This window comes from Numenius arquata, chromosome 6 (genome assembly GCF_964106895.1).
Source record: "Numenius arquata chromosome 6, bNumArq3.hap1.1, whole genome shotgun sequence".
NCBI lineage: Eukaryota > Metazoa > Chordata > Aves > Charadriiformes > Scolopacidae > Numenius > Numenius arquata.
Window position 1 is genome coordinate 42,584,976 of NC_133581.1, and position 72,089 is coordinate 42,657,064.

The window sequence follows — 72,089 nt, forward strand, 5'->3', positions numbered from 1 at the left end:
ATGTCAGCCAGGCTCCCAAAACTCTCTTTTCAATTTCAGAGAATGAATAACTGGATCAGAAGTGGTTTCTTGATATTACAGTATCTGATAAGCAACATTAGAAAGCCATAAAACATCACATAGCTGGTTTGCAGAAATGTCTAGTAATGAAACACCTCTCCTGTGTAACAGGGTGGCGTACAAAAAACACCAACCGGGGGACACATGCATCAGCGCAGCTGTAAAAAATGTAGCTAGACAATTTCGAAATCAGCACACAACTACATTCCTTCTGCTCTACAGAATGTAAAGTTTAGGTTTGTTTTTACAGTGAACTTTTTTTTTTTTTAAACAGAAAGTGCAGCACATAAAAAACGTAACAGCATTCACAGACTAGTGGTGCTAGAGGACAATACTTTATGAATTTTTCACACAGCTGAATACAACATATATCAGCTAGAATCATGCCTGCTTAAATGCGAAGTGAATTAGAAAGTTCAAATAAAACTGATAGCTTGGTTTGAAAATCTTCATGTTCTGACCTCCAGGCAATGCAAACTAGAATTTTATAATACTTATTTTAAAATCATTCTTTTAGAAGGCAGGAGCCAGGCAGTGTCACAGCATCTATGTTTTAACAGCCTGAGTTTCCCCAAATGTATCAGTGTCATTTATTCCAGTGGTAATTTTGTATGCCCTGTGCTTTTTTGAATGACACATCCATAAACCTCCTGAATCCATTTTCATCATACACTGTTGCCCCCGCCCCCTCTCAGCCCTGCCCCAACCCACAGCAATATTTCTTTATAGTCAGATGTTAATAAAATGGTTCTCTCTAGAAGCAACTCATTACCCAAGCAAGTTGAAGGAGGTTATCAGGAAGGTGGAATTACTGCACAGTGACCTGTGAAGGTTATTACTCCAAGACAGGAGATCATGAGAAGGGAGTACACGAGGAGATGCCTGTGGCAGAGTCCTGTCACTATGCAGCCAACACCTGCTTTTAAACAGTTTTGTTCCTCAATTCCCTTTCTTCCCCAGAGGGTCAGGATGAAGCTACCTGCTGGTCTCTAAGGGGTGCCTCCTAGCACACGGCAGCAGGGTGCGAAAGGGCTAATTCCCTGCAGGCAACGAAGAGCGAGGTACGTGGGCAGAGAGACCAGCAGCTCCTTGCTGAAAACATCCATTATGGAGAGGCAGGGGACACCTGTATGCCAGCTCAGATGGGCTAAGCAAAGAGAGCTCTGCGACTAGACCACAAACCATCCTGATGCTTTGCAGTGAAAGGAAGTATCCACAGTTCTGTCCCTGCAGGGTTGGGGTCCCATTCGTGAAAGGGCCAGGCTGGCTTAGGAGGAAGCCCACATGAGCCGGTACTGCTGAAGGCTGGTGAAGAGTGCATTGTTATTCTGTGCCAGAGGAGTTGCCATAGGTCAGGCTACGCACAGATCATAGCAATGAACTCTTCCCAGGCACACACACACAGAAACAGATGGGGAATGGGACTTAACCACTCTGATGGGACAACTGAGCTATCAGACAGGGGAGTGCTGAGGAGCCAGCCCTTGATCTCGTCACTGTCAGTTATTAGTGAATTTAAGGCTTTCAAACAACAAATCCAGTCAAAACATGTCAGCCAATTCATACAAGCTAATTATGATGTTATAAAGAAAATGCATTTTTTCCCAATAAATTAATTATTCACAAAATGATTCCACACAGTTGAACTTAGGTCTCAAATACCTCCTCTCTCCTATTCCTTTTCTCTTTTGTTTTGCCTAGACCACAAGCTCTTCAGAGCAAAAGCCACCTCTTCTCAACCTTCTCCCCAGTACTTATCTCACTTGACCAAGAGGACTCCTGATTCTGACAAGAGTCCCCAGGCACATCTCTAATTGACATAACTTTGTTAAGCCACAGAAATTAAAAGGAAACAAAACAGCTTCTTCGTGCTACAGAGGTTTGAACCTGCTCAAAGTATAGATCAGAAAGATCAGGAGGTGTTAAAATTCCTGTGGCAGAACGGACTCAGTGATCACCTCTTACAATTTATATGGTATATGTTCTCAAAACAACACATATTCAGACTTCATGTTTAGTAGAACGGGTATGGATAGGAAGTGCTGCGTAAGCATAGGGCTCCTTTCAACTGTACAGGAAAGGGACAACCCTGTGACACTAGCCAGGGTTCCCCTAAACTCAGGTGGCATTTGGGAACAGCTCACCCAAGGGAGGCCTCCACTGAGTACAGCTGGCAGATGTACTGGCTCATTTTTACCTGTACTCTGAGAGAACCCAAAAATCTGGTAACTGCATTAGCACAGCACTGAGCTTGAATTAATTATCCCAATTCTGGCTTTAATTCAGGTTCTGGTTGGCAGTACAGGAAACCTGAATTTTTGATTCCTCATAGCAGGTTAGTAGTGGCACAACTGCTTAAAGCAAAATACTGAAGTGGTATGATATCACTCTGCTGGTTCACAACTTACACTGCTGAGACCCAGCAGGGTAGGAGGCATAGACTACTCAGTGGGGAACTGCAGATTTAGGCTCATAGCTGGCATAACAGAAACATAAATCATTCAACTTTGAGCATGGGCAGCATGTACTCATATTAGTTCAAATGCTGTGCAGATATTCCCCAAAGTATCAACATGCCTATCCTGCTTGCATTGGAAAACTTTCCTCTTCCTGGCAGGACAGTGTAACCATCCTTATGAAGTTTAATGAAACTGAGAGGGGAAGGCTCCTGGCGGGAGAAAGGATTGCAAAGTCTAATCTGCTGTAATGGATTAATGCTGTCCTGAAAAACACGCTGGGCTGAGCTTTCAGCCCCTTTCCTCTTAAACATCTAGGACAGTGTTGAAAAATGCATGTGCCACCATCGCTGAGAAATGGACAACTTCTTTCCATTCCTCTTCCATTTGCTGGGTAAACAGGCCAATCGCAGAGTCAGCAGCCATGGCAATTTCTGAATCAATATTTATCAAGCCCTTCTCCAACTGCTATTTCATGCCTCATTGGTCAGAGAGCTTCCTCTCCAAGTGAGCCAGAAAATCCTGACCTTGCAAATGACAGAGAAGCTGCTTGAGGATCGCAAAGTACAGCAGCTCCTCTAGCTTAAAAAAAAAAAAAAATTAAAAAAAAAAAAAAAATCACAATTCATGCGAATGTCCTCATGGCATTACACATTCTTCTTCCACCCCTTTCCTTTCTCCCATCCCTTCTTTCAGCAGCAACCCTTGAAGCTAACGCTTCAATTAAGAGAGCTAAACAAACAGTTTGTTCATTAGCCAAAATCAAACTATACATAAAGGACATTAAAAGCCATGGATACCCGCAAGGGAATCTGATTTGGGGGTGTGTGTGTCTGTACTTTTAATGACATGGAAGATTGATTTCTTCCTACCCCTCCCCTATGCATAGTGAGTTCACAATTATTCCATCAAACAAAAGCAACTGCAACAATTAGGGGGAACAGACTGACAGAAAGAAAGGTATTTGGGGGAACTTAGATGCTGTCTTCCATCCTGACACTCCCCAGAGGAGACTGCAGAGGGCAGAGAAACCTGAGAGAGGCCAAGTGCTGTAAGATCGCCTCTGCAAAACAGATTGCCGAAAATCAACTGATAGCTCAGGGGCATTTGTAAGGAAAGAAAACATTGTGCTTCCCTAGCGAAAGAAAATAACTTGTTCTAAAAACAAATATGTCTACGATTCTTAGAAGAGATGAAGTGATGTTACTTACCAGCACACCCTCTGAAGTCTATGGATTGCCTCCAGAACCCATTCAGATAAATTAGCATTAACTGTGCACGTTGGCCCAGAAGGGATTCACAGTGCCACACAATCTGGTACCACAGCATGTCGCTCTGCTGTAGCTCGACATGCCTGAGGTTTTCCAGGAAAATACATATGTACCTGAACATCCCATCAAAATATATACTGAAGGTGAGGAATTGTTCCTGCCAGAAAGAGAATGAAAACAACCACAATCAAAGTGCAAACGTGAAGGACCAGAGAGGAGTCGTGCCTCCAAGCACACAAGGAAATTGCATCTTTGGGTTTCCTGAGCCACAAGATAAGCAGAGAAATTCTGGACCTTTGACCACTCTAGTGTAGATGCTTTAGGCCTTCTCTGTACAAGTCCACTATTCAGAACAAAACAACAAATAATAGGTATGATTTTTGTGCACGTTTTCCTCCCATTAATCCCCATTACTTTACTGGGAACACTTCTCCCAAAACAGTTTCTCTCCACTATTTCTCCACCTCTTTGGCTTACAAGCTAATATAAAGCTGCTCTTTTGATTTTCATTATTTTTGTAGGGTTTAGCAATAACCTACTTTGTTCTTTTCGAGTTTCCAAAACAGGACCTCCCAGTTCTTCAGTTTCTCTGACTCTTTTCTGAGCTCTACTCAAAAGATCACATCACCATGTTTCAAATACTACGCCGTACACTGTGTTTGAAACTCTTTCTACTCATTCAGATGGTAGTCTTGTTCAGGAGACTTTTGCCACGGGATATCACTTGGATGTCAGCTCCAAATTACATAAAGTGATACAGGGAAGAGACTGCTGTCTGTACACACCCAAGACAAACGACTCCAATTGGCACTTTGTTCCTAAGGAGTCCAAGCTGACATCTCTCAGCCTCTTTTGTACAGGTTTCTTTCTCCAGTTAAGCCATGTTTCATGTGACTTCCCCTGTTTGAGTTCTGCTGTATTGACTTCTGTCCAGATTTCAAGACTTTTAGTTGCCTTTGTACTTATCTGGTACTCACAATGCTTTCCACATTAGCAGCATCAGTGAACTAATGGGCTATTTGTTATTTCCCAGATCATTAGTCAAGGCCTTCAACAGAACAAGCCCTTCAGCAATACTCGTCTCTACTCAGGACGCTGCTTCTCAGCTTCATTGCTGCCATTTACTGTTTCCTTACATATACAGCCCTCCTGCTCACTTGCCGACCCTGTGATACCACCTTCACGCATACCACTGCAAATGTATTTTTCATCGCTTTTGCTGCATACAAAATGCTTTAACAGAATCCCAAGTGTTTGGGATTCTCTCTTTCTGCATTTCTGCCAGCCAATCAATTAGCACTGTGTTTTCCTTCATATAGATATATATATGTACCACAGATACAGCAGTTACTACAAAGGAAAAAATAATTAAAAAATCTTATTCTTATGGAATAAGAATAATGGGATGGAGGAAGTTCGGTTTCTTATGCATTTTCTCCTGCTACATTCTCATCCACATCTCCTGAACCTGACTTGGTATTTTCAGGCTCCTGTGCCTTTCTCTGTTTTACAGAGTAGCACACCAGAAGGGCAGGATTCTCCGTGGCCCATCTGGACCCAGAGAGCTACCAAACGGCGTGCCAGCAGGCACGTTAACTGGCCGGTTGGCTTCTACCAGACTGAGCATACATGGGCAGAAAGAGCTGAGCTGTTCTCTCAGCAAAGGCACTAACAGATGCCTACTTCTCTTCTATTCAGTCACCAGTTCCCATGGAGCACAGAGGGACTTGACATACTTGCTTTCTCTTCTGTTACATTGGTTTCAACATTTGAACCCACAGGTCAATTTATTAGAGAAGGTCTGAAGCGTAGCAGGATTCCCCAGACCTCACTCCTGAAGGAACCAGCCTAAAAACATAGTTGTGTTGGTCGGCACATGTGTGCACTTGCAGCATCAGAGTCAGTCATGGTGGCAGATGCACCTCATCTGGATTCTAAAGGCTCAGCAAGAGCAGTTCCTGCAGTCAAGCGCTGTGCGAGGTCAGGGACTAAAGTTTGAAATTACATTAAATAAACAATGTATTTTAAAAGGTGAATGTTTGTTGAGGTAGGGTAATATCAAAAGACCTATTTGGGCTTCCCAGTGTAAGAGTCACTGGAAGCCCAAAAGCTGTAAAGGCTGAACCTTGACAAAAGCAGTGAGGGGAAATTCGTTATGGTGACAGGAGAAAAAGAGGGAAAGGCTTACACAGGGATTACTCTCCCTCTGTCACATACTTCCAGTGAGACCTTGGGCAACTACCTTAGCAGTCTGTGCTGTGTTTTCCCATCTGTCAAACAGGAGAAAGAAACAGACCTTTTTAAGCAGGCATCGGGCTGCTTAGTGCATTAGTGTTTATAGACTGCTTTTAGATAAAGCGATGGGAAAAACTTGGTGGGGGTGGGGGAGGAATGCAAGCTGAGGATCAAATTTTGAAGCATCAACTTTAAAGATGTTCCTCAGGGTTCAATTCTAGGCCCAGTTCTGTTCAATATATTTATCAACAGTCTGGATGCAGGAGTTGAATGCACCATTAAGCAAGTTTGCTGATGATACCAAACTGGGAGGTGCTGTTGACTCTCCTGAGGGACAAGAGGCCTTGCAGAGATATCTAGATGGGTTGGAGTACTGGGCTATGGTTAATGGGATGAAATTTAACAAGTCAAAATGCTGGATTCTGCATCTAGGACAGAATAACACCAGGCACTAGTATAAATTGGGAGAGGAGTGGCTGGAGAGCAGCCCTGCAGAAAGGGACCTGGGGGTGCTGGTCAACAGCAGGCGCAACAGGAGTCAGCAGTGTGTCCTGGCAGCCGAGAGGGCAAACTGCATCCAGGGGTGCATCAAACACAGCATCATCAGCCGGTCAAGAGAGGTGATTATCCTGCTGTATTCAGGGTTGGTGTGGTCTCCCCTTGAACACTATGTGCAGCTCTGGCCCCCACAATTTAAGAAGGGTGTGAAGGTCCTCAAATGCATCCAGAGGAGGTCAATCCAATGATAGGACACATGGGAACGGCTCAAAGCTGCACCAGGGGAGGTTTAGACTGGACATTAGGAAGCATTTCTTTACCAAGAGGGTGGTCAAACACTGGAACAAGCTTCCTAGAGAGATGGTTGATGCCCCAAGCCTGTCAGTGTTTAAGAGGCATTTGGACAATGCCCTTAACAAAATGTTTTAACTGTTGGTGAGCCCTGAACTGGTGAGGCAATTGGACTAGATAATGTTGTAGGTCCCTTACAAATGAAATAGTCTATTCTATTCTAAACAGCAGAGAGCACAGGCAACAATAGCACGAAGCAAGCCTTTCAAGTTTGCTGTACCAGCTCAGAGCTCCAGGACAAGAAGTTTCCTCTAGGCAAGTAGGCCTTGCTGATTTACCTTCCCAGATGATTCAGAAACTCTGACTGATGTACAATACCATCAGTGATATTTTCTTTTTTTTTTTGTACTTGGCTTCCTTCTCCACCCACCTCTTCCAAACGGACTGATTTGCTCCTACGTTTCATTACAAGCTCATCCATTCCTTTTTGCTGCTGGTGCCAACCAACTTCCTCAAACAAGGCTGTTGCATTTGACCTTCAGAGTCCACAAGTCGAACAGTATGATGTGACAAACTCACAGTCATGGACACATCAGTGATGAGGTTACCCAGACTGCCAGCCAACCACACGACTACAGCATCCTAAATAGCTTCCATATCAAATCAAGAGTAATAATATATTGGTGACTCAAGAGAGAAAAGCCTTTTGTCTCTGAACAAATTTATTTCTCTCTGAAATTAAGACCTTCTGATTTCAATTTCATCTCCTCTGCCGCTGCTGAAACGAAGCTGCTAAAAGCACAGATGACATGCAGCAATGTCCTCTTTGGGCTAAACAAAACTTCTGAATAAACAGATGGAAGGACTTGGCACAGCTCATTCTTTGGGCACCCTGAAATAGACAAGCATTTTCCTTTGTCTGTTTTCTCCCATCTCAGATAACATCTGGCTTGGTCAGGGAGATCTTACTGCAGAGACACATTTCCTTGCTGGAGGCCAAACAGGCCCTTGACAAGAACCACATGAATACACACTTTTGTGCTATCAAACAACACTACAATGAGTGCTTTTGTGGGCAACATGGAAATCCTATGGCCACATATGAATGTGTGTGCGAGAGGGTGGAAATCAGATGGTCACACCACAGAAACAATGAAGTTGTGAGCTCGGTCCATACTCTATACCTCTGCTATATACAAAAACACTTGCTAAGTTACATATAACATGCTAAGAATAGTTGGTAGGGAGAGCTCCCTTCATTGCCTAGCACATGTCTCTTCAGAATGGAGCCAGGGTACCAGAAAGGTTTTGCTTGTAAGATTCCTTGAGGCTTTTTAATGTGTGTACACATGCACAGACAAAACAGTTAACTGAAATTCTTAAAGCAGGACCGGCATGGTGTACACACCTGCTGCATTTATGCAGTTTGCCATGGGTGCAGTTTTACAGGAAGAGGGAGTGAGGGGTGCCTTTCAGAGGTGACCATCTGGACAGAAAGATGAGCTCACCCAGAAAAAGCATTGGGAACTGGATACCCTCCTGAACAACCCAGGAACTAATTGATTTTTCAGACCTAGATCAGTAAGCAATACTATGCATAGCAGCAAATGACAGACATACAAACTGGAAAATATTCTTTGCAGCCTTACTTTGGCCTGCCGTGAAAAGGGAAAAACAAATCAGAAAGATACATCAGAACAAAAACTTGTTAGAAACCTCCTCAGGCAAGCAATATGGCAAGGACTAAAAGCTTTGATGGCATTTAGACTCCTGGCTACACAAATCTCTTCTAAAATAAAGCAGTCTCTAGAGCAGATAGTCAGATCAGACAATGACAGATCAGTAGTTATAAGTTCATGATCTTTCAGATGAGACATAAAACTGGGTCCTGACCTTGTGTGATCATTAAAGATCTCATAACGCTTTTTGCAAAAAGAGGATTGTTAATCCCACTGGTCTGGAAACAATCCAATTTAGGTAACTACCTAAATCAATCTTACAGACTCATCTAAATACAGTAGTCTCTTCTGTTCTCCAGGCTGAAGTAGTGTGTGGCATTTCTGTGTGCTGTAATACATGACTAAAAGAGTCCTCCCTGCCTCAGTATTAGATGAAACAATCTTTGTATATGCACTCACTGCCACTCCTACAAGGGGGTTACGAACCTTAGCATTTGCTAAGGAACCTGGAGATGCATAGTACAATGGATAGGTAATTTATTGTGGTGTTCAACACGGTTCAATATTCATGAAACCCTTTCCACACTACAGTAGTTAGAAATTAGAGCTTCCCAACTTTTGAGTGCTAACAGATAAACTACAAATGCAGGAGAGTAGAATGCTTATGCCTTTGCCACTAAATAAGCCTATCAGACAATATTCAAAGAGAGACATAACTGGGACAGCTCAATATTGCCTGAGTTATGGCCGTCGAACACACCAATGGTCAGCAGGTGAAACTAAACATGGTCCAAACCAGTAAATTTTCAACACATAAGTACAGGGCTCTTTGATAGACAATAAAGGAAAACATACAGCTTCATCCTAAGCACAACTTCCAGCTTCTGCCCAGGATGACTCATAAGCACGTCTCATTTTCAAAACTTCTTTACAAATAGCATCATTAGGGGTCCTAGAACTCCTTGGGGTTCATTCAATATGAAGATCCATAGGAGTGGATGAAAGAGCAGACAAAACCAAACAATAAAAGCACCAACTGTGCTATTCGGTAAGGAGTTAGTCTCCCAACATAGCCAGTAATTATCTCTTTGGGAAATAAAGCCACAATAAAATCCTGCAGGCACACACAGCTTGAGCTACAGAGGACATGAAATATGGACATAGTAAAATAGTGTGGATTTTTTACTCCAATAAAAGTGTAAGAGGACAATCACATCTGTCACCAGAAAGATTAAGCTTCTTAAGCGGTCTTAACATAGGCATGTTTGCACACATATAAAAGAATGCCTGAGTCAGGGTGTGCCTTTGGATGCTAACAGCAAAGGCTGATTTTGAATTGAGCTCTCCATTCACAACTATCTGTCAAGGCAAGTATCTTATTATTTTGCAGCTAGATGAAAAGGAGGGCTCATTATCAAAGCAGCACCCAATTATGGTTACTTACAGCACTTACCTCTCGTGATCCTTTGACATTACTAAATAGAGGCTATGATTCCATTCCCATTAAAATCTAAGAGTAGATTCCCTGGGGAAAAGATCAATGCTAATCTGCAGATTATTTCAGAGGTGTTCTCACCTGCATCTTCCCAAAGCAGAACATCCAAGTTTTCTTCACCAGGAAAGCCTACTAGGTTACCTATTTCCTGGTCTTCACTGTCTATTTACGTCAAGTCTTACTACCTAACCAAAAGCCAAACACAAAAAAAAAGGATCCAAGAACAAGTAGTTTCTTGTGGTGAAGCTTCCTTCTTTGATGAGCCTGCAGAATAAGAGCATGTGACAGCGGGTTTCTTTTTTTTTAATGCATGTACCCTCCTGATAAAACATTGTGCACTGAAGTCAAGAGAGCACAACACCAGTGGACTCTTTCATGCTCGCTCTCTCCTGTTTCTCTCACACTGGGAACAAAGCTGGCCAGCCAAAAATGAACCAGTGAAATGTAGCTCACGGTACACAGTAAGCAGGCTGTGGGAGCATTTTCCAGTTACTGATTTAGTACAATTTGTTGGAACAATATGCAGTTACCAAAAAAAGAAGCCTGAATGAACTAAACCACAAACTACATTTATCACATTCTAAGAATTCCTTGTTTCTGCAACATTTAATTCTTTGTAAGTAGTCTGTTGAGGATGAAGCAAAAAGTAAAAATTCATCTTTGGGTACAATTTTGACACAGTCACATTTAAGTGCACTGTAGCAGGAGAACAAGGTGGAAACATCAGAAAATCAGGAACATCTTTCACATCAGAACAGCTGTTAGCTCAGTAATTAGGGTCTCCCACATCACAAGGAATTCTCTCACCTCAGGCTATTGATCTTTCTGGGGCGAATCATATTTTCTCTCTAGTTTAGACCAGAAACTGCATTCTAGAAAATGTTCCTGGCAGGTGTTCAGTATGACTATAAAATTGCATTTTCTGTTTAAATAAAGGCCAAGTATTCTATGCTAGCTATAGGCTTATTGCTTCTTTCTTTGATCTGCAGCTACATATAGGATTGACCGAAATAAATAGCTGCAGAAAGCAGTAAGCAAAGATTGTGGATTCAAAGGGAAAGTCAGGTTGCAAAATAGAGAACGGTTTCTTAATCTTAAGAGTATCTTGGTAGCAGAAGACTCATACAAAGAGACAATTTATTGTCCATAAGACAATATTGGCAATTGCATATTAATTCTAGAGAAGCTCTGCAAAACGCACATGGGCACACTTGCTAACTTTTCCAACAGTGCAATGCTGGGTCTTCATGGCACCAGCACATGCAGAGAATCAAACTGTGTGACTTGTGATGCACAGGAGCAATTACTCACTGAATACAAATACCCAAGTTCTGCATCCTATTTTTAACTTTCAAATTGTACTGTTACAAAAAAGACAAGTCCCATCACCACCACCAAAATTTGAGCTTCAGAGACAGCTATAAAATACAAAATTGGCTGGTAAGAGCTCATTGCAAAGAAGCATGGTCAGCAAGCCCACGCTCTCCTCCATAAATATTTCAAGTGTTCATGAAACAGTACCAAAGAGAGAAAGAAACACGCTGAAAAGTATACTTTACATCCCCTTTCCTCCCACTCCTTTTCACAGTGGACAGACAGGAGGAGAGCAATGGCAGCTCCTGCCCAAATAATTTCATCAATCCAAACCTGATCAATCTTACTCCAGACAGTACCAAGAGGAACAAAAATGAGCCACCATCTGTGGCATCTTCTGGGTGGCAGCACAACTAACATTTTGTGAGTGAGCTGACACTCATGTCAGAGATGAGAAACATGATGCTTTAGCAGAAACTTTTGTATCACTCTAAATTTATTTTTGATAATCTATACGAAAGAAATATTGGTGCCAGGAGTAGCAAGCTGCTTTTCTGTGAAGGATGCTAACAACATATCTTCACAGTTGCACGACACACTTGTGTGGCTGTCATTGTATCGGTGCAGTGTGACACAAACCAGCCCCCCTCCAAAACCACAATTCACTACCAGCAACACAATACCTAAAGTTAATTAGGAGTTCTTCGGGCTTCCTGCTGCTCTGCAGGGATCAAAGAGCCACCCTGAACGTGCACAGTGAGGGAAGCTGCTAACAAAAGCCCACATGCACTAAGGAAGCCTAGAATATTGTTTTGGAGACCTGTTCATTGATTTTGTGAGGCAAAAACTTACTGTGGTAGAAGGGATAATGGTGTAGAAAAGTCACTTGATATACAAGCTTCAGTCTCCCTTTCAGCAGACAGATCCAATAGGTTAATTGCTAAAGCGTTGTCAAATATCTGACAGATCAGACCCAAACAGTGGGTGTGCTTACACCACCTACACAGCAGGCAATCTGAGTCTTAAAAGTAAAGTTACAGCCTCCTTTGCTGTATGGTTTCCAAATGGACGTCGTGCACATCATTTATGGACATCTGCCCAGACCTTCAGATGAACACCCCAAGAGACATGAGCTTCCACCTCAAACTCAGCAGCTGCATCTCAGTTCTCCAGTTTAACTACTGAATTATTGATTGTTTCTGGAAACAGCTAAAAGAGTGAGAAAAGCCAACGGAGAGGAACTAGAAGTTACTATGATGGGGGAAAATTCAAAATAAAAAGGCAGAGACGAGGAGGGAAGGAGTATATGACAGGGAGGGGGACACTGTGGCAAAAGAGAGGGAACCACAAACCTCACCTCAGCATGAGAGGCCCAGAAACAATGGCACCTGAAAGCTGAGCCACCCTCCACACTCACCAGCTTGCTCAATCCTTCCCTTCGTTCCTTCCCAAAGCCTCAAAACAGTCTCTACAGTTGGGGAGTGAGGTTGCGCTGTGGTGGAACCTCCAGTACCTGCTTTCCCACTCCCTCATCACCTCAGTGACCACCAGGATTTGCCTTCTCACCACCAAGCGGCCGGAGGAGCCTGGGGCCGGCCAGCATCCCCTCAGTGCACCCCAGGGACCCTGCAGACCACCCCAACAAAGCAAGGCCTCAATGAGGGTGGGATGAGCACAAGACTGAGAACTCAGGCAACCCTCCCTCCCTCCATCCTTGGCACAAGGCAACCACCAGTATAGCCCCAAAAACACAGCAATCACCTCAGCCGGGCAAAAGCCTTGACCCAACATGGCCGCCCCAACACACAAAACATGTTTTAACACTGCCAACCTGGTCTGCGGCCTCCACAGCCCCTGCCAGCCACTCGGTGCTCTAGAAAAGCAGATAAAATGGATGAAACATGGTATTTTCCTCCTGGTCACCACTGCTGCTGCCCCTCCACAAGCTCTCTGAGGGCTGGTGCTGCCCCTTCCTGCTCCAGGTGTCCCTCGTTACCTGCCCAGCCCCACAGCTGCCGCCCCCCAGGGCAGGCCCCCAGGCTCTTCCAGAAAACTGCCTTCCCATCTAACAAGCAATTAATATACCAACCTTAGACTTTAGCACACACACACACGGCCATGCCTTGACACAGCAGCACTTCTAGGTCATGCAAGCTCCCTTTTATTTTTTGTGGGTGGGACAAGCTGCTGCTTGACAAGCATCAGCGTCAGTGCTCTGGTTTGTCATCCATGTTAGACTGGGGTGGGGGGACACAGAGGGTAGGTGTCCCTGGCCTTCCTCATACACCTTAGACTTCATTATGATCTCTATATACAGTCCTTACAGGAAGCATCCATCACCCTGACAGGACTTTTGAGCTGGTTGCTCAACAGACCACAGAGCACTGCAAAAAAGCTGCCCAGGGGCAGGATAAAGGACATTGCTCTGGTCTCTGGAGCCACAGGTGTCTGTCGGAATCTGCTAGTTACGCCCTGGCAGAAAATAAAGAACCAGACCTAAAGACAGACCAGGTGCCACTCTAAAACATCCTTTGTTTGTTAATAACCTGCACATGGCTATTGCTTGGGGTCTGCTGGAGGCTTACCACAACACTGCTGGTGCAGCGTCTAGTCCTTTCAGACCACACAACCCCAGCTGGGTTGAATTTGGTCTCTTCGGGCTCTTTTCCTCTTTGAGCTGGGGCTGGCCAGAAATCCACATGCAGCATTTTTGCAACAGCTGTTTTAGACTCAAGATTATCACAAAAAAAGGAAGGAAGGGGAGCACATGGTGGTCATTTCACCCCTGTGTACAGACACCGCTCATCACACAAAACAGCAGCTCTCAGAGTATGTCTCCACAGCTCATTCTGCATTCAAAGTGGGAAGAAAAAAAGCCAGTTTTTATAAGCTAGGGCAAAGGCCAGTAAATTAGCATGAAGTTATTTTTAAAGGGATATCAGAGGCCCAGCTTTGTGAACGGAGAGCTTATACGAGGTTCTGTAAGGGGAAAGAAAACATGTTTTGCTCCCAAATTTGACTATCAGCTGGAGGCAGCACCACTTTATTGATTAGAGATTTCCAAGGAGAACTTTGCAGAACCAGAAAGGAGCAAAAGTGAGGATTAACATGCCTTTCTGCTCTACTTTCTGTCTGACACCAGAAGAAATGCATTTGTCTGACCCGTGCTATATTTACACACCCACATCTTAACGGCTTGTTCTGTCCATGACTTAATCAGCAAAAGGTGTTAAAGGTTTGCCCGATACTAAATGGCCAGCCAGAATGCATTAGTCCAGAAACAGCAATACTAGAAGGTTTATCTTCAGCTCATCTCCAGCCCAACCAATCTCTTGTTTTTAAAACCACTTTGTTGCTGCTTTCGATCACAGTCCTGGCCGAATTTGTCCCAGTACAGATTCCCACTGTTCCTGCATGGGATAACATCAGTAACTTTAATGAAACTAAGCATTTTCCAGTCACAAAGGACCAAAGATGGTGGGGATTTTTTTTTTTTTTTCTTTTGAAGAATTAAGAGACAGCATCTGGAGGGATTTTTTTACTTGGTTGTTGGTGTTCTGAGTTCGGACCACTTCAAAACTAGAAACCTATTTGTGGGTCTTATTTCAGCAGAATTATTTTCTTCTCCAAGAAATCTTAAGCTTTTGATAAGGAGTTAAGAAGTCACATTAATTTTTGGGACAGTTTTCATTTTCTTCATCTCCTCACTTACTCTGGTCAGCATTAAACTAGATTAACAGAACTGACACACTTTGGTCCTGCTTCACACTGCGTTCAATTTAAGTTTTAAGCTTCCATTCACTCCATCAGGATTTTTCCAAAATGCTCCTGCTGGCAAAGCACTGAAAGATGCTTAACAACCAATTACATCAAAAATTACTTAATTCTCCACATTTTCTCCAAAAGTATATGCAAAAATTAAAAACGCAGAAAATTCAAACCAGATTTAAGGGTTAGTTGTTTTTTGGCTACGTCCCAATTGCGCTGAATCCAAGAAAGTTTGCATTTAAACTAGATAAAGCAATGCCCTCTAGTGTTCTGCAGAGAAATTTGGTACAAGGCTGCCCAAAGCCGTAAAAAATTCAAGCTTAGTATTGCTGCACCATCTCAAGTGACACCCAGTGTCAAAAGCTTATGGCTCACATGCAGCATCCTTAGAATGTTCTGCACATAAGGGTGCCTGCAAAATGATCTGGGATCCTTTCGCTTCCTTCCTTCCATTGCATCAGAATTTCATGTCAAAAGATGTAGGTATTTTCTGGGCATAGATTGATGGCTTGAAAAACATCTGGGAACAAGAGGGGCTTTTGAGAATCAGGCAAAAGCCTGATCTCTTCCTTCCCAGAGTTCACAAAATAAATGAAATCTACCTCCTCTCTCATCACCTACAAATACCATCCACGGACAGTTTATTACTGTCTTCCCACCTGTGGCACGTGACAGGTCACATAATACCCACCCTGCACCTTCCCCCCCAAGTACACAGTACTTGGTACCCTCTGTTACTGACCCCCCCCCACAAGCAGGATGCTGCCTTTGGCTTGAAGAGTTCTCTTACAGAGCTCCAAAGCTTAGTGCATTTCCTCACAGCAGCACCATTCCCAAGATACTGATAAACTGCAAACAGAACTATCCAAACTCAAGAAATTATTTAAGTAAAGGAGAACATTCTCATAGTTCCAAAAAACACCTGCAGAGATATCAAAATATTTATTTAGACCCTGTACACATTACAAAACTCAACTTTGCATCACACAAAGGACTGAAAAAGGTTTTATAACTAGAGGTCTGAAAAGCAGAAGGCAAAGTCCTTGATGAAGTCTGCTCTTCAATGGGCAGCTAGGAGTCCTTAAATATTACCATCCATTGCTCTTGACAAGACAACTGCTGGGCTCTTGCCACTGAGACAGAATAAAAACTTGAATGCCTTTGATTAAACTTTTAATCACATCGAGTACTTTAAAAATAATTAACAAATAAAAAAACCCATGTTGACCACTGTGCTTTTGTTACTTTATGTGCCATTGACCTGCAGCAGAGAGAAACCACAGATCAAAAGCTGCAACAGAAGGAAAAAAAAAGGAAAAAAAGATAGATTAAAATGACACATCAGTTCCACCCATGTCCTATCCGAAATAAGTAGGAAAAAAGATGAAATGGTCTATTTCCTGGCAACCTGAGGCAGACTGGTACACTTAGAAAATTGCCAATGCAAAGACAGCACTACAGCCATAAAGTTGCTAGCTGGAATTTGTTTCTTGTCTGGAACAATTTCAACAATTACCAGCTGGCCTATTAACAGTGTTTCACACTCTTATTACGATGTTCACTGGAGCAAGGTTAATATAGGCACGGTTTCTTTGGAGGGAAGCTAGCTTGACCTGTTTTCTATATAAGACAGAAGCTTAGACCTTCGGGGTAGGCATCACCCCACACCTTTCAGAGGTATTTATGCATAAGAACAAAAAGAAAAGAAATAACTTTAACAAGTTTTGCTCAGAAAAGTAACTTCTCCAAACGAAAGTCTGCCAGAGTGACTGCTGTTCTGCAAAACATTATTGGATATAAACAAAACATCCAGTGAGATCACACCTAGGGTAAATTCTGGACTTGACCTGGCACTTGTGATGAGCCTTTAGGGCACTATATTTGTAGCCCTTGTGTCTGAGGCTGCAATACAGAATTTGGATGTAGAAGTGGGATCAAATTAGGAATTCTTAAAATTAGGTTTAAGCTTAGGAACTCCACTTTAAAATTTATATTACAATCTCCTCTTCTTAGAGGGCAAACGATACATATTCTACTTAAACAAGCAGATAGGTTTTTTCCTCTAATGGGGAGTAGTTACTGCCAAGCATCCTGCCCTGCAAAGAAATTATTTTTGACCTTGTTATACATGTAACCAAATTAAGGGAGAAAAAAAAGCAGTTTAGAGACTATCCAAAAGACAGCCAAGGGAGGATATCCAGTGTTTGTACCACTGCAGTAGGAACTATTGTAACGATTATTTCTTAGAGGTCTGACACAATGTCTGTGTGACTGACTGCGTGCACAGAACGCTGTCCTAGAGAAGCTGTTTGTATATATATATTTTTTTAATAAAAAGAAAAAGCTCTCAAGATCAGCTTCTCCCCGGCTATATTGTCATTTTATTTGCAGGGGATAGTGTGGGGAAAGGACCATTCAAAACTCAGTACAAAAAAAGCAAGAGAAAGATCTGGAAAAGACAGTCATCACCTTGAGAACCCCCAGTCTCCAGCCTGACTGAACAAAATAGCTTTTCAACTTCCTTCAGTTTATTCAACAGTTCAGTGCCTCTCAGACACGTTCTCACCTTCTCTGGGGAAAAGGAGAAGAACCTGAAAGAGAATGGAGGAAAATGCTCCAGCATTCATCATGGAGAAGCCACACACACATATTGCCATATCTTGAGATGACGTGAATCGTTCTGCAGGGCTGGGAGCATTCTACTAGTGCTTCACTTTGCAAAGATGTCAAGAGTGTCCAGGTATGACACTGAAACTGTCTGAACTGCACATAGTTTCATCAGTGAAGCATATGAGCTCTTCCATTCTTCTCCTTGCACAAGTGTTTTGCTATGAGACCAGCGCTGGTGCATTCTCCTTATTTTCTTTCTGTGTCACCATCTGCAGGTACTTCAGTCGCATGGGAGGGAGCTGCTCATAAAGGTCAAATCCCAAAGGGCTCTCTGCATTCAGCAGCCTGTAGTAGAGTAGGTGCTTTTTCAAGGTCTGAAGAAAGAAATAGAGGCCATTAAGCATGTCTGAAAAGTCTAATCTTTTCCCACCGTGTCTCCAACACAACATAGTGACCTGCCAGATAGTACAATCCCATCATACCCAACATATTTAATGCATCATCTTCAATAGAAGAACTATAAAAGATGAGTTTCTTCCAAGAAAATTCACTTTTGATTTGCATGAGATTTCGTCTTCTGAACACAACTCCACCGCCTCTTTGACAACCCCTCAACAGTCACTTCTTGCCAAAAGCCCAAATGGGGTTTTGAGTGGGAGCTAAGAATTTACCCTGGACGCTAAACATGAAGGGCCAAATGACCCAATTCTGTCACACAAATAATAGACCTTGGCAAGTTCCCTGAGAAAGAGTGATACCTTACATCTGTTTTGTTCTTTTCCGGGGAGGCATCCAAAGAACACCTCTTCATAGTTGTGCTAGAATCATCCCTCTAGCACCTCTCACTATGTAGATATAACAGTGCTTAGGCAAGAGGCATGGAAATACAGTACGGGAGTTTCATCTCGGTTCCAATAGGCTCAGTGCTTTGAGTTCAATTACTACAAGAGCTGGATAACAACACTTATAGCCATCACAGGTCAAAATCCTGCTGCTAGTCTTCTCTAAAACTAGCAAGGTAGTTAAACACAAATTTCAAAAACCAAAGGTTAACCTGTAAGAGTACCGTATCTGAAAATCAAATCCCAGTGGCACAGACAGAACCTTAGAGATCCTAACCTTAGAGATCCTACCTCATCCACCAACAGCCACGTCTTCCTCAGCATGCTTTTCCGAGCAGCATCAGTCTCCTGGGAACAAAACACATACTTTGCTTACACATACTTTGCTTAATATGGCACAATGCTACCTTTGCCTGTGGGCATACAGCAATCCAGGAGGATGCTTTGCTTGTTATGATGATGCTCCAAAGTGCAGCTTGTTCCATCAGAAAGGGCTTGAGATGGCTTTTGCTTGGATCCTGCCTCTCTCCTTCCCCTAACCTGAAACTCAGCTGACTTCTCAACTTTCAGGCAGAACTGTAGATCAGAGATGAATCATTAACACAAGTAACCATTCCTAGAGGCCCCAAGGCCACATGAGGGCTTCTGCTTGGTTATTAAAGCAAAGTGAAAGGAAAGAGTACTCTGCACCTTAAGATTGCCCCAGGCAGAGGGTAAATCTATTACAAGCTCTCTCTGCCTGATCAGCTCCCTCATCCTCTCTGTTTCATTCTTTTCCCACCACCATAGCCCACGTAGTTGCCGACTTCAAAGATTTATGTAGGACTGACTACCATTATTACAAGGACTTTAGGGTATAATGAACAGAAGTTGTTATCTCATATGTGGACTCTCAAACAGCTGACCAGTACTCAAACACTTGCTCACAATCTTTGTTTTCAAGCCCAGGGTCAGTGATTCACCACAAGCCACACTGGATCCTTGGGAAGAGCAGACGAAAAACCCAAAACTTCCAGCCCTGAGGCTCTGCTATCCATTACCTACCTCTGTAGTGATGTCTTGGGAGAAAATAAAGCTGTTCACATGAGTCACAGCCACCACGTAAAGAACAGGGCACCAGGTGTGGCGCAGTGCACCAGTGACCAGTGTTCGGAAGTAGAGTCGCAGGAGGTTCAGGTTATCTTCAGGAGGGGAGGTGTATCGCTCGAGAGGCACAGGAAACTGCAAACACATACACGCACACACAGAGGAAACATTACAATTTTCGTCAGGGTCTAAGTAGTAAGGGGAAGCTCATGACTTTAGGGTGCCCTTGTGTGTGCACTCCTGTATAACAGGATGTGCCTCGGTGGCACAAACCCCCATTCGGAGCAGAGCTGTTAACGCCCACACTGACTAATGTGACATGCCTTTGACAAAGCATCCTCGAGACTTTGGCTTTATGGAGAGATGTTTTACTGGTCATATCACCCCAGTTGGTTTTTGGCACAGGTAAAAAGAGTGGTTTCAAAGCGAGGAGATAGAGTGCTTCCTTTCAACAGCACTGCATCCTGCCAACGTACCGGAGAGGCTTAAACTGACCTATGCATTTAGCCAGAGAATGAAAGCAGACATATGCACCAGAGTTAATGCCGTTGTTAAGTGAAGTTTCCAACGTTTTCTGACTTCACTGTCTAGCTTTGAAAAAAAGCTTAGAAAAGCTTTTAGTAACAACTGGGTTTTGTTTGCTTCTCCCCTCTCCAGAAGTCCAATTTTCATTCTTCTCAATTTTGAGATAAGTTCTCTAGGGCTAAAATTACATATTTCGCTCTAGAGCATCTTCTTTACATGATTAAAGATAATCATTAATTTTACCCAATTCAAAAAGCAGTCCGCCCACCAGGACATTTAACTCAACTTAAGACAAAAAGGAAAAAACCCAAACAAACACCACCTCCTCAAGTGATCTTGCTCAAATTTTCCAAAACATAGTATTTGGCATTTAGAAAAATTTCTAAGCACATAAAAAACAATCTGCTTTGAAATGTTTTCCATTGTAACACATGCCACAATTCTGATGGTACTGAGGGATCTGGTGCTGAGGGATCAAGACAAGATAAAGCATGTGACATAGAATCAAGACCTTCACCTGCAATATGGTGTTCAGCTTTTTTCCTACATATATTTGTGGAACTGGAATAGAGACAGGGAAGGGCTAATGGGAACATCAAGAGAACAGAGAGCTTACTACAAGAAGCAGGTCAGAATATCTTGGCTTACCTGTTTTAAGAAACAAAGGCTCATCTGGCCATAATGATATAGAAAAACTGGCCGCAGGGATACTACAACCAGAGCAGAAGCACTGCAACTACACAATGGAAAGTACTGATCTCACATAAACTGCTGGCTCACAGATGTTTAGAAAACAGATTTTGAAAGGTTATCTTTGAGTTAGCAATCATTTTGGCTAGATCGAGTATTGTCTGTCAACTGACACAGAACTTAAAGCCAGCTAAATTCCATTTCTTGTTCTCTGCTCATTCTAAAGAAATGCAGTCTTGCGCTTCAAATTTTCTCGCTGAGTTACCCAGCAAAGCACAGCTACAGTGTAATTCAATGGGGAAACATGGTTGAGAGGGAAAAATGACAGTCTGTCCATGCATTGGGTAAGGAAAAGGCCTTCACCAGAGGTGACTTATTTAAGGGAAAGGTTATGGCTGGCAGAAGAACATGGGGTGCAGACTAGCCCTTATATATACAGGCCATAAATTACAAAGATGTTCTCAATTGTTAGACCAAGCAGGCTGTGGGACAGTTTCCACTAAAGACTGAACAATTTCACAGCTCCTGCCCTCCATGTTTACACAACTATCTGCTCTCAAAACAAAGTTCGACAGGTTTCTGGAAATGATTATGTGACAAGAGCCTGCACCTACACGGGCTGGACTCTGTTCTTCAGACTTACAGTCAATCAAGCCTTTTAATTTAAAATTAAAAAAAAAAAAAGAGAGAAATAACAACAACAAAAATGTATACACTGCTGTCACAGCCCTAAATCAAAAGAACATTGCTCTCCATTACTATTCTATTTTACATTCCATGCCTTGGACTTTCTTCAGGGAGAATGAAAAGCTTCTAAGCAAAGAAAGCGTGATTATTCCACTGGACAAGTAGGGATGAGGATGAAGGGGAAGAGCTGGGAGGATGCCCAAATCAAGGCTGGAGAAACACAGGCAAGAGCCTACTAACCCAGAAATATGCAGTGACAGGCAGCTACGATAAGCCAGGATTACCTGCTGGAGCGGCACTCCCAGTGCCCGCAGGATACTTGTGTGCTCTCCAAAAACAGAGAGACGCAGATGAACGCTGAAACGCTTCTGTAGGGGCAGAAGAACAAAGACTCCAAAGAGTGGATCTCCAAAGGACACACCTTCGAACTGCTCCAGAAGACTTATATAGAGATCGTGGAAGGACGCCAAACCAGGGAGAGGAGCATCCAAGTTCAGGGAGTCCAATGCCTTGGGCTGGCAATACACAGAGAGAAGGGCAGCTGTATAGCGGTGGATCGGTGCTTCTAGAAAGAGGTCACTGCCTGTGAGGAAGACACACATAAGCCGTGCAAGTTTGGCAGCTGTAGGGATGCTCTGAAGGGTTTTAGCACGCCAGGTTTCCAGCAACAAGACCCACTGAAGGTTCCAGGTCACAGTGTTTACGAGATCAAGCGGGAGAGAGTTCAGTACAGCCCCACGTGTCTCTGCATTAGTCACTTTGTTGTAGAGGCTGATAAGTGGAAAGAACGGCCAGTCTGAAGGCAGGATGGGCCCTTTGACCTCAGGAAGCAGCATTGACTGGACAAGGTAATTCCGTCCTTGGTAGGATGCTTGGGAACGCATAAGGGTAGGCTGCAAGTGGACAAAATGAGAAAGGTAGCAGGAGCGAATGAAAGGCAGATTCTGGTATGATTCTTTCAGCAGGGCACCACGAGTAGCTTTTGAAAAAAATGCTGCTGCAGAGCCAGGCTGTGCCAGTTTGGCACTGGTACCCAGATGCAGGATATCAGAGAAGTCAGCTGCTTCTGGCCCTCCAGCTTTCCCTTCCCTGGAAGATAAAGATAAACGTAAGTTTAAAAAACAATGAAAGCAACCACCAAACAAACAAAATACCACAGAAATTCATCTCTACAATCTTCCTGGATCAGGGAGAGTAGTATATGCACAGCACTTGCAACACTTTCTACAGCATTCAGCTATGATAATACTAAGTGCCTGTAAAGCATCAGCTATCTTGGTATTTACAGTAAATGCACAGAAATACATTGGGAGTTAGCAACACTAAGGCTTTGCCATGAAAAACCTCTACACAATGCCAGTAATCTGGTGTGGATGATGCAACCCCTTGTCCAGAGTGGCAGTCTACTTACCCACACAGCTGTCAGGGTGCTGAGATGAAATACCACACATCATATAAGGCCTACATGAATCAAGAAGACAATTCTCCAAAGAGTAGCTTTGCAGCTGGCAGTGGCAAGGTCAGGGGAGCCATACAGACTGGCAGTTAAACTGGAGGAGGGGGATGGTGTTTGTCAAATCCATGTGCCACAATCTCAGACAAGAGACCAACCATGGTCTCAGATTACTCGCCAAATTCTCATAAAGTGGTAGCTCTATAGTGGGTACTTGTGAAAAATAAAATCAACCAAACAACAAGAAACCCAACAATCCACCCAAACAACTCCCAAAACTTTCCTTCCTTTTCTTCCTAGAAAACTATAGTATCACCTTGGCCCAATCTCCTACAGGGACGCACCATGGCAAATTTCAAAGAGATTGTGATGAAAATGATAAACTGCTACCATTTTCTTGGCCAGACATGGGAGGCTTCACATTTGAGATGCTCATGATTTCTTCCAGTGCAAGGTGGAAGACATCGCAGTTGTCAAATCAGCAAAAATTTGTGTAAGAACTTGTATAATAAGGGTTTGAGGAAGATTTAATAAGCTTTTCAGGCTATGGCAAACTCCCATATATTTTCTAGACTCACTACTCTTAGGACAGCAGATGCTGGGCCTTAGTAAGAATCAATTCTGTCAGGAATCACAGCACTCTTGCCACAGAGGAGATCAAAAGAAACTGGTCACATTCCTCAACATCAGTACATCGGAGAGAAATCTGCAACCACACTGCTGGTCTGACTAGAAGGCTCCATGACTGGTGAATATGCCAATGAGTAACTAAAATCTGAATGCAGACCGTACGAAAGGCCAAAAATTATGACAAAATTGCAGTGACAACAGGTGCTTTTTCAATTTTCCCAAGTTTTTCCATGCACCAGACTACAGAAAGGAAAAAATGCAAAGCTTACAGAAGAAACTCTGGGTTAAAGGCAAGATCCAGTAGGACCTCGTAAGCCAGATGCTCACTCCCTGGCAACAGTCGGCTTAGCAATGCCATGGCAACACAGTGATGGAGGGAGGCATGCTGGGTGTAATCCGGACAAGAGCCTGCCTGTACAGGAAACAAAACAACAGATAAAAGCACTGTATCACTTGTCAACAAGGCAATCAACAAGGACAGGAGAGTCAATCGAGACATAGACCTCGCTGGGAAGTGAGAGACTAAGGCAGATGGGAAGAACTGTCAGCTTTCATACTGAGATCTTTCTGCTGCCCCTGATTGTCTTCGACAGTCAGACATCTTTTTAGCAGCACACTTGAAAACTTTGCTCTCCCTGTAGTCCAAAGACAGGCAAAAATATAATTCTGCCATCCAAAGTATTTTGGATCTAAATTCCCACATCATTAACCGTAAAGATATTATTTGCTAATGGGACATAAGAGACAGTTGAAGAGTCACCAGACCTAAGTCAGGCATGAGAAAGAACATGGATGCAAAGACCAGTTGCCAGTCTGACACACTGTGTGGGAGAGGCCAGGTGGAGTCAATTCCTTGGGTAAAAGAAATGAAAAGACTAATAATGATACCATTCTCCCAGCCAATGCTAACACGAAGTACTGCAGATGATATTCATGGCGCAGGATCCACGCAGATGAGGGAGTTACAGAGGGAGGTCCAGTCTGCCAGCTTTGGTGCAGATAATCCTTCAAGCCTCCGAAGCCCAGCACAGAGCTGTACTATAAAGGAATCAGAAGTGGAGACAAATACTACTAAGACAGTTCACGGTTGGAGGAAAGTAAGACATAGCCCTCTCCAAGGCCTACCCCATAACTTCTCCCATGAGAATTCCTGTTGGCTACTCCAAAACAGATAATTAAAAATAGTCTGATGAATATCTGCTTTTCTGCCTCAGGTCTCACGTGCATCTGTCGTGACCATCCCCACCACAGGTACCAATAATCACTGTCTACATTTTCCATACTGCTTTTTAAGGCAGAAGTCTGGCCAGTGGCTTAAGAAGTTCTCTTCAGCCACTACAGTACACACTCACTCTCTTGTTTAATTTTGTCCCATGTTTCTTTGTTATATATGCTTCAACCATCCCTTTTCTCCTCTGACACTCAGTTATTTATTTTTAGCCAAACAACGGTTATTTAAGCCCTCTCAACGTTCTTTATAAATCCATCCTTTAAGTGTCATCATCATTCATCACCTGCTCTATAAATCCATCTTCCCAGTGTCAACTGGATATCGGAATTCACAGATATTTTTCAGAGCCTTGTCCCACCTGTTCTGAAAATGGGGGTATTTCTCTCTACAGTAGTTCGATATTTTTAAAACAAAAATACACAACAATTCCTTTTTAATAGTCCTCCTAACATCACTCTTAAGCCTGGGAGGATACAAATACTAACCTCCCTTACAAGCGTATCATCATTCACCTGGAACTTCCAGTGAAAAAGTCTATTCTCACCTTGCTGGTCAGGCCTTTGTGAATGTGAGTGATGCTATTGATGAGAAATAGGAGGGCAGTGAGGAAAGGAAAAGGTGACTTGGAGCCAACCAGACTGAAAGGAGGTTTGCCTCCAGTGCAGCTCAGAGATGCAATGCTGGAGACAGATTCCGGTGCTGGGGAACAAGACAGAGGGTTGCACAAAGCAGAACACGGCCTGTGGGAACAGATAAAGAGAAAGGGGTCAGGTCAAAGGCTCTCTCACTGCTGAAGAATTATCTTGTAGAAATGTTACTATCTGGACCGTGCCACACGCTGCAGTACGATAGAAGCCCTGAAGACTGTGCAAGAAAAACACTAGTATCACTGTTGGTCAAGTAAGCACTATCACCATACAAGCCAATGCCAGTGAACTGTCAGGAATTCTAATCTTCAGCTAAATTGTTCATGACGTGCAGAAATACTGATGCAGTGATACATCTCTGATGTCAAACATTTAAAAGCATTGGGCCTTTGATTAGAAAAAACACACATTTCCCCATGTACATACGTAAACCAAGCTAATGAAGCTTCCCACCCAGTCAAGACAGTTCAATAATAAACCAGCAGGCAAAGTCAAAAAGCCAGCTTAAATCTAAAACTGACATGGCAAAAATGCTGCCCCTTATGTACTCATGAAATGCGTATTTTTAAAGTCTATTCAGAAAGAACCTAGCTTTAAAAGTACATGAAGATGACCGTGCATACTGCTCCTGGTGTGTGTGCTCACTCTCCGTGGCAAAACCAGAACTTTTCATACCAGCAGCGCTTACGGGGCCCGCACTAGACATACAATGTCTGTACAGGCAAGACCACTACAAGGAAGAGTGACCACAAGAATGTTGCTCAACAGTAGTGGCAAAACCAGTAGGGCAAATCCTGTCAAAAATCCATTTCGTTATTCTATGACAGAATTAATTCTTTAAATGCATTGCTCTTCCTTCCACGGGCATTACCCATGTAGGAGATGCATGAACACATCTGGGGCTCAGAGAGTACCCTGAACTCCTGGCCCTAATCTGACCAGAATGTTTAAGACAAGGTTGTCAAAATATTAAGGCGGGGATTAGCTGACTCTTCGTTTTTACCATCCAGGGGTTAAGAACAGCCTAGGAGAATTCTTGTCGATGGGCTTTTACAGGCTGACCAAATCCATTGTTTCCAGACCTCAAGGACAAGAAGGAACGGGTCTAATGAGTGCCCTTGTGCTGGAAGCTTTGGTACTAAGAGCTTTATACCTCAGTTAGTCATGAAAGAACACGGGCCAAACTGTTTGGTGACCATTCAAATACCACTTAAAACCAAAGAGTTCAAGGGCCCTTATATCAGATGTTCTCAGAAGCAGCAGGATGTCTCCCTGACAACAAGTTAAGCCTTTCAGACTCCCCCTCTCCAGAGGGCTGATCACAAGCTAGTCGGGAGGCTCCCTCTACAGCAGAAAGACAGAATATCTGCAGTGCTGAATAGTTTCTAGAGCCAGAGACAAAGCTTACATTGTCCAAATGTCTGAAAGAACAGTTTGGTATCTGGCCTTAAACTTTCCTACAGGGGCTTTCAAGGCATTAGTGTAGCTCTGCAGGAGCTTAAAGACAAGAGCCTATATTATTTTATATAAACAGCATCACACAGAGCATGTGAATGATAGATGCACACAGACACACTCATTTCCCCAGCATAAGATGGACTCAAATTGAAGGGTTTTTTATTTTTTTTTTTTTTAAACCCACGAAACCAAAGAAGAATCAAAGCCATTCTGAAATTAGTATGAAAAACACAGCTACGTGGAAGGGCAGAAATGCAGACCCTGCAGCAGCACCAGCAGGAAAGGAAGAACTGGAGAACCTCTGTGGTCATCATGATATTTGCTGTGAGGAGAGAGGACAAAGCAGGGTACAGGATAGAAATAGTACAGGATAGAAATGAGGCTCCCTTGGCTTCTGGCAACAGCATTTTAGTGAAATTATTTTACCTGAGCAAGTCCCACATGCTGCTCATGGCTGGCTGGCTGAGAAGGGGCTGCAGCACCTCAGATGTCAAACGTTCCAGTTCCTCTAAGCAGTCAATTGGATTGACTGATGGCTGCAGAAGACAGGATCGAGAAAGACAGGAAAAGATGGTGAATGAAGGCATTCCAGCGAGGGCAAAAAGACAAGTTGATTTAATTGCTTTCTCTGTGTGAATTATCTTTTTGCCAGAACACATCATCTATACAGGGATACTGCTCTAGGTTAGAGCTGGCCTCACTGCTGGCAGTGTGGAAGCTGACAGCTGGCACCTCCAGGTGTTCTCACATTCAAGTATTAAAACACATCACAGAGCTTTCTTAATTGTCAGGAAGTAAGGTATGGGATCCTTGGGATCAAGATTCCCTAAATATAAGATTGCCCTAAGGGGCTAAACCCCCCTCCCCATACCATCTACATGCTGATCTTTCCATTTAACTTGAAGATGACACAAAGGTGATCAGAACTACCTTGAGAAAGCAGAGTGGCACCATGAGGGTCTCAAAAAAATTAAAAAAAAAAAAATCCACTGTATAAAGTGCAATTGACCTACCCATCAAAGCATGACTGTGGATGAACACTGCACAGAAGAGGATTTGTGGCTTTTAGAGAACCATCCGAATTCTTCGACCCTAGTAAGCAATATTCCAGGTTGAAGGAACATGCTGGAAAATTTTAATGTTCTTTCCCTTCATTAGAATGCTGCTTTAGGATATAGAGATACCTTCTATAACTTAAAATCTAATTTTTCCCCAGGTGAAATCCCCCTCCAGAACTCAGTAAAATCTGCACGAAGATGTTAACCTTAGTTCTTAGTAGCCTAACAAAAATATTCCAAGGTGCCAGAATACACTACTCTATTTACTAGACGAGTTGATTTTTTTTTTTGCATACATCCATTCAAACATGCTACATGCAACTTTACTTTTATTAATCAGATAAGATAATCACAGGTAGATGATTGAAATTCTTTTCAAGTGGAAATAAAAAAAATCTTATGCCGTAGTTCAAGGACTTAAATTATTTTGTCAGACACTCTTCTGGGATATCTATAAAGCTTGAAAAGGAATATTAACTTCTTGGTTATCCTGGTCCTCTAATGCTCAGTATCTAATGACAGCATGTGAAGGGTACTACCAAACTTTGGTGCACTGAAGATGTATTTGAAAGATACTGGCAGTTTCCACCCCAGCCACAGCTACCAAACAGTCACTTTGGGCAAGTTTCAGAGGAGTTGCAGAAGTGTGACTAACTACAGCCATTAAATTACCCCCACACCTTGAAGACAGCTCTCCCAGGTCAGAACTCGGGCACGTCAGCTTGGCCGAAAAGAGGAAACACTCATTCATCTTTAGAACATGAATCTTTAAGGTAGCTAAAGTATAATACATTATTCTTCAACAGCATCGCAGTGATGTGTCACCTTTGGTAAATTCACTTTAAAAGATTCCGCAATTCTCTGGTCACATACTACAACTGTATCTGGGTTACAGAATTTGACCTTGAATGTCATTGGGGCAGCAAATAAATTTATCTTTATTGTTTCCTATCCAAAATTCATACGGCATGACCCTCAAATGCTCAATCTTCCAACCAGATTATTGCAGTTTAGCTGTCCACATGTAAGCTCTCAGACCACAGCAAAATGCAAAAATGCGCAACTTGATTTAGCTCACAAGGAGAAAGGGCTGCCAAGCTTAATTAGGTCCTATTTGCTTCATGCTTTGGATCTCTGCAGTAAATCAGAACAGTCACAGCAATACCACATACCTCGATTGAGATATTTGTGATATTTGGTACCGCTAATGTGAAGGATCAGCTGACTTATCTGACCCTAAACACCACACAGCCTAGATATGAGCTGTGGTAAACAAAATCTAGTCCTCAGCATCTCTCTTTTTCAGCACTGCCTGTAAGTTCAGGTTTTCAGAGGTAATATACAACCTGATGCTGGTGAGATGAAAAGCCACCCTGCATTTTCAGGCCTTACCTGTTGGCTGCAAGAGCTGTAGTAAACTCCCAGGTAGATCAGATAAGTTGTGGTCAGAGGCTGGAGAGTTTGCCAAGTTTCTGCCTGGGATATCTCCTGGAGGGATTTTTTCAGACCGGTCTCAAGGAAAGGCTGTAAGCCTGACACTTGATTCCATGCTACTGGAGGAGGTGGAACCTGTTCACTGTCTTCTGAGCTGTTACTGAAACACAATGGAAGAATGACACAGGGTAGTGAATACATCTCCAAAACAATTGTCTCTCTAAATTATGATTTTTTAATAGCAAGGTTTCCAATTGCATGTAGTCTGGAAGGTGACACCCAACAACAGCCATGAGGGGAAAAAAAAAAGTCTTTGCACATTCCCACAGACCAGACCAATTTAGGCAGAAAGGACAAACGCAGAATTTACTCATGAAAGCTGAAGTTTCTTCACCTTCACTGTTCTGTCCTTGGGCTATGCTTTAGTTTTACTGGACACACCACCTCAGTACCCAGCCTTAGTTAAACAGTTTCTTACCTTTCACCAGAAAAAGTACCCAGGTCTTCAGCAAATCCTGCCGCTTTCACGTCTATCAAAACAATCTCTTAATCCTGACCCATCCTGGTCTCAGCAAAGAGGTTCCTTCCTCCAAACCTCAGGGAAATTACTTTCTTCTCCCCAAAGGGAAGGTCAAAGGAACTTCCTAGCTTCTTTCAGCAGGGCATTCAGCTAACACCGCCCTTCTGCCCCAATGCAGATTTTTACTCCTGTCTCTTACTAGACTAGCAGTTATAGAGCTGTCAGACCAGATACCCCTATACACTCCACCATGCAACAATTCACATGTGGGACAGTAAACCATCCAAAATGAAGTAAAAAAAGGTTATAGCCAGGTTTCCAAACCAAAGAAGGGGAAGACAGGATGCCAGCTACTCAGGTACACAGAACTGGATGGAGATGGCCTACCTGCTCAGCTTGGCCTGCAGCTCTGCCGCGTAGCCTGCTGTTTGCGTCACATGTATCAGCAGAGTAACTACTGCCGTAGCTCGCTGGACAAACAACTCAATCATAGGGCTCTTCCCACGATAAGCGCTGAGCAATTCAGGCAGGGACTGCAGTATCCTCACCAGCACAGGGTAGAGATCCCTATAGTATGAATCACAGAATAGATGAGGTCAGAAGGGGTCTCTGGAGATCACCCATAGTTCAACTCCGTGCGCAAGCCAGGTCAGCTAGAGCAAGTTCGCCCAGGAACACGTCCAGATGGATTTTGAATATCTTCGAGGATGGAGAGTCCACAATCTTCCTGTGCAACCTGCTCCAGTGCTGGATCACCTTCACAATAAATTTTTTTTATTTACACTTAAGTGAAATTTCCTGTTCTTCCATTTGTGCCCATTGTTTCTTGTACTTTCAATTCACAGCACTGGAAGATCCTAGTTCTATCTTCTTTACATCCTCCCATCACATACTTATAAAGATTGCTAAAATCAGATTATGAGAACCATCACCACCACCAAAATAACAAAAACAAGCAGACATGGAAAAAAGATGACAAAGAAAGAATACTGTCATTCCAAATTGATCCGAATGGGACCTACCTAATACTCTGCCTCCAAGCATTCTGACAATCTCTTGGAAAAACTACTTTTATTTTATTCTTGTTTCCCTAGTTCTCAAATTCTCCTCCAAAGTACCCACAGTTATCATCATGCAAATTTAAGGAATATTCTGCTATTTCTCTTTCCTCAATATTATTTACAGTGCTAAAAAATTATATACACCTGATTGGGCTGGAGAACAACCCAATTGTTGAGGGAGCCCAGTCTGCTGTGGAAAGAGAATCTCCCTTCTGAAACTTAACACCGGCCTCCCTTTTGCGCCTCTTCAGAGCAACTGCATAGCCAATCTCTGTGCTTCCAAATTAATGCAACTATAGGAGGAAGATTCAATGCTTGAGGTAGGTCAGACTTATCCCAGTACAGCACGCATGCTGGTGACTGCTGCCCATAGACTGCCTTTAGGTCATCGGATTCAGTCCTAGGTGTGCTGCAAACTACGTGTCTTGATGTCACACAAGCATAGGTTATTCATGCCTTCGGTGATCTCCCATAGTACAGAGGAGAAACAACAAAATACCAGTGCTTAAACACAGGAGATAACTAACTACCAGGAAAAAAAAAAGAGACAACACTCAACACAAATACCTTTAGAAACTGAGTTTTACTGCAGGAGGCCGGACAAAGGGAGATAACACTCCCTGAAGGAAGAGACCGAGCCTGGAAATCCCTATTATTTGCCCCTCTGGAAAAGGATGTCCATTTTCTCTGTTTTCCCCTCCACCCCCATTTCTCCAGCTTTGGCCTGTACCTGTAGAGATCACAGGCCTGACCATAGCCAGCCGCCACAGCCCACAACCGGAAGGCTTCGGTGCTCAGCCTGATGGCTTCTTCCCTCGGCAGGAGCAGATCCAGTGGGTCTTCAGCTATAAATCGACTTAACCGGCTTTTCATTTCAAATTTGTTAAGCTGTAAAAAAGAAAACAAACAAAAAAGAAGATAACCACCACCGAAAAAGACAAAGGGATAGAGACAGTTGCATGCATCATTATCTCATTACTCTGACACACCAGAAGAACTGCAGATTTCAATTCAGCTCATTCTAAACTCCTCTTGCTCTGTTCAAATCTGTCTTTATCTTGTGCAACCTTAAGAAGCATACTACGAAGGATCAATAAATGATGAATGGCTATTAAGAGAGAAGCATTACTGGAAGGGATGCCTAGGTGTTGCCTAATCCATTCCTAACAAAAATCAACTACACCTAAATCACTCCTGACCGAGGTTCGTCTAGCCCCCACACACTCTTGTTTTGGATGTTCTCTGCAGCACTTAACTGACTTTTTAAAAAAAATATATAATTATCCTTCTTTAGGTAGTCATAAATAGAACTCTATTAGTCAAGATTACATGTAAAAATGTATCTTATGAAAAACCATGTATACAAAAGTATTGAATTGATGCAGATACTCTTTTTGGGAGGTCACACTACATGGCTTTCAGAGTTCCTACAACACAAATCTTTCTATGATTCTGTTTATTTTATGAAAAGAGTACCTCCTGCCTATTACTTTTATAAGATTATAGAATTTTAATGCCTTGGAAATGTTCTGAGGTTACTCTAGTATTGAATTAAGCATGACATGACTCATTTGCAGTTCTCTAGAAATAATTTTTATCCTCCCCAACAACTGGGTATTTTTGCTTAACCATAAAAAAAGAGCTTCTCTTTCCTTCTCCCACACATCCAAAAGCTGGTGTGTGCTCTGTCTAAACAAATGAGATAACAATGTCTTTTTCACAACACAAGGACATATTATAGATAATTTAAAATTCAAATGCTTTAGAGACATCTTGTAGGGAAATCAATGCACACCAGCAAGAAAGCAAAGGAGCTGATGAATCAAACTGAATTCTGCCACCCCTCCTACAGAACAGGGGGCAAAGTCAAATTTACTTCCAGAGTAGGAAGATGGAAGAATTTTGTTGCTAGCTAAAATAAATTCCTACATTGATGATTTTGATTTAGTTTTTTATTATCTTCCATTCCCATGCCTAAGTGCCTGTAACATGCCAGATGAGAGTGCAACAGAACCAAAGTCTGAGTGGCAGGAACCTTGTAAGCCATTTTTACATGCCTTGAAACACCTGGAGTACAAAAAGTCTAAAACAGAGTAAAATTTAGAGATTTTCTATTATGTTCCTAGCACCACTTAACAGCCTTTAAATACTCCACTATCCATTATCAGCACATTGTTCTATGTATTTTACAGCACAGACTGGTGTTCTTCTGCTGATGTTAGCAGTCTCCTGGATGGCAATTTATTAGATGCTATTAAAAATACTGAACCAAAACCCCTAAGAGGTGCTCATTGCACTGTAATGGGTGCTGCTCTTGGTAGATATTGCACATTTATAGCACCAGTGTGATGACCTAAATGAGTGAATGCAATTATCTCTGAAGTGGAAAACCTGTCCAGAACTGGATAAGAGGTGATGGAAATACTGACAAATGACCTCAGAGTTATTAAGACAAAGGAATAGCAGGGAAGTTCAACTTGGGTTGTAAGACACAAGGATAACAACTAAATCTCTGGTTTATACAGTCCTAAGCTGCCTATCACAGGAACACGGGAGAGTACAGAGCATCACACACCAATGTGTGCTCTAAACATCTGCTGTAGATCAGTATTACTGAGCTGTGCTGTGATTTTGTATAAATGTGCTACGTAAAACAAAAAAAGCAGAGAAAAGCTTGAGACAGCTTTTCTACTGGTACACAGCAGAAGGCATCATCATATGACACAATCAGAAAAGCTCTTCTGAGAATCACTCACCAGCCTGGCTGTTGCATTTCGGCCTCCAGATGCCAACACTCTGATGAACTTCATAGCAGCGGCACAAGGAACTCCATGGAGGCTCATGAGTAAACACCCTGGTTCAGCCACTTGGGGATTCCACTGAGTAGGGAGAAATTCCCTGACAATGGTCTCAATCAACCGAGGACAGTCAAGCAGCTGCAGAGAAACAACAGGCAGCACAAATAACTAAAGGTATGAAATCACACAGATATGCAGGACACATGTAAAACACAAGTTTTTATAATCTCCTTGCCCTAGCTTTACCTGTTTGCTTCTTCCCTTTTTCAAACCTTTTTCTACCATTCCAGAGCTCCTGTACAATATGAGATTTTACCTGGCTGCATGCTTCGGAGGAGTGCCTTGCTATGTGGGTGAGGATGTGCAGTATATCCAGGACTACTGTTGGAACAGGTCTTACCACCTCCAGGATGTACCTCAGCCGGTGCTGGATCCGTGTCTTCAGAAGTCCCTGAAAGGAGGGAAAAAAAAAAATCCATTATGCTCTTAACCATTGCTCTCTGAACTGCAGCTGCTGGAAAACAAAAGTAGATTAACTTACATCTTCTGCAGAGAGAAGGGTTTAAAATTACCAGTGGGAAACAACGAGATGTTTCTGCGGATTTCCCAATAGGCTAGCAAATGAGCAAGAGTTAGCTCCAGAGAGCAGGAACAACTGAACTTCTGTTCTGAATCCCCAGATGGTGGGGTTTGGATACTTGTGTCTTCCAGAGTGTGAAACTGTAAGTAGCAGGGAACAGGAAAACAACCTTGCCTATAAAGGACTAGTAAAACCTAATGTGGCTGAGAAGGGCTCTCACACTCCTTGAATCGCTTTGGCTAGACACCTCCATCTAATGCAGCGCCCTGTCTGATAGTACCTGTCTGTCAGAGAAAGCTGACAGAGGCAGAGAACAGACACCAATCCCTATTTTGCAGTCAGCAAAGAGAGATGCAGAGAGATGATGAGATTTTTTACTTTACGGTCCTCAAAGCAGAAGACCATGATCAGTGGTGGTGCTAGAAAACAAATCTTCAATTTAAACGACAGCATTATGTATTCTTAGTTCTAGGGAAAGGCAACTCCAAAACACCTGAGGTCGTAGTACCAACGCTTTTAAGGTTTTGCCAAGTAAGGTTGTAATTCTAGGCCTTACCAAGCTCAGCTGCTATTTTAAAGACTCCTTTTCGAACTGTGTGGAGTATTGGGTTGTAACAGCCAATAAGCAGGTGTGAAATGGAATTTTACAACAATTATAACAGTGGAGAATTTTATCCCAAATATCTTCTGAGTTCAGGCCAGTTGGAACAATTTAAAATCCATTATGCTGAACCACACAACTGTTTCCAGAATCAGAAACTGATCTCATCTCTTCTGTCTTCAAGTCTTTTGTCAAGCTTTTTAAAGTGTCACCTAGTAGGATACATCTGAAATCACAAAGCCTCTAAACGAGACCAGATGCACAAGTACAGGAATTCTTTTTCCCAGTGAAGCTTTTAACCAAGTGCCATTCAACCCATGTGCCTGAGGCTGTGTTCAAGTGATGGGATCACAGTCTCTAACGATTGCAGCAGGCAGGAGAGTTGCATTAGCACCACCAAGGTTGGGTTTGAGATAACAAAGATTGCTATTTTTAGATCTCAGGTATGCGGGATTAGGCTTAAATACATGAGGAGTTCCTTCCTAATGCTGTAACTCTTTATCTAAGAAATGCAAACATGAAGAATGAAATTGGGAAAACGCTAAGTAGCCACATTATGTGAAATACAAAAAGAATGTCACAATACAAATGTAACTAGTTCTGAACTATCTAGCTGTAATGCCCACGTTTAACTTTACAAAAGTGCATACAGACACTTTCACAGTGTCTGGAACATTTTCACCTTTAGCTCAAGTAAGCAAGCTTGAGAATCATGCTTGTATGCAGTCTTCCAGCAAGCCTTACAAGGTCAGTGTGCTTGTTGCCAATTTCCCTAGAGAAGTTTGAGATACTTAATGATACTGAAACCACACAGGTCAAGTATCAACATTATTAGAGAGATCAATGAAATTACCCTCCTGGTAATATATGACAGAAACGTAACATCCAAGAGGCAGGGAAGAGTTCCGATTCTTGTTCAGAACGTTCTTAATGGCACACACAGGAGCGCAGGTGTTTCAAGAGCACACACAGCCACTGTGCAGAGCCCATTTTCCTAAAAAAGTTTCAGGTCTAGCTCTGTGCTTACCTTTACAACATCGTATCGGGCCACATCTGGATCTGGCTTGTTTTCATCCTTTAGCTTTTTATCTTGAGACTTCTCTGTTCCATTTAATTCTTCCTCTTCCTCCTCTTCTTCCTCCTCATTGTTGGGGACAAAGGGGAATGCAGCCATCCCTTGGTACCATGAGAAAGTCCAATCAAGATATTTCTATAAGGAGAGTAAAAGCATGTAAAATAAAATTCTTCATAAAGAAATCACTGAAGACAAAATTTTCAAGGATGCTCTTGATTACAGAATGCTTTATTGATTCCCACCTAATCCCAGGAAAACAGGAGAACAAAAAAGGTTATTCTAAAAATGCACAAGTACAATGCAATGTTTTTTCAGGGAAATTATTTTAACCTATGACCCTATACACTTGGGAAACCACGAAAAGCAGAAACTGTGAGGTTAATTAAATTCACTACATAGGTAACAAATAACAGCTTAAGTGAAAAATGTTTAGGATAAAAATAAATAAACCATGAAGATGTTAGAAGTTAAACTGGAATTCAGTATTTATTGTCTCTATTCCCATTTGGGGACCTGTACGGAACTTAGGTCACAAATAATATAGAATGATCATGTAAAAATCAGTATGTTAAAATGACGACTCCCTGGTGTATCTGTTCATGTTTGATTCAGCGTTTGTTTGAACGCCTTTCAGCTTCAGCAAATAAAAAAAGACCCTTTTTTGTTCATAGCTGATGACAATGTCAGATACTCTCAAGTCCTAGTGTAATACTGCAATAAGTGAGCTTTCAACTCTTCAGAGAGGGAATTGCTCCCATAGCAGAACTACTTGCCCCAAAATGTTTTAGAATATAAAAGACAGTCAAATCTAATGCTTGCACTACTTAATAACTGCTTTAAATTTCCATTTCCTGAACTGATAGTCAGAAATAACTACCACATTAGTCAGAAAAGAACTGGTAAACTTCAACTAAACCCTGAGCTGTTCTGAAAGATTTCAAATGGAAGTGCCAAGGAAGTGCAAGTTATTTTCAGACATTAAGAAAGAAAGAAAAAAAAAAAAGCAGTATTAAACAAAGTCGGTGAGTGAGTGTATAACATGATCAGAACAGGCCCGACTACAGGGGATGAAAGCCATAAGCCCCTCAGGAATACAAAGTTTGGGATTAAAGCCTTCCTTCCACCAAGAGAAGGAAAAGCACAAGACAAGAGTATCTGGGTTTTCGAAGGAAACGGAGAAAGGTGCTTCCTTCCCACAGCCATTGATAAATGAACAAAACCTTCTGACAGCATGTTTATGCGTGTTGATCTTCTGTGTTTAGAGTGGGATAAATCCTGTTTGTTTTACCAATCCTGCAGCAAAAGGCCCTGTCCCCTCCTCAGAGACCTTTTAAAACTGAGCAGCACGAAACTCTAGGAAGGACTCTCCAAGTGAGAAAATAGACTGACACAGCAATCACAGTGCTGCTTTTGGCACTGAGAGTCAGCAATCCCTGCTTACACAACACGTCACGCCACAAGCTTTCATCTGAGAACCACAGCACTGCAGACAGTTATAAACCAGAGTAATATCAGAAGAAAGAAAAGCACATTAAGAAGCTGATTCAGAGCATTAATTACCTACCACGAGTGGGCAGGACTCCTCTAGCAGAACACCATTAGGTTCATAGCTTAAGAAAGGAGCAAGATGTGGAAAAAAAGCTACCCAGTCCTTCATTTTTTTTGCCTCCCCACTAGGGATAGCTCTAAAGGCCTGGGAGAAGTTGCAGGGAGCTTCTTGAGATCTACCTACTCTTCTCTATTACCAGCCCCTTTGAAGCCTGATACAGGAGCAGCTCTCATGGAAGGAACTTGAAACAAAGCCCACAGCATGTGTTTCCTATAATGGATTGCTTCTGTCCAACCAGGAAGAAATCTTAACCTTGCTGCTCAGGGCTCTCTAGTATCTCTGAACACCCAAAAGAAGTTTCAAGCTTCTAACAGGAGAGAAAAAGAAAACAGCATCATTATGAAGCATAAAAGAAAGTAAGGAGAATATTTAATTTGTTCAGAAGCCAGAAAACTACAAAGCAAGAAGCCAACGACATAAGAGGCCATATTAAAACAATTAAATTGTACACATACATTAGTAGTGGCCTGATCTAGATTGTAAAGACATTAAAAGGAAGAGAACCTCAGCATCCTGAACTGAATTGAGTCATGAGGCAGAGCTAATTCAAGCAGAAGAAATGATGCCTGAATCTGTCAGACTGGGATAACACACTCCCTTGTCTGTCCCAAAGCACAGCAATGGCATTCTATTGACAATTAAGCTTAGTTATCCAGCAAGCCTTTGTTCAACCTACTTACCACGTCTTCTCATTCTGATTCCTGTAAACAGCTCAGCATGAAATCAAACCCAGGCACTTAATGATTGTCTCACCTCATCATCAAGTGACACCAGCAGAGCCCGGAGAGCACCAACAGATGCTGCCATGACATTATCCACTGCATCATCCAGTGAGAAGCGCAGCAAGAAGAGAAACCCAGCATCAAGCAGCAGACACAGAACGCTGCCCTTCAAGGAGGAAGCAAACTCTCCAGTCCTGGCCTGAAACGTATGCCACACAGAGCCAGTGTTAAAGCTGATTCATCTCAACCAGGTACATCCCGGCATTCTACATGTTTGCCTCTTCCCATTTCTACTGTAAAGCAGCTAAACCTTTTTCCTTCATGTTCTCCTCCTTTCATTCTACAGAGGCACGCAACTAAAGTTCCTTAATGCAGGAAACCTTTCTTTCTAAAATCTGAACCCATGTTCTGACTTCACCTGCCCCATCATTCTTCTCAAAACCACACTATTTCTTATTCTCTGCCTCCACTGCTGGTGGAGGGAAGGTTAGCACTTCCCCTAAGAGATAGGTGGAAATGTGCACAGAAGTAAATATTCATTTTACTTTATGCTATTAGCACATCGCTCTATGAGTAGGCTGGTTCATTCTCACCTCCTACAGAAAACACACATCATGAAGCTGGCTCAGACAACAGGAGTGAAAGGGTCACTGCCAAGGATCGGTTTGTCACAAAACCAACACCAAAAAAATAACTTGTGTCCAAAGCAACAAGAGAACTGAAGTTGCAGTGCTGCTGCTGAACAACACTTGGAAGCATCTCCCTCCAGAGTAACCTGAAACTCAGTTTGTTATGTCCCAACACTTAACTCTTCTAACAGGAAGGAGATTGCCAGTGAAAAAGAATGCCCAGCTAGTGACTTCGCTCACCTTCACTGGCAAACAACTAGTACCAGAGAATCTGGGCCCTGATCCACCAGAAACTTGAATTATGGGGAGAAATTCCATGGAAAATGACTTACCTTTTGAACAATACGACCCAAGACCTGCAGAGCCAGTGTCCTCTGCTGAATAACTTGGCTGCGAGACAAATGAAAGAGCTCTTGGAGAGAATAACCAGCCCTCTAAATGCAGGGAGGGGAGAAACAAAACAAAACACACCCACACTCAGCTATAGGTAAAATCAGGCCCCTGAAATTAAGATTAACTGTAAAATACTGCACAGTGGGAGATAAACTGAAACGCAATGTTGTTTGCTGCTTTGTGGCAATTGCAAAAGAGAGTCTAATCATTGATGTGACAGAAGAAAACCGAACTGCTTAAGAAAAGGATGTATCCAAACTTTTTTCCAGCACCACGGATCCTTAATGGCATTAAAGAGAAAAAGCATTAAAGGAGTTTTCTCAAAGTAAAGCAGCTACTGCACGCGGACCCAACTTCTCTTCAGGAGCTTGTTTCAAAAGAAAATCATCCGTCATCACTTTCCTAAGCATTTGTCACTAAAAAGTCTCAACACAAAAGGCATCTGCCAAATCCAACACAGAAAATAGAAATGGCTGTGCCCTTTCAACTATCTTATACCTACCTCTGCCTCTTCTCCATGGTGATGCAGGCCTAGATGTGTCGGTAAATCAGCATCTGCAGGAATCAATTCTCCTTTTAAACTGAATCGAGCTTGCATTCCCTACAATGGGTGGAGGGAAAGAAAGATTACTTCTATTGCCTTCCACTCCATTCATCACTTCAAACACCACTTTTTACATCAACTGCTAGAAGGCAACAGTTCAAAAACTCCCCAGGTCAGGCCTCAAATTCTTAAAAAAAGAAAAAAAAAAAATTTTACTTCCCTCTTTGCTTTTTTCTTAGCTTTCAGACCTGTTTCATCCCAGATTACAATTGCTAGACTCTCACTTCCTAGCTGTCTTGAGCACTACAGACTGAACTGACGATGTATCATCCCACTCTGTGGAAGAAACTGGGGAATCTCTCAGCCTGATGAAATCGTACAAATTGAGTAACCAGATGACTAGTTTTTGAAACCTTCAAAACTTGTTAATGCCGAGAAGCATGATCTAAACACAAACATGAAAAATATCAGTTTCTGTGTTCAAACCTTTTTGGTTTTCTTCTGCCGGGGCAAGGGCAAATCTTTCATCCATTCCAGCTTCTCAAACTCCACATTGTCCATGTGAATCCATTCCTTCTTGGGCTTCACAGGCAGATCATCATCTTTATTGGGGGGGAAAAAAGGGCAGTCTTACCTTCCAAGAAGACGAAGAAAATGCTATTCCCTCTTTGCCAACCTACTTGGCTTAAAGAGTGCATCAAATATAGGATTCATGTAAAATAAAAAGAAAACTATTTTCAAACTGACTGTTGGCTGATGCGTAAACATCAAAGGTTTAAAGCTGTTTTCATCTTTCATGAGAGCTAGAAGAGGAAGTAAACAGCACAGTAATGAAATTCACAGACAAGGCTAATTTGGGAGAAGTTGAACAGAAGTCGGGACATAAACAAGGCAAGTGATCAGAATCAGGGCAGAAGAATAATAGCAGCCCTACTTTTGAGAAAGCAAACTAATATCATCCAAGGAGGGGGGTCTTTGGGGAGATGTGAAATGATTCAAAAGCATCAATGCAGAGAGGTCCAAGCAAATTATTGAAGGCCAGTATGGCTTCGGCCTAGATACACTGAAGAGGGCACAAACACTACTATTCGGGCTTTTGCTGCATTTGCTATGCTGCTCTTCATTCTGTGTCCCCCCTATAAAGGCTTGAGATCAGCTTGGGAAGAAAAGATCAAAACAGCTGAAAATTTACAGAGCTTGCCTGAGAAACAGCTCAGTGATGAAACTAGACAGTTGAACAAGAATTTCAAAGGTGCACATAATAAAGGAAGAAATTACTGATTTAACTTTATAAAGAGCTTCGAGTAGAAGAATTTGAGAATCAACACATTTATGCCTGACATCACAAGAGTTGCCCTAGGAAAGAGACAGATCAGCCTGTGGAAGAATATCACAAGTGAAGGACAGGAAAGAGGTAGCTGGAAATGATCTGAACTCTAGGAAAGGTAAATGCTTTGCTACTAGGATACTATCCCATACCAGAAGAGATGAGCTAAGAAGTCTTTCCTATCTCAAGAGAAATCACACATAAGGACAGGAGCAGGCAGTCTGAGGCCAAGAAAACAGCATCACTCCTGCTGGAGCAGCCCAGAACTCATTTGCACTGCAGCTATTCATCCTAGTCTCTGGTCTTCTCTTGCAAGGAACAAGGAGTCCCACTGAGATGCTCTTCTTTCTTCAGATCCTTTCCTGCTGATAAGTGGCCTGAAACCTAACCTTTTACTTTCCTCCAATTAACAGATAAACTTTCAGGAAGGGCACTCAGTCTTTCCAGGATGAAGCTTCACCCTTATGATCAATGTGGTATTGAGTCAGGCAAGGAACCAAGCACAGAGTTATCTTCCTCAGCCAGAAAGCTGCTCTGCGGAATTTCAGCCAAAGGCTCAGCACACGTTTTAATTGAAGAGAAGGAAAAAGCATCTGAAATGTAAGGAACTGGAATGTTTGTGGGTGGTAGGTGCAAAACTGGAGGAAATAAAAACAGCAGAAAAATTAAATCCATTGACATTTGTAATTCACCAAATTGTTTTCTCCATTAATCACACTGATAGGGTTGAGTTAATCATTCTATGAATAGGATTACACATATTACCACCAGCCCTTAGTGTTATGATCTTGTCAACAAGAAAAGACGGATATATATTCCAAGGCATCAGCAGATTGTTCAGCTACCAAGAAATCCCTTTACAGAAACACAAGCTGCCAGTGTGAATGCAACATTTGCACTGAACTTTTTCAGACTTGGGTTATATTAATGGTTTATCAGCCAACCTCTTCCCTTTCTGCTTTGCTTCCCCTTTTGTCTCGGTGCCAGAATTTACTTTTTCACTTGATAAGATTGCAAGTTGCTGGAAAAAGGCTTCACCATCTTGTTTATTAGAAACAGTAGCCTTTTATCTCATTAGAGAGGCAGGTTTGACTTTTGAGCAACCCCATTGCTTTATGTCGTCATCCTCTCCCTGGGGAAATTCAGAATAACCATTTCTGCTGGGTTATTCATGATGAGTTTACTTCTGAGCATGAACAGATGCAAAATCCCAACACTAAGTGCCAACGTCAAATTAATATTTTACATCTGCTGTTGGCCAAGGTGGGCTGAAGGCATAAACTCAGGTGCTGGAAAGGCCTCCCCTTGGTTTTATAACAAAGAAAGGATGAGCTGCAACACAGTTATTTCAAATATCCTGGGAAAACTCCTCTTCTCCTTTCCTGTGCAGTCTTCCATGGGAAGCAAAAGACGTTGTCAGCACACAACACTCTGAACACTGAGCTATTCCCAAAAGCACTACTACAATCTTGTTCAGCCACTGAACAACCCACTTCTATTGCTCCCAGGTGAGTAAGAAGAATGTCACTTAACCTGGTGCTACTTGTGCACTCGATTGTTCTGAAACTAAAAAGAACTAAAAATAGTCCTTTTGATTAAGATGGATTCGTGGAAAAGTAAAACTTGGGGAGAAACAGCAAAAGGACTGTTCAGTGAAGTGTTTTCCTCAATAAGAGGCTAATCAGCTTTCCTTCTCCTGCACTTGTACGCACACACACAGACTCATCCCTCTCATCAAGAAAATGGTAAACAGTTGTTATCTCTTGCAAACACCAAGCTGAAATCCAGGAGTGATTCAGAGACTTCTTTAATCAGTCTGCACGTTGCACTGGGACACAAAGAATACATCAAAAGAGAGGATGAAGAGACGGAAACAGCCACAAATTGACATGAAATTGAAGGGGAAGCATGCAAATGAGGGAGAGAGACAAGCTACAAACAAAAGTGTGGGGAAAATGAGAATGGGAGCCTGAAGTCACCACAGTGAAAAAGAAATGGCTAAAGAAAAAGCTGCAGTGAGGAAAGCAACAATAAGAGCAGAAGCTTAAGGGGAAAACACTTTTTTTTCTGCCATGAGAATATATGGGTTGCTTTAGCTGCTGGGGATAAAGCAGCTTTCTCCTCATTAAGGAATTCTGTCGCAAGAGGCAACAGCTCTGTACAATTCTTCCAAAAAAGCAGAACACTCTACACCTTAATAGTTCCCTCCATTCACACCATAAAGAAAAGAACTGTATCTTGTGGAAATCACCACATAGGCTCTGAGAGACAAGCCACAGAGTGGGGCCATCAGGAGCAGTGTCACGATAAGACATACATGCACTATATGAGCAATTTCCCTGAGGTGAGGCTGGCTGTCATCCCCATGCTATCCTGTGAGCAAGTTATTAACTCTCACCAATCCAACCCCAACTTGTCCCAGTTAAAAGAAATTATTCAAGCAGCACCTGAATCTCACTACTACACTCTTCTGGTTCCCCTGTTCACACGGCTGAACAGAAGAGCAATGATGCCTAGTTTAACATTTTCCCTTCAGAGATCTCAGGACTAATTTCAAAACCAAAGACCTCCCACTGAATAGCTCACCTCCATTACATAGAGTATCACCCTTCTGATCTACAGAGCCCAGCTAGAAATAACAGATGTTCCTTCTTGAACCCAAAATACATGTATTTTTTAAAATATCATGATAAAATTCCAAGTTGGATAACTAAGAAAGCCCCACATCAATCCTATCTGGATTGATTCAAACACCATACAAACCTTACATTTATGTTCAAAACACTAACAACATGCACTTTGTTTCTTACCTGTGATTTCTACCTTCATGTTTTCTTCCTTTCTTACAGATTCTTCCAGACTCGACTCCTGCATGGAAAGACATGATCCTACACCATGCTGAGCCACAGGCAGTGATGCCACAAACTCCTCCACTCTGCTCTGTTCCAGTTTTAGTTCCTTTTTCTGGCCTTCATTGCCACCACGTCGTGACTTTAAGAAAGCCACTAAACTGGAATCTGCAAGTATTGACAAAGAGACAGACAGAGAAGTGACAGAAAGTCTCAAAATACTTGATACGCCTATAGCTCCTGCTATTTATGTTTTAGCCTTTGATTCCCATTCCACACGCCTCCTCTTCTGTACCAACTGTCACTTCTTTTCAAACTGAGGCACTTAACTGCTTTATGACCTCTTCAGCACATAAGCTTGGTACAACTGACCAGTGAGGTGACAGTACAGACAGAGCTGATAAATGTCTTTCAAGGTAAAGCAAGAACGAAAATTCTAGTTAGTCTCCCAACTTACAAATAAGGAGGTAATTGTTTCTTTTCCCCTTACTGTCACCGAAAAGACCCATCTAAACAAGACTAATCATTGTGGAGAGAATTCTTGTCTGTAGTTTACAGGAGGAACCCTGGTCTGACAGTTTGCCTACCCTGCCTGTGGACCACTCAGTGGCATCAATCCGAATGCTATGAGAATACACCGGACAGACACCACAAAAAGAATTACCTGCTCTTTATTGAATTGCACTAGAGCTGCAGTGCATGGTCTAGGTATTACGTTAGGAGAAGATCGTTTGTTCTGAACCAACTCTCCATCTTGAGAGTCAATTATGGCCTGGCAACATACAGAAAACAGACACAGCCATTCTCTTCATGCTTTGGAGGAAAAGAGGAACGTTTGGGAGGTAGGGGTGTTTTGAAGGACAGATAATGTTCCTACGGCTCTAAAATTGGAAAATGTCAGAAGATTGTAGCGGATCTGAAAGTAAAATTACAGATATCCCACATCATTTTTGATGGAGAGCACTTTCTCTCTGAATATTCTCCACCTAGAAGATGGTGTTGGACACTTATCCCAGAGGTGAACAGTAAGAGACTGTGCATTGTGCCCCTAAAAGGTAGAGATACTCCAATAAGCAGTGTCAGAGATGTATAAAGCCACAGAATATAACACCTACAGTGGTTATTTATTCTTTGGAGGACAAAAGGTCAAGCAATTCAGAAATGTGCTGTACCAGGTAGAAGTCATCCCAAAAAGGAAACAACTCCCATGTCTCTGAAACAGTTTAAAAAGGATGCAGGGATCTATCCCACACTTGAGACTGCACACACATTATCCCACACTCTCCTCATGATGCAGTTTAAACCTCACTTGGCGAGGGAGAGACATTCAGCCCAGTCCCATTAAAGCACCCATATTTTTTTGTGAATGCAAGCAGAGCTCTCATTTTCTCACACTTCACTGTACACAGCAAGAAAAGACTATTCATTACTTCGTCATTTCACACAAACAGTGACAAACAAGTCACTGATCATCTCAATCTGTGCACAGTATGCAAGAAAGTAAGCGTACTCCTGCCCAGAGTCTCCACGAGCAAAACCAGAACAGTATCAGCAATAAGACCCTGAAAACACTGCCCGGCATGGAATCGCCTACCCACCCTCATACTCCACACCATGGAATCTCATCTGCTTCATAACTAAGAGGTTAATTCAGAGGCTGGGCAGCATTAAGCACCCACAAATTACTCACACTCCTGAATATGGAGAAACAGTCTCTTTAATCCACATCTCTGTGCCTGTCCAGTTTCCAAGTTCATCTGTAAACCAGCAGTTTAGTTTAGGAGTTGCTTCGTCATGCATAATTCTCTAACCACAGATATTTTGGGAGTGCCAAAACTACTCCCAGTTTCCTTAAGGCCTCAAAGGCTGAAAGATCTGCAATTTTAACCAGAGGGCATATAAACAAATACATTGTTTTAGAAAATAATTTATTGTTCAAAAATACTTAAAATAAATCCTATCCTTTTAAAACTCCCTAAGTATTCACTTCACTAATATCACAAAGGACAGAGTGGTGGGGACAAGGAGCAAGGAACACAAATCAATCACAAGAAGAAAGTGCATAAACATGATATTTTTCATACACGTACCAGTGTTATAAGCAGTGAAGTTTAAAAAAAAAAAAAAAAATTTTTTTTTCCCCTGAGGCAGTTTGGAGAGCTCAGCTCTCTAAATGAAAGATGTGCCTAAAGATTCTGTCTACAGTTATTTTGCACAGGTCCTTTGCCACACTTCCAGTTATACCCATGCTGCTTGAATTGAGGTCAAGACCATTAATACGATCTTTAAGCTAAACCCACAAGAGACATGCATCTAAAATGCCACTCACACCTAAATTTGATGCTAGAGAATCTGAAACGATGAGAATTTCAAAAACCCCTGTCTGCCACCTACATCTGTACGTCTGCTCTTCGAAAACCACTGAAACCAATGATCAAAATCAAAATCTGCATACAAAAATCATTTAAATCAATACCAACAACTTTTACAGTGCCCTAGATCACATAAAGTCTTATCACACATACCACACTCAGTGTTCTCCCCAATCTTGTCACCAGCTGTCAGTGACAGAAATTACCAGAGAATCGCTGCAGACAGGGCTCCACACCAGAGACCATACTCCTGCACCCAACAGCCAGGTAATTAAAACACTCTTTCAAGATGTTTGAGACTAATTATAAGTTTTTCTGCTCTATCAAGTACAGATTTGACTTGAAATCTCCCACATGACCACACATTTCCCCTATCCAAGTACTGACAGTTCCAGCCCAAGTGTTAGGTATTTTGGAGGGGAAGACCAAGGGCTCGCTCTCACCTCAGCATTGCTACGGCCATCCTAAGAATAGCTTTGCTTTCTTGTCTGCTTCAGAGAATTACATCTCAGGACCTCAATACATGTATGTGTAAACAGGTATTTGATGTGCAAAGTAACAAAGTGCATGGACCATCTTATGCCACAGCAACAGGGAGACAAGACAGACTTAAGCTAAGCCCCTTCTCAATGAGGAACAAGCTCTCCAATTCCTTCACACTTAATCTTACTCCTAAGCTACTGACATGACATGGAAGCTAGATCATCCACATATGCAATGAGTAGGAATTCCAAGCTCCCGTCTTTGATCTGTGAATTTGGTAAGGATTCAGGACACCTACACATTCAGTACACTTTCGTGCCTCTAGGAGAAGTCACCCTGGGAAGCACATACCCAGCTGAGCCAGAAGCTTTTCCTGCTCCTGCAATATCTCTTCCTCAGACATGGACTGCAGCTTCTCCAAGTTCTCTCTGTGAATAGCTTGAGCTTCCTGCTCACTCTTTTGGCTTCCAAGACCCTCTCCCGTTATGAGACAAGGCCGCTGAGAGGTCAAAAAGTCACCAGCTTTATCTATAAGATCCAACAGAGAAAGCAGTTAGTGAAGTTCTACAACATAGGAATATATCTCAATTTTATCATTACCAGGCTTGCATAATTTTTTTTTTTTTTTTTTTTTTACATTGGTAGACAAGTTAAAATAAGAGTAAGGAAATTTAGTTTAGTTTCAAACAAAATTAAATTATTTGGGCTTTCATCCCATGTCACAACAAAACATCATTATCACCTTGTTTCTTTAGGAGTTAGGGGAAGGATAGGGGAAAGGAATTTTGTTTCTTTAATGCAAAGCAACAGCAAGAAACAGTAAACTGGAGCATAATTCACAATTGATGAGTGAGAGCGTTCTTCCAAGTTAGTGAATTCTAGGTTCTTTCTCTGCACAAGAAAACGTGAATGCACGTTTGTATGTCAGATGAACCATGACCTAGTAAATATTTGTTGATTGAGACAAATAATTAAAATATTATGTAACCCAGTTTCCAGAGCAATACAGGATCCATTCTTAACACAGCATGTTTGCTTTTAACAATGTCCTCCACTCACCTTTAAGGGTTAAACATGTCAGAAGTTCCAGCACAAGGGCGCATTTTTCCTACCCTGAACAAAATCAAGTCTCCTTTATCACCTGATCTAAATTATTTTTAAAAGCTTATTTCATCTAACTCTCACAGCAGGGTAACATGCTCCTTTGATCAGAGTGACCCTCCAGCTGTCCTGTAGCCCACTCTACAAGGGCCTGACTTAGTGGCTCCATTCCTTATGTTTTGTTCATACGCTCCCCATAATGACTTGGAACACCCCTATGACCCTAAACCAGCCAACCCTGAAAGCATCAAGCACCTGCTCAAACAGCAGTAATGACACTCATCATAACATCAGCAAGCTTTGATGTCATTTCCACGGAAGTTGTCTTGCATATTGAGCGGAAAGAGATGAGAAGCCAGAGTGACCTGGTAAAAGATTCAGTAAGTTTCCCACCATCTGCAACTGAGCTGAGAGTTACCAGGCACAAATATTTGTTACTACAATAAATGGAGACTCCCTCTTCTCCTCTTGCTTCTAGTGATCCTGCTGCAACAATCCCCCTGAGAAGACCAAGCCATTTTCTGATCCCTCCGTTGTGCTACTGCATTTTAGAAGCGTTCTACTTCAAGAGGATCACAGCTACAGGGTGGCTGTATTTCCCTTTGAGGTTTCTCAGACAGGAGCACACATGCATGATTGTAACAGGATATACAGTAAGCACAGTATATTGACTTGGATGGTGGATTTTTGCATGCACAGCACATCTCAGGGTTCTCTTACCAATTCTCTGACAGGGATCAGGGCAGACAGAAACCTTAGCCAAACAGCAATAACCCTCAAATGACATCTGGCCTCCATTTCAATGTGAAGACATTGTCAGGGGAAAAACCCAAACACATAGTGGTCCTAAGCAAACAGGACTACCCAAGACCAAAAACAAACCAAAAAACAGCAAGCCTGAAGATGCTGGTACAGGTTGAGTTGGTTTCATCTTTCCTTGTCATGTTGCTGTCAGACAAGTAACTGCTGGAGGTGGCACTGACTCATCAGTGCTGCCTCACAGCATTCCTTATGAAGAAAAGCCACAGCCTCATGGCAGTGGATCCGGTGACGGAAGACTGAGCTTTCAGCTCCTAGGTAGGAGTGGGAACCTGCATCACAGTGGTCTCAAAACGCAAGAAGAATCCTCTTCCTAAAATTGTGGCAATCAATGATGAAACAAGAAAAAAATAAAACAGAGAGGAAAAGGAAGACAAGAAGATCAAAAAATAAATCTGTTTGGCCCTGTGTGAAGCAAAAAGGAAATCAGTGAAAAAGCTACCTCAATTTTTCGAATGTTACTTTGAGTCTCAGATATTTCAAATCCTTGTCACGCCACAGACATTCCAAGTGACCTTGAGATTCCTAAACTGAGGACAACAGTGCAACCCTAACTTGAAAATAAGGCACACTGATGTTAGAATTACTAAGGTGACGTAAATACAGTAGGCTGAATAAACAGAACCTTCTCCACTTACCCTCCCTCATGCTGGGGAGAGGTGCCTCTCCTGCTGATCCCTCGGGATCCAGGGCATCCGGAGCAGCTGATCTTATTTGCAGGCACTCGGCAGCAGAGGGAGTTGTTGCTGCCTTTTCAGCAGCTCTTCTCGATGCCATCTTTTGTGCAAAGATGCTTTTTCTTCCAGATCCCACCTTCACCTGCAAACAGGGAAGCCACATGTCACCACTTTCTTCTCCAGACTCCCCCTCACACCTGCCACTAACAAATGTATAGATCTGATCCTAAATACACCCTCAGATCAGACTTTGGGACATGATACAGAGAAGCCGTTGGCAGCCACATGCCCTTTTCCGTGCTTGTGCTATTCCTTTTTTAACACAGTTTAATGCTAGGACTGAGAGATGGAAACATGATTTTTTTCCTACCTAGAGAAAGAAGATGATTAATTATAAGAGAATTCAAGTCAAGCAAGTACACCTAAAATATCACCCAACACAACAGTTCCAACATTCCTGCTGTTTGGAAACCCTGCATAGCTTAATACTTTGCATTTCTGAGGATAAATGGGGCTGTACTGCACTGCACTCACCACATGCTTGGAAAAGGCTTCTTATAAGGTGATTAGAGAGCAGCAGGGTGAAGAGATTTACACAGCAAGAAGTGAGCAAGTGGTGCTAAAATAATCCTGACTAAATTACTCTGCTGCTTGCCTAGGCGATGGAAGGGCAGGGCTCTAAACAGCCTTGCACAGGATGCCCAGGAAATCCACAGCAGACTAAGCAAAAACACTCTCGTATGTCCTCAGTCCAGAGAAGAAGCTTAAAAGGCAGTCTAAACATCTGGTAGCTGTTCTGCGCACTGCTGCATCAGGTAAACAGAACTGGTAGTTAAAAAAGTATTATTATTTCCTCAAAAAAAAGAAACCACCACACCTGTCCTTCAAAACACCTCTTCAAAGCTACAGCTACCAATCATATAACAGTTCCCAGCATCTGACTCCCACTCAGCCAGCAGCTCTTGCTACTACAGCAATGGCTGATGAGAGCAGCCATGGCTTCCAGTTTTACAGCCTCAGAAAAAAAGTCTGTCAAAATCCAAAAATCTGCAAAAGATAATCTGTGTAACCATACTCAAATATCATGCCAGGAGGAATCAGACGCAACTTCAGTAAGTACAGACTTAATCAAACGTGGTAGACAAATTAACAGAGATTACTCCTCAGAGAAAAACAAGTAGCAATTCTATTACAATAGTACAGATCTGATCCACCTCACTAAAGAAGGTGATTGCCTTATTTCCTAATCCAAAATGATTCCAATGTTAATTAACTGCAGGGTATTGACTGCCTAGTTGATGGCAGCTTGGTAGGAGAGCTCTCCTACGCTAAGGTGGTAATGCCAGAGATAAGTTGAGCGAGCTCCTAACCTCCAGCACGTCAAGTCACTGATTCTGAGCCCTACCACCCACCAAGCATTAGGCTTTGTTACGGGGAAGTTTTAATAGCTAATGAAGGTAGCACAAAACAACTGCTCCCAATCTTACCTCACTTTTTATCTCAGAGCGGTGAAATGTCCTTGGAAATGGGTCTCCTGTGGGGACTGGCATGGTTACCGCTACTGCACTCGTGTCTCGTTCCTGCAGCAAAAAATTTGAACATGCAGAAACCTCTGCAACAGCCAGACATATTTATACCATTTAGCTACGACTGGACTCAAAATCTCTCAGCTCTGCAGCTCACAAGCTTTCTGCTACATCGCTGGCAGGCTCAGAGTACCTTGTGCTTATTTAGAGCCAAAGTGAGGCTATTTTCCAAAAGGCTGGGCTGCCAAACTCCACACATCACTCAAATAACTAAAGGAAAACCTGGGCCACTGGAGAGAAATGAGAACATCTCCCATCTCCTGAGTCCATAAACTCAGACAAATCCACACTAAAACACCTGCCTGCATGCAAGCAGTGTGACCTGTAGGCAGTCTGGACCGGAGAGCAGGTTCAAACCCGTGTTTAACTGACAACAAAAAAATACCCAAAGAGCTTTTTCTTTCACAGTGCTCCAGAACACTGGTCTACAGTGCTACAACTGCTTCATTACACTGTAGAAATAAAAAGCAGCAACAGAATCCTTCATCCCTGTCCACTGTGACATGGCTTAGCTCACAGCATTCAAAAAAAACCCACTAGACGATCACAAAAAAAACCAGGCATACAATAATTTTGCTGAAGACTGCTGTAATGTGTTGATCATGACTCTCCAGTCTTTCCTCTGGATCTTCATCCTCGAAGCGGACATGGGCACTTTTGATCTTGGACTTTTTTGGAGGAGCTGGAGTTAGAGCTGGGAGAGTATCAGGAAAATCTGGGGAGAGGAAATAATAAGAAAAAAAAAAGCAGTCAAGTTACTCAAATATAACTACTGTGCAACAGGTACTAGACCAAAGGCTCCCTAATAGCACCGATTATTGCTTTGGAGAGAAATAAAGAAGATGAGGAAGTAAGACAAGTAAGGGTCCTCTGTCTCTGACTTACACTGGGTAGTGGAGAGAAACAGGCTCAAGAATTTTATTATTTATTTATTGACACCAATGTCTTTTTAAAGAGCTGCATCAGCAGGAAAGGGTACTGAGGCCTGATTGCAAGCACTAAGGGAAGAAGTAAGGCTGTCCGGAAACAAATAGTGTGCTTGCAGGTTGTGTTCAGGCACAGAAAAGCACACTTCCACTGCCAGCTGTAATGGTGAGTGATCTGTATGACCGTGAGCAAGTCAAGGCCACCTTTTCACTATCTATAAACTCGGATCTTATTTCCTTACCTGGAACCAAGCACTGCAAGACTTAAGTTGTTGCTTTTAAGAAAGCACCTTGAGCTTCTGAGACTATTAAGCACATGACAGAAGTGTTACAGTTACTACTCAGAGAGGGAAAACAAAACCGCAGGAAGGAGGCTTATCAAGCCAGATCTGGTGGCTGAAAGCTGGAGCCGTTAGCAGAGCTACATTTCAAAGACACTGAGAACAGGGTCTGGATAGATGGCAAAATAAGCACTTAGTGCCCAATGGGTACAAATCACAGAAAACACCTCTTGCATTGAGGCTGGCAAGGTACCACAGACAGCTGATAAGTGTAGACAACGGTATTATGTTGGAAAGGTGGTTCTACCGGATGCTACTAACAATGGACAAGTGTGTTTTCCAACAAGGTGTTATGGTTTGAAGTACCCGCAACAATTTATTGTCATTTAGACAATTATACTATCACAGGATGACCCCTCCCCACCCCAGAAGGGGAATTAGGAAAAAACAAGGAAACCCAAGGGCTGAAATATAAACAGATTTAATAGAATAAGGTTAAATAATTAACAGTAACAATACTGAAGAACCAACATTGATCCCAATCCCAATATGTAATATACAAGGACTATACTCGGTCCATTCTATCAGCAGGAAGCTGTGCCCTCCCAGCAGGGGACAGCAAATGTCAGACACTGCAAGCGCTATGGCTTCAGGAGGAAGGGAAGGGCTCAGGGGTCTGGCACCAGGGCAAGAAGTTCTCAAGACAGTAGCCATCAAGGAAGAGAGAGACCTCCTCAGCAAACTTTCTTATTTGTATTGAATATGATGTTCATGGCATGAAATAATCCTATTGGCAGCTTGGTCAAGTGCCTGGGTCTTGCTCCTCCTCATCCCTGCACCGGGCAAGGCTCAAAAACACCAAGACCTTGAAACCTGCATACCATAGGTGTCTAGAAAGTGAAGATTTTCACAAATTCAGACACTGAAGTGTTCTAAAAGTGCAGTTTTCCCTAGCATTAGAAGAGACATTACTGAAAAGTAAAATAACTGTAAAAGAAATTAATCATGTGTCGCTCAAACCAGGACACAAGGCTACAAACAAACAATACTGCAAGGAGGACACACGTGCAGAGGAAAAGCAACACTGGGTTGAGAGGGGGGTAAAAGGGCGAGTACTGAGGAATGAAAGAGACAGAGAATCCTAGTAATTCAAAGAACTCCACAAGGGAAATTACCATCCAACATGACTACATCCTTGCAGTCCTGCAGTGGGGGTCTCTCAGCATCTGTGCTCCCTTCCTGCCCCTTCCTCTTGTCGGCTTTCTTCACAATCTTCACTGCAGGTGAAGCTCTGGCTGCCAGGAACTGGTTCTGAAAGTGCAGCAGGTCTGCCTCGGACTCCCCAGGCTTTGGTCTTGACAACATCCTGCCTTCTTGCTCTTGCAGCCCAGCCCTGCGTGCTGTTCACATGGAACCTATTGAAGACACGGAAAACTGGTTACAGAACTGTATTTCCTGGGGAGAGGATAGGGACAGCAAAGAAAAAAAACATTCATTTTTGTCCCACTCTGCTGTTCCTGTACATACTGCAGCCACTCTACTTCAGGATCACTCCAGGACACAACTAGTTGTACCAGAGTCCCAGACAAACTGTTTACCTTGTTCTTCATTGCTGAACAACACACTACTAGACAAGCCAACACCTGGTCTACCAGCTGGCTGGGAGCAGAATGGCATCCATCCAGCAAAAAGCCAGCCAACAAGTGTATCACTGCCAGAATGCCAACAACACGGCCGTAGGCTTGCAAAGCCAGAGAAGCACCTGGTCCAAGACAACACATTTGACTTACTCTGATGTCAACTCCAACCAAGAACATCAGAGGCACAGTATCATGCAAACCTCTCCACTTCAGCATACAGTCTTTTCAGGATTACAGCACTAGCATCCCTGTCAATATGCAAGAGCCTGTCCACTCACTCTCACTGACTCTATTTGCTTTCCCTCTCGCTGAAATCTCCCAAGTGAAAAAAGTTTTTCTTTTTTATCTAGTCCTCTTGCTTTAGATCTCTCTCATTCTTTCACTGCCCTCTTATTGGCAGAAAGCATGCTTTTTCCAGGCATTTTCATTCGCTGCCCAGGCCAGCTTTGGGTTGAAAGCCAAAGGTGGTATTTATACAGACTGTTACCTCTGTGCAAACGAGAACTTACTATGAAGGCAACTATTCCACTTCCCATCTACTGGGCATGAAAATATTTGTGAGTATTACTCCCCACCTCTTATTCCCAGAGCCTGGGACTGTCAATCCATTTCTGACAGGCAGCCAGTAAAGTGTTTGCAAATACATTTCACACTAATTGAATCATTGATCAGCACTAACGCTACAGACTTGACACCCTCCCACACTTGGTATGTTGAAATATTTTGTACATATTTGATCTCTTCCACTTTTAAAAGCCCATCAGGACTCGATGATTTATTGTGAAGCTGGAAAGTGAATATGGATTTTTAAAACTACAATTATCTGCCACACGGATAGCTGAGAAATGCATGAGAAAACACAAGGCTTGGAAGTGAATCTCTGTCTTAACTTTAGACCAAAACAAAGTTCTGTCATTGTGCAGACACAGCCACTGCCCTGAAGCCAATGTTTTGTCTTATGCTATCATCATACTTTCTTGTAAAATATGTGGGGAGATACCTTGTGGGAAGGATGCTAACAGACACAAGAATTGCCTCATGCAGTATTTATGACCTATATTTGGAATATTTATACCATTTTCAGGGATCTCATTCTGGACCAAGGTGGGTTAGATGTGATGCTGCTGGTTCCAAGAGCACAAAGAGCTCCAGGGAGTTTTATATTTGGTGGTTGGCTTTTTTTAAATCAAGGCCTTAGAGTAAAACCACAAATCACGTAAGACCCAGTGAAATGCTTTTTCCTGCCCCTCATTTTGTGCAAAAGTTGGACTAAAACTATTCAGACTTAAGAGTTTTGTGCACCAAAAAAAGCGGATTTTCAGAGGTTTCCAGGGTCTCCATTCACTTCAGCACTTCATGACTGAGGAACCAGACCTCTCATCGGATGCCAGCATCATGAGTTAGTTGCTCAATTTCAGACATCTCAAAACACTGGCCTTAATGAAAGCTGTCAGCTCAAGAGTCCCAGAACAACAACTTCCATTTACACCAAGCTTACATATGGCACAAGCAGCAGCAAGGGGAACTTCCCTGTACCCTCTCAACATTAAAACCCTCCCCCAGCACACAGGGAAAATGCCAGACTTCTCTGCCAACACTGTCAAGGACATCTGTGGAACACAGCCACCAGCAAAGGCTACTTCAGGGCAGGAAGGGAAGGGAGCACCCTGCTATGGTGCTTCGCTACTGTCGGAGAAGGACTTAACACAAAGACACCTGGGACGTCACTGTGGTCCTGACTGATGCTGAGAATGCAGACACACTCCCTTTCAGCCCAATTCCCTTGCAAATGCACAGCAAAAATTGTAACTTCTGCAGACAGCTCCTTTTTTGTGCATTCCTAGCAGAAAGGTGCACCTACTTGCTCTTTATTTATGGAGTTTTCTGCCGCAACAGGGGCACCAACAGTCACACTTCAGTTGATAGGCCCCTCTTTGATATGCATAAGCAGCACAACACGCATCAGAAGCCAAGTGTTTCATGCCCTATCATCACAGGCTTCAAAGCCCAAATGAGGATGATGCTAGGATTAACAGACACAAAACACCCAGTTATAAGCAAAGCGTGCCGCTAATCTTTCTGCAATAAGCCTCTTCCACATAGGGACGTACATACACTTGTCTGAGTCTCTGCGTATTAAAAACATTCATCAAAAACATAGCAGGCCTTGAAACTGTCTTCATTTGTCTGGGGAACTGTCAGGCACACGAAGCCAACTATGCCGTCATTGCCTAGAGATTAGATGTTGTTCCAGGAATCATTTCCTCAAAGTCACTTCTTCCTCCACATGGATATAGAGGCCACCCAAATGTAAAGAGCTACAAGATGGTAATACAGAGGTGGACATTAGTGTGGTGCAAAAATAGATAAAAGCTTCAAATGTGTGCTTTCCATGTTCTAACTGGGTCTGGAAATTTAATACAGTCAAGGCCTTTGACTTGGTCCTTCTGCAGTCCAATAAGCTAGACATTACTTACATACATATGGCACTTGCAGACAGACACAATGCAATGGAAGTAGTTTGCTCTCTAATGGTACCTTTTTCCATGCCTGCTGGAAGCCACCTAAGCCCACTGGCAATGCTCACTTGGCCATTATAATGAGTAATTCCTATCCACAAGTGCTCAGAGGAAACACGCAAGAAAAATAACACACTACTGATGATCAGCACTAACCCCAGCATCAAATGGTCTGGTTATCTCCAATCTTGCAGCTGACTACTTAAAAGCTAACCACACACAAATTGCTTGCCTAGAGGGACCACCATACACAACCTAATGAGGATATTGTCCTACGAAAGCACGTAAGGGATCAGAAATGCTGTCAAAGGACCATGAGCACCTCTACATACCACAGCATAGTGATTATGTGAATACACTATTGTCTGCTGTTGTATCCCCTGTCTGCACTAAAAGTCTCAATAAATCATTTTCTGTCAAGCTTTGGACTTTCCACGGATACTGTTTGAAAAGCCTGTCAGTGTGCAGGAAGTTTTACAAATGTAGCTGGGACCAGTGGCCTAAGACAGAATAAAAGAAGGTGTGAAAGCAGAGAAGGCAATAAAGCCACAGACTGCTGAGTGCCAAGATACACTTCTGGATTAACCAGCTTCAGCTCAAGTGTAAGCCTAAAACGGGAGGCAAATCAGGAGAATAAGGGTGCCTAACCACCAATCAATGCAGCACCAATGTTTCACAGAGGATGGCATTTACTTCACGGAAAAAACGAGGTTTATAATACTCTTCCAATGCTTTCCAGAAGCAGCATTTAAGCCTCTAGAGGCATATGTTACCAACCTCTGCCACTACTCTCAGCAGACATAAAACACCACAAGAATCAGGTCCAGCATCTGTTTGAGCAAAGCACCACTCCACTCTTGTCCAAGGTTTTTACAAGTGCCACCAGGCTATAAAAAACTGTACTTACTTGATATAATCCAATACCATTACAACTTTTATTTTATTCTAGCTCATCTGCATGTACAATCCATTTTTCTTCTGCAGTAGTAGAGGCCTACAGCCCAAAGGAGACACTTGCATCACAACAGCCATGAACTAGACACTGTTAAAAGAGAAAAGGTAGCAAGTACATGTGAAAGCAAAGAATCATCTCCGATTCCTACTGATTTCTGAACTGTGTCATTTTTTCCCCCCCAATCCTCAAGTCTACAACTTCACATTCTTTTGCTAAAGTTATCAGGTTTGGGTCAAAGAAGAATACAAGGACCTGCTGTCACAACAGTGCCTCAAATTAACACATTTCTTCAGACCTCATAGGTTAAGGTAAGAAATTAAAAGGAGAAGCAGGGTCACATCTCAGCCTCCCCAAGGCAGCTCAGCAGTCAATGGAAAAGTGCAATTTCTCTGCTCTAGATTGGCAGTCAATGAAAGCCTCACTAAGGATTCTTGACTACTTTGCAAAATGATGTGCATGCTCCACTCTGTCACAAAAATGTTTTCTGCAGACAATACTGTAATGACTGACAGTCTAAAACATCTAGGTTTGAAAAGATAGGCAGCAACTTTAATCTGCTAAAGAAAAGGCAGATTGTTGTAAAGACTCTCCTCTCAGAAGGCAAACCCCAGTCAAAGGCTGCAAGAATATCTCCTCAAAGATGCTCCACAGCTCACGCTGATCACATAAGGCTCTGTGTTTCTTTGCCCATCAGGCACCTACTGAGTACCTGCATACAGGGCCTTGCCTCAGGAAACCCTGCTTTCCCCAGCTTACCAGAAGAGTCTCTGCAATAAAGAAGCACAAAATAAACCTAAAAGCAACAAGCTGTCATTAACAAACTAAAAGAGTGGTGGAACGACACTCCCACCACGTTCACAGCCCTCACGAGCTTTCCCCAAACAAGTCTGAATCGAAGCCTGAAAGACACACAGGTAGGCCAAGCCCAGAGGCCTGGCGAGGCTTCTCCCTGACGGGGAACCGCTCGGGGGAGGGACTCGGCGAACAGGGCCCCGCAGCAGAGCAGGCCCGGGGGGGCACAGTCGCTGCCTCGGAGACCACACGGCGCCGGTAGCCACGCTCTTCTTCACATACTAAAGGCGAAGCCCTGAGGCCCCGCTGGCTGTACCGAGCGAGGCCCGGCCTGCCTCCGCCGCGGCCCTGGGGACCCCACACCCTTAAGCGGAGGGAGGCGCCACTGCCCCCCACACCCCCCAGCTCAGGCCGCACCTCACCTGCGCTCGGGCCGCGCCGCTCAGCACCGGCACTTCCGCCCTGCCCCGCGGCAGTTACTTCCGCCCGGCAAGGCGTCACTTCCGCCCGCGCTTGTCTCCACGGCGGGGGTAGGGGGGGCGCCATTTTCTCCTCCCCTTAGGACTCAGCCGCTGCTGTGCTGTGGAGGTTTCCCCGCGGGGGGATGTGGGCGCGGGGCGCGGAAGGGCGCAGCGGGCACGGTGCAGCCGTCAGTCCGAGGCAGGTCCCGTGGTGGCTCACCCGCTGGCCGGGGAGGCGGCGGGGCGGGCTGCCCGCCGCTACTGGCGCCTTGGTGCTCGGGCGGAGAAGGTCTCGCTGCTGAGCGACCTCCCCAGGGTCGCTCTCGGCTTGTGCAGGTTCTCACAGGCGTTTTCGTTGGGCCTAAATATAGGGCTCCGGCATCGCATAGAATGTGTCTGCGTGTATAGAAATATGCTTATGTAAATGTAGGGTCTGTGCCTTTTCATTATGAGAGGGCGTTGATGTGCCTGAGACCGGAGGTATTCCGTGAGAGCAAATACATAAAGCTATATAAATGCAGCTGTAATTTGTTATTCATATCTGATTATTCATTTATTATATATGCCAGGCCTTATTAAAAACTACTGGAAAGCTGTCATAACTTGCAGAAGCATTGATTTTAATATTGGTCATCAGTTTGAGCGCTTGGTCGTCTTTCAACCCTCTTACCTGGGAGATGGATTCTGCGGGTGTGAACACAGACACAGATCAGAGGGCTTGGGCTGGACCCCGTGGGGCACCGGGAGGGACTTACTCGTTTTATCCCTTCAGAAAACTCTGATACTACAGCAAAATTAAAACCAGGCACAAGTTTTATTATGAGCATTGAAAGCACTTAAATCTATATAAAATAAGATAAACCTTTATCCTGTCAACAGCCAGCCAATCCTAAGCACAGTGTCAGGGAACTGGGGGTGTGCTGAACTTGCGCAAAATGGGAGATTCTCAGTGAAAATGCTGGGCAGAAAACATCTCCCTCAGCTGTGCATCTTCCGGCGAGCAACGCTGTTCCTGAGATGGTGAAGTTGATGACCGCACTATTGTAGGTCGTTGAGCACTTCTTGAAGTAGGAACCACCAAAATCACTTGAAGATGCCCCATTAGACCAACTGATGAAGCAGCCGAGAGTGACCCTGGTTCTAGCCTTGTAAGTGGACATTTTTCTGCCACCTGATTCTGGCACAGGTGTTTGAGCAGTTGCTGCTATTACATCTGGTGCTTATAGGTGCCCCTAGCACGAGGAATAAATAGAGCTGCTCTTAATTACATTTGGAGATTTCTCAGAAGGGAGCCTCGAGAGTGTTTGGAGTGCTTCTCTGACGCTGCCCTGCCAGGCTGCAGCTCATCAGCTGGTGGAGCTCTGCTTTGTGCGCCCTAAAGGAGCTGGAATCAAATTAAAGTCAAACCTAGTTCAGGAATAGCAGTGACTGCTGAGAAATGTGGTGTCCACTTCTCCATTTCACTGACATCGACTGTTACCCTACCACCTACTACCTACCTGCTGTTACTACCACCATCTGCCACTTAATTTTGTCGTTCCCAGTTGCTGCTGGTTTGGGATGCGAGAAACACTTTGAAACAATTGTTCAAGTTTCTTGCAATTAAGCCTCAAGAGCAGCAGTTTCTACTCTTTTCTCTGTGGAACCACCCGATGTTGCTGGTGGCTCTGGGACTCTAATTGACCGTGTAGGAGTGCTCCAAAATCTATTGAGATCAATGAGTTATGCCTCTGCTTGAGGCAAAAGATGGAACTAGGACTTTAGTTTATTGCACCATTCTTCTTCAGACCCGGCAAGAGAGCACCGTTGATTTTACAGAGGGCTCTGGCAGATGCACTGGTGCAAGCAGAAGAACCTCTCGCTCTCTGAGGCTTTGCTGGCGCTGAATTTAGGAACGATTTTCCATGGACCCCAATGAAGACATTTTGAGTTACCTGGACAATAAGACAGGGAGGCCTTGGCACTGGTTGTATTGGAACGTGTTTGGGTTAAGTGCTGGGACTGTTTAGACTGACAGACAACCGCTTACGAGATTGAGCTGTTCTGACTCTAGGGAATTTAATAACTAGTTGTAAGGTGACTTTGACCTTACTAATGTTGTTAGTATGGAAATTATGTAAATGAATGACTATTCGTCCAGTGAAAAAAGATACCCTAAAGGTGTTATAGGATAATTAACCCTATGTGTCTTTAACTGAGTCAATTCAGTAACTAGGTTTCCTGAGTCATGAAAGGGCCTGTTTGAGCTATGGTTCGTCGAGGTGGTCTGCCTGTTTTTTTTTCTTCTTAAACCCAGGAGAGGTGCCTATGGAGACATAACCAATTGCTAGTTGAATTTTGCTTTGCCTGAGTAGTCCTCTGTTTCTAATCATAAAAAATGTTAACTTTGCCTCTTGCTTTCTGCTGAAGAAAGTCTGTACCTTTCTGTAATACTTCTCATGTGAATGGTCAGCATTGAATTTAGCAAAACTAACACATGCTATTTGAGTTATAGCTAATCTGAAACTAATCTGGGGGTCAACCAGGCAGAACTGGTCAATACCCACAGACGGTAATCCTACCCTGAGCCTGGGGTGGCGTTCAAGCCTGGCAGCCATAAGCATTTTTCCTCCCTGGTTTCTATCACGCTGGCTGCACAGGTTCTGCGGCCACACGCAGTCACTCTTAGCAGGCATGTGAAGTGGGCAAATAATCTTGAAAGATATAAAAAACCACTCAGAATGTATTCAGTTTTAATTACTGCAAGACAGGAATGCTTCCCATCAAAACTGCCAGAATTTTATGTATCTTTTTTTCATTCCATTAATTATTTACCGTCAGTTTTAATAATACAGTTAAGGGCACTATATATAGCTTATGCTCTATCAATAAATCATGCTTGTGCGTCTTCATATTTATCCTATAAATTATAAGTACCAACACACTTGTGTGGATCTGCTAAGCTATTCTAGCAAAGAAATTCCCACCAGAGCATTTCTAAGAGTCATTGGAGGTGAACTCAAATGTTCCGCACTTAAGGAAAGCTACTTTATGAGATTTTAAAAGGTTGTCGGTCTTGTCACAAGCCTGGACAATCTCCCTCTCCCCCCTTCCTCTAGCTCACCACAAGCAAATAGTTTCACATGACTTTCTGGAGGATGGGTTTGGTCTTCCAAAGCAGAGAGAAGCATGAAAGCCAAAAGCTTTCTCACTGGATTGTGACAGGGAAGGGATCCGAATGACAAAGACAATATAGCAGTGGCCTTTGTGGGATCAGAAAGGGTAAATCTGCAAATGCAACAGTATTATTATTAATGGTCTTCCCAGTACCTGAAGGGGGCCTACAGGAGAAATGGGAAGGGACTCTTTATCAAGGACTGTAGCAATAGGACAAGGGGTAATGGTTTTAAACTGAAAGAGGAGAGATTTAGATTAGATATCAGGAAGAAATTCTTTCCTGTGAGGGTGGTGAGACACTGGAACAGGTTGCCCAGAGAAGTTGTGGATGCCCCATCCCTGGAGGTGTTCAAGGCCAGGCTGGATGGGGCTTTGAGCAACCTGGTCTAGTGGGAGGTGTCCCTGCCCATGGCAGGGGGGTTGGAACTCAATGATCTTTAAGGTCCCTTCCAATTCTAACCATTCTGTGATTCTATGATTATCTGTGTTGCAGAGATAATAAATATTAGGATGAGTTGTCTGAGAAGCAGGTGGCCAAGGAGACAGACAATCCTAGTGTTTTTTTTGCCAGAAGACAGAAACTGAAGTGGAGGACAGAGTAGCTGGAGAGCAGGGTGGTGGGCAGCACACAGGTCTGCTTGGGAATGGAGAACAGAGGATAATAAGGGATCGGTCTAAGATACAAGTCCTTACTTGTTTTCCCTTGTAAAAAAGAGTTGAGTCTGGTAGGACAAAAAGTTCGGTAGTACGTTGTCACCTGTGCTAAAGGTTCAACACTGCAAGGGGCTAAGCGCTGAACTCAGGAGGAATGGTAATACATCGTCCCTCAAAGGAGTGGTTGCACTGCACATCAACACCAACATCTGCAGGAATCCACCAGGAAGAGTGAGAGCCCTGAGCCAGCCAAGCAGGTACTTACATGCAGTGGTGTCATGCACAGCACGTTGGGACTCTCTGTGGTAGTGAAAAAACTACACGTGTTCTTAAAGAAATGTCCGTGCATGAGAGCAAAACTGGATTGTGAGCCATCAATGGTGGCTTTCTTGCTGATGGGAGAACATGATAGGTGAGCAGAGGTGGGGTGTGTGTCCGAATGTCCTCAGAGGTCCACCTACAGAGCCTTGAGTGGCTTTTTCTGCAGCTCTGGTCTACTTTTGGGGTGGAACCCTGGGACTCTGTGGCAGTAACACCCCACCGAGCAAAGGCTGCTGGGCATCCCTGGGACTAGGTGAGGCAGGGATGTTTTACATCAAACCTCTACTTGCTCACCGATAAAAAGCATGCATCCGTGCCCAATGTGAATTGATTTAACCATGTAAGTGAGGGGGAAGGGTTGTGTCGTTTAAAAGCCCCAAACAGCAGCGTATTTACTCATCTCTAGCAATGCATCTGCCAAACATTATGTTGGCTTTTGACAGTTAGCATGGGATTTCCTCTTTGTTGTTTGTTTCATCAATTGTTTCTATAGAAATGCCATCTTTATCAGACTAAATGGGAATATCCTGAAATAACACACATCTTCGGCAAATAAAGATATTTCTCGCTCAGTCCATACAACGTATCCCTATCACGCTGGGTTTTCCTCCTGGAAGACTGGCTAAAAAGCAAGCTGCTGTGCAGCTGAGACTCCAGAGAACAGAGCTGCTGTAGAAATTAGAAAGGGCAGTCAAGCAAATGTGTTTCTCAAGTCCGGTCATTCAGACACCGCCTCTGAAGAGTGTTGCAGGTGGAAATCAGTGTTTGCACAGATGGTGAATTCATCGTCATTGACAATCACTGCTTCACGGAAGGCTTAAATGAGAACGGTCTCTGAGCTGACCCTGCCTGACAGTGCCCCCTGCCCCTCCTGCCACTGAGGAGAGCAGCATTTCTGAAATTCAGCTTCTCTGGGCTGAGGACAGTGCCTCTCATGGCTGCTGCCGCCGGATCTGTCTGCCAAAATCTGAGCAACGTAGTGGATGCACTCAAGTCTACTGTCATAGATTTTAAAGGAAGCCTGTCAAAGTGCCTAAGCCTGATATTTCATGCAATTTAAGACGGTTTAAAGCGCTAGATATGCTCAGATGATTATCCTCCGTGGCAAATCTCCTGAAGAACTGGCTGTTTTGTTGGCAATTCAGGATTTGTTCCTTTCTTCTTTTCAGATTTTTTACTGTTGTATCGTGGGGAAAAACCTTCTGCACCTGAGCAGGACAAAAGTGATGCACGCATGCTTTATCCAAATCCCATCTGTACTAGCCAGAATATATACTGAAAGGAGCACCACGGGAAGCTCACCTCTCCCAGGCTCCAACTCTCGCCCCTTGGGAATGGAAAGCATGGACTCTGCGATGGACTGGCTTTAGGGAGCTCAATATTCAGCGTCGGTGCCTGCACAGCAGCTATCTCCTCCTGCCAGTGGACCCCAGCCTGAAGTACTTAACTCTGAATAGCTGTGCTAATGCTGCAAGATCTGCCAAGAGTTTTTAACGGTGATAATGTGCTGATGATTTAAGTGGTCTGGCAGAACTAACTGCAGTCACACAGGGGTTTTTGCCTTCATCTTTGGAAATGCAAAGGGCTGTGGTGGGTAGCTGCTGTGCCTCATCTTCATGAGTACTTGCCCATGGAGTCTTCTGAGGGCAGAGCTGGTTTCCCATCTCCTCAGGAGTGACATGAAAAGCTGTGGGTTCCCAGAGGAGCCTGCTGGCAGTGTGTATTTCTGCTTCTCAAGTAGCAGCACACACCGCTTCGTCCAACTTTCTGGGTAGGGAGAGACAAGCAGCCTAATGAGAAACAACTGTCTAAAAGGACAGAGCAGCAAGGTGGAAGAAACACCTGGAAGAGAGGTATTATAAGGAAACTGCCAGAACTCTATCATATAACATGGGGTATCTAATACCTAGATGTGGCACTGGTACCTAGTGCTGAGTCGCTTTTGAACTCTATTGCCACCTCATACACTGAAGAAGTCCTTCTGCCGGTCTCCTGCAGGGTAGGAACTTGCACTCTTTCCTTCCAGAGGCTCAGTGCTTGTGAAGTTTGGTGTATGCCTGGCACCAGGACGGGACTGTTCCCTCACTGGTGGTACTTGGTGATGGAAGTGAAGTCACCAGAAAGCTTCGGCTGTACACGCTTCTCTACCAGGTTGATGTGAAAGCATCTTTCTAGAGTGCTCTCTTATGCTCATTATTTGTCTGACAAGTTCTCTCCAGTGTGGGGTTTTTTTATTTCATTTTCAGAGGTATTTACAGCTATTGTCATCTCGTGACAGTTGCCTATGTCAGCAGCAAAGAAGTTGACAGTGGCCAGAGGAAAGCTCACAGGCAGAGAGCCCCTCTCCTGTTAGTGGCAGGCAGTACCACTCGCAACACCAACATTTAAAAGCCCTTTTCTTCAGCAGCACGGTTTCAAGGGAAGCAGCAAAGATCACTCCAGCGCTTGCTCAATGTCACTGGGTGGGAGCATTGATTGCTCAGATGCGCGTGTGCACCTTTTCATTTTGGTTTGTCACTGAGGGCCACGCATTTTAAGAGCCTCTTTGGTACTGGACAACAGCCCTGAGTGCTGGCAGGCTGCCTTCTAGAGACATACAGCAGCAGCAACTGCCCAGCTTTCTTCCCATGGGAAAATGTTGGGAACTCTCCAAATTATCGACTTGGCTCTGGAGTGGCACTGCCCAGATGGCTGTTCTGCATCAGAAGTCGTGAGCCGTGGAGGTCAATGGATAGATTTGGGCTTCCGAGTTTAACTTGGGAAAGAAGCTGGCCAAGCCTTATGATAGTTAGGTAATTCCTGCTAAGGACCAAAGGCGTTTGCTCTTCTTCCAGCCATGCATGCCGTATTTTGATGCCTGGAGCCAGCAGTGATTTGCCTAGCCTGGGATCGCTCCTCTGGTCAGCCACTATGTCTAAGGACTTCTCTTTCCTGTTTAAGATAACAACATGTTGTGAGCAGATTCTTCCATTGCTACTCGCTGTGATTTACAAAGCCCCTCAGTGCTGAGGAGAGATAATCTGGGGAATCAAATTCACTGTCATTGTCCATAGCATCCCCTTAAAGTTGGGGTGCCTACGCAGTATTTTTTAAAATTCTTTGTCCTCATTTGCTGCAAAGCACTTTGTGGACAGGACCTGGGTAGCGTTAAGCTGAGCTACCAGCTCCCACTGAAAAGCAAGGTGCATCAGCTCAGGCTTGGCACAATGTCTCAGAGGATGCTGGTGGCCTATTGTAGGCATGGCCTTTTGCTGCTGCCTGACTCTCAGAGCATCTGTCCAATTTTATGCAGGTGTGTTCAGCATACATGAAATAGGAAATGTCAGCACCTGGAGAAAACAAAACTCCTGTGCACAGAGAAGGGCAGCGGCAGCTCTAGGTCCTTCATGCTGCCCATGGCCCTTTATGTCCTACCTAGGGCTGAGAGGAAGAGGCTGTGTCCTCTCCCTGTCAGTGGAGCTTGGAGATGTCCTCCCTCACCAAACGGGAAGAACAACAGTCTGAGGAAGCAGAAAAAGAGAGGTTGGATTCTGCTCTGATACGGTTAGCAGAGGAATAGCCTCTGCTTGTTCCTAAGTGCTTCTTGGGAATGACTCGAGGGAGTGCGGTAAGAGGAGATGCAGCTCTTGGTGATAGTGATGGGGACAGAACTAGGAGAGGCTTCTCAGGACTCAAAGATTGAAAAAGCTGGGAAATTAGAAGTTGTGGGGGATGGTGATTGTTCAGGTACTGAAAATAGCACATCGGAAGGAGCAAGGTAAGGAAAATAAAGAAATAGGAGACAGGTGCCAAATTTGAAAGGCACAAGCCGGAGAAAGGGATGGGAAAGGAGAACATTTCATTCTGCAAGGAAAGAGCGAATGTCAGTGCAAATTCTGGCATGTCTGCGCAACGTGGCAATAATATTACTGAGCCTAGAGCTTAAGAGTAGGCATCAGTGCCACCGGGAAAGAGATGGTAGGAGGCAGGGCAGGGGCATCTGAGAGAATGGGAGGGAGACAGTGTGGAAGCAAAAAGCCTAGAGTGCAGAGATGGGTTGAGAAGTAAAAAGAGGTCAATGACCAGTACCAGGAGGTGATGATGGCAAGAGATGCCAAGGAATGAAGAGCACTTCACCCCTCTAGAGATGGCCCTTGTCTTGAGACTCATGTCTGCGTGGGTGGAACCCATGCTCTCCAGCCACGCTGGGTCCCCAGAGGTTTTGTATGTTGGCTGTTAAAGCCCAGGCCTCTCTCTGCTGTTTACTCCAGGGGTGCCTGTGTGCCAGGGGGTACCGATACCACCCGGCTCATTACGTGCTGCTAATTGGAAAGGCATCACACAACAACAGGCTGGTTGTTCATCCCACTGTGGTCCCTGCAGCTATGACCGTCAAGTTGAGAGTCATTTGTATTATTTGAGTCAGAATGCCCCTCAAAATGAGGCATCCTTTGTCAGCACCAACATATTAGAGTATGCAAAGACTTTACAACCCAAGAGACAATATTGCCTTTGTCCTCTTTTCCTCTAAGAAGGCAGCAAACTACAAGCACCGGAGGATGTAATCCAAGTGCTAATAAATTATTGACGTCTCCCTTCAGCTTTTTACTTACTAAAAGGATATCAAAGCTCATTTTGTGAATGGTCCAGACAGATTCTCTCTGGCTATATCCACAATTTAATTCACAAATATCTCACTAAATGTTAATATTGAAGCAATGCAGTGTTCTCTCTTTACAGGCTTTGCAAAAGATAATAGATGTGTTTTGGATTACGCAGACTCATAAACAGATACAGTGAAGGAAAGGCCACTTGTGACTCCAATAGATGATTGAATTTGTAATTTAAAAAAGGCAGAGCTTATTATTAACTAGGAATATGCTTTTCTTTTTTTTTTTCAATATATATTAAAAGCCTGATTGAAAGCCTGTTAAAATCACTGTACTTGCTCCTTGCGGATAGTCTGCATAGTTCTTTGGCAGTTCACACAAGACGTAGGACAGTATAACTTACTTTATAATTAGCAATAGCTCCTCTCTTCCAATATGCCTATTTGCATTAGTCAACTAACAAACCATCTGTGTTAAAAGTAGTCTTTCCATTACTGTCAGCTTCGGGGCAGCATGTGGCAATTTCTTAACAGCATATATTAATTTACGCTATTTTTTGGAGCAGCAGAGAAGTAATTTGAAGTCATCATACTGTGATTTCCCTGGTAGGAGTCTCACCTGGACAGAAGGCTTAATGTTCCTCTTTCAATAAAGTGCTCTGCAAGTTTTGATGGCCAGAAATGCTCAGGAGCTTGGTAGCTGTCTCATCCGAAAGACAGACACCAAGCTCTGAGGTGTACCTTAAAACGGTGCCAGTTTTTTGTAAATTTAGCCTAAATGCCGCATCTCACCGAAGAACAGAACAAAATCCTGCCTGTTAAAGCGGTGCAATGGCCCAGCCGAGCTCAGAGAAAGGATTGTCAACGTTTTAAGAGAGGCACGCTCTGAGTGACAGGGGGGCCGATCTTCAGCGCACACAAACTGCAGTTCCTGACTGCACCAGTTTCTCCTTGCTCTGAATAGAGGCAGCAGCGCTACAACTGTGTGTTGTCTCTGTTCTTTGCTTGCTATTTAGAAAGAATGAGTGACCAGGCACTAAGCCCAGAAGAGAGAGCTAATTTTTGCAATATGGTATACATATTTTGCAAGCCAGCCTGCAAACTGCTTATCACATTTTTGGTGCTATATACATAAATATTCATAATTAATCTATGTTAGAATAGAGGGGAAGGCTTCTAAAGAACAAAAATAGCCCCTTCAGGCAGCTCATGCTAGTGACACTGATCCTCTGCATTTCTGAAATTAAAAAATTAGCTTCTTTGCATAGATTTTGCAGTACTCTCTGGAATTCAAGCTTCCTTTTTTCCCCCTGTTCCTTCAGGTTGTGAAGACGACCTTGATAACAGAGTTTGATGCCTTGAATCTGAAGCTAGAGAGGTGGAAATAAAGGCATCAGGTGAGAGATGACATTTGAAAGCTTAAATCTCAGGGATAGCAACCTTCATTTTCCCTTCCCCAGGTCTCCTTCATCTTTAGGCTTTTCCCCATGTCTAGTTTTCAGGTACTAGCAGAAGGCTGACAGGATCATAGAATCATAGAATGGTTTAGGTTGGAAGGGACCTTAAAGATCATCTTGTTCCAACCAGGAGAGCAGCTGGGAAGATGTACACGCCTGTGCCTTTCAGATCGAAAGCCAGATTTCAACTGGGGGCTACATATACCCTCAGGGGCAACTTCATCCCTTAAAGGCAGAAGAACCAACTAGCCAGTCCTTGGGACTGCTTGCAGCCATAACCCAAGCAACAGTCGGGATTGGTTTAGGTGAAATAAATCACAGTTTATTCAACATCAAAAGCAGAGTGTCTGTGGAAATGAAAATAAATTAAAAACCTTCATCAGGCTGTTCAGGCTGCCCCAAAGCCCAGTGGGTATTAGATGTATTTATTAAATAGAGGTGACTTCAGACGGGGATGGCAGACAAATCTGACAGGCTGAGCTCTGCCAGGTCTTTGTTTTCCGTCCTTGCCTGACTCAGCTTTTCAGTTTGATGCTCCTGCTCCTGGGCTGCTTGGCTTGCCCGGCTGGCACCTCTCTGGCTGGCTGTGCCCCCAGCTTCAGAAAACTATCACCCCTTCTGCCTTACCGGATGGGGGTGCTTCTCCACAGCTGCCTTGCGATACACCAAAGCCCATTTTTTCTGCCTGCCTTCATTGGTGCCTTTAACTGTTGCTTTTTAACAGTCCCTACAAGTAGAAATTTGGCACAAATACAATGTTCAGCCCAGATTTCTTAGTGCACAGTTCTCTGGCTTGGCACGTTTCCCCTCTAACCACAGCACTCCATCATGCCCCAGCACAGCCACAGCCACCCGTTTCATAGTGTATATAAGGTGATTGAAACTATCTAGACAAACGTACACAGGCTGACCAAGCAGAGCAGGGGTTTCATTTCTCTCTTCTCCTGTAGATTTTGGGGGGTAAGTCACCGGCACTCCTTATGCATTCTTTACAGCTTCTTCCCGTGTCCCAGATGTGACCCGCTCCCTGCCCATCTGCTGGCTGTCTTATTCCCGAGAGGTCATTTCCCATTGTGCCACTTACAGAAAGGAAACGGGGTATTTCAAATGTGCATTTTTGTGCGGTTTATCAACCTGCATTGTGCTGCCTTCCACGATGTGCGTCCGGCAGGGCTGACAGGAGCAAGAGCCAGGCTACTTTGTATGTGTATATTGGATGCAGGCAAACAAATGCCATTCCTGCCAGGAGGAGATGTCATCAGGAGAGGACAAGGCACATGCGGCTGTAGCTACAGTGGCAGTAGATGCACTGCAGTGTGATCCAGAGCCACGGGAGTCAATTGTCTGTCGTGGACATCCTGCACCTCAAAAAATGGGTAGGTTTCCCCATCTGGCATCAACGAAGACTTGTCCTATGCAATGAATACCCTGAAATTCAGATTTAGCAGACCCCAGCACTTCTACAAAATCCCAGCCTTGGGGCTTTTTTTCTCTCTACGTTCACACACCAAGGGAACAAGACTGTTCCCTGCTCTACAGTCCTTCTAAGCAACCTCTCGCGCAGCCTGAGTACCTTGAAACTGGAGTGGAGTTTTCCAGAGCAGCCTGCCTGAAAAGCAGCGAGCATGTTGTGGCAGGAGTTGAGGTACAAATTTTAAAGTGAAGGTTGATGCTTCGAGTGCGCTCGCTTGCCTGTTTGCAAGATTTTATGAAGCATTTAAAATATATACTGCTCCAGGGCACAGCGAGAGAAACGGATCGAATGAGATGAGCCTCACAAGGCAAAGAGCGTAATGAAACATGAAGCAAACATGCAGAGACGAGATGGTGCAGTACACCAGTCCTGGTCAGCAGGAGAGCAGATAATGACTGGATGCGCTGAGCACAGGATGCAGGCGGGGAGAAAGAAATAGCGACAGTGCAGGGAGTTTGCAGGAGGCTGCTGCTGTGCGAGGGGGGAGACCTGTGCTGGAGGCGGATGAAACCCTAGGAAAGGCTCAGGCAGCAGGGAGGGGAGGAGGGGGCAGGAGCAGCAGGGTGCCTCCATTCCCTCTGCCAGCTACTCCTCCGGGAGAAAGGAGGTGAAGGTGGGCAGCATCCCGGAGGGATGCTGGGGCAGCTCCGCGCCAACGCTCCTCTGGCACCGGGGGCAGCAGAAATGCCGCTGCGGGGGATGAGGGCGAGGGGGGGCTGCTGCTGCTGCTCCCCGGCTCAGTCCGGAGGGGCCGGGACAGCCTCAGGGCGTCCAGCGACCGGGGAAGGGAGCGGGGCATCTCCGGGCGGCGCCGGGCAAGTTTGTCTGGTTGCTCCGTGCGGGAGCGCTCCCCCGGCGCAGCCTTCCTCCTCCTCCTCCTCCTCCTCCCGCCGGGCCGCGTCCCGCCGAGGGGTTTCGCCGCCGGCCCGGGCGAGGTGCGGGAGCGGTGAAAAGGCGGGAGAAGTGGCCGGGGCCGAGCTGCGGGCGGCGAGGGCGTGAAGATGCGCTGAGAGGGGGTGGCCGGCGGCGGGGGTGCACCCCGGGGCGGGGGGGGCGCACCCTGGGAGGGGGGGCGAAGCTCACCCCGAGAAGGAGACGGGAGTGGGCACCCCGGGAAAGGGGACAGGAAGGTGCACCCCCGGGAGGGCAAGCAAAAGTGTGCCCCGGGGAGGGCAGGGGTTGGGAGGGCGTCCCCCGGGAGGGGAGGGCGCACCCCGACGGCTCGCAGCCTCCCGCAGAGGCGCGCCGGGAGCCGGCGGGCGGTCGCCTGCCCCCCTAGGGGGGCCGGGAGCGGCAGGGGCACCCCCCCCCCCCCGCCCCTCCGCCTCGTCTTTCTCTCCTCCCCTCAGCCGCCTCCCTCCCTCCCTCCTTCCCTGCCCGCCTGCCTGGGATGGTGGAGGGAGCCGGGAGCACCCGGCGGGGCGGCCCTGGGCGCGGGGGGCGGCTCGCCCCGGCCCCGGCGCGGGGGGGCGGCCCGCGGGGGGCACCGCCGTCTCGGGGCCCCGCAGCCCCCGCCGCCGCCGCCGCCGCCGCCGGTGATGGCCAAGGATGTCCTCGGAGGGGGAAGCCGAGGCGGCTGCTGAGAGCGGGCCGGGCAGCACCCCTGCGCCGGCGGCCGCCGCCGCCGTGCGGGAGGAGGTGAGCGGCGGCGAGGGCGCCCGCCCCACCCCGGGCCGGGCCGGGGGGAACCGGGGGGACCGG

General features: G+C 44.0%; 1 protein-coding gene across 1 annotated transcript; it reads right to left on the bottom strand.

Annotated features, from left to right (window-relative positions):
* Positions 1-15,991: 15,991 nt before the first annotated feature.
* On the bottom strand, positions 15,992-58,727 carry RPAP1 (RNA polymerase II associated protein 1). Its single transcript, XM_074149315.1, has 25 exons — positions 58,700-58,727; positions 53,547-53,786; positions 51,731-51,879; positions 51,066-51,158; positions 49,540-49,720; positions 47,333-47,509; positions 44,088-44,294; positions 40,437-40,552; positions 39,909-40,007; positions 39,346-39,447; positions 38,416-38,583; positions 36,006-36,188; positions 34,114-34,248; positions 33,756-33,935; positions 31,730-31,887; positions 30,326-30,505; positions 29,377-29,578; positions 27,353-27,462; positions 25,366-25,561; positions 24,479-24,628; positions 23,860-24,002; positions 21,792-22,596; positions 19,564-19,740; positions 18,811-18,867; positions 15,992-18,051 (listed from the first exon to the last, which is right to left on the bottom strand). Exons 2-25 carry the CDS (start codon positions 53,734-53,736, stop codon positions 17,896-17,898), a joined length of 4,314 nt encoding a protein of 1,437 aa, XP_074005416.1. The 5' UTR covers positions 53,737-53,786; positions 58,700-58,727; the 3' UTR covers positions 15,992-17,895.
* Positions 58,728-72,089: the final 13,362 nt, after the last annotated feature.

Excerpts from the sequence above, each read along its gene's own strand:
- RPAP1 (XM_074149315.1), bottom strand. The coding sequence starts at position 53,736 with ATGTTGTCAAGACCAAAGCCTGGGGAGTCCGAGGCAGACCTGCTGCAC. Across the intron at positions 34,249-36,005 it reads CCCGATACGATGTTGTAAAG|GGACTTCTGAAGACACGGAT; the intron begins GTAAGCACAGAG and ends CCCTCCTTTCAG. Across the intron at positions 19,741-21,791 it reads TGGGAGTGCCGCTCCAGCAG|TTTCCTGTGCCTCTCGAGCG; the intron begins GTAATCCTGGCT and ends ATGTGTTTGCAG.